This window comes from Moschus berezovskii, chromosome 15 (assembly GCF_049115385.1).
Source record: "Moschus berezovskii isolate FMDL1 chromosome 15, NW_MosBer_1.0, whole genome shotgun sequence".
Lineage (NCBI taxonomy): Eukaryota > Metazoa > Chordata > Mammalia > Artiodactyla > Moschidae > Moschus > Moschus berezovskii.
The window spans coordinates 11372611-11441549 of record NC_142474.1 but is presented as its reverse complement, the minus strand read 5'-3'; the positions used below and the strand labels follow the sequence as shown (position 1 = coordinate 11441549).

Genomic DNA, 68939 nt, shown 5'->3' with positions numbered 1-68939 from the left:
GCACTGCCGCAGGGCTGTGGACAGACCTCAGAGACACCACCTTCCCGGGAAGGCTTGGCCCAGCCCTGCCCTGCGCTAGGCAGGGGGCTGGGTTTACCGAGGTTGCACGGGCGTCCCCTTGCCCAGGAGTAAGGAGGAGTCCGTCTGAGCCTCTGTCCTAGTTGCTCAGATGGCGCTGAAACCCACCAGCTCCATGGCCTCGTCTGCTCCCCCGTGAGACTGCAAAGAGATCCCGCTGATTCTGGCATGAGAAGACAGCAAGTACACACAGCCATGCTGTGGGGCCTCTCCACTTCTAAGGAGCACAGCTGGGACGGCTGTGGGTCTGCCCTCCTCTGGGATGGCGTGGGTCTGCCCTCTGCTGTCCTAACCCTTGACTACAGGAAAGACAAGATGGACCAAGGCCTTGGAGAAAAGGTCCCCTAGGCCCCCGAACTTTGAGCCTCAACACTGTCTTACACCACTGTCTTACACCAACGTCAAACTCTGGAAAGAAACCAAATCATAAAAAAAAAAGGGGGGGGGGTGGATAAGAAATCTGCCTTCTGTCCACCCCACTGGTTCTTCCCCAAATGAAATTATTACACCATGACCTGGGAACACTGAGGGGTGAAGTGAGGGAGTTGGCACTCCTGTCCTGTGCCCTCCAATCTGCTCTCCAGCAGAAAAAACCTCCATAATTTGGCCCTGGCAGCCTCTCCCAGCCCTTGCCCTGGCCTAGGACAGCCAGATGCTTTCTGTTTAATTTCTGAAGCAGAGAGAATGATCCTAAAGTTGGAAAATGAAGCCTGTTTGCACTTTCATTCACACGCACTTTGGTGGAGTTATGTTTTTTTGTACTTGCCTCGTGAGAGTGTGCCTGTGTGTGTATGTGTGTGTGTGTGTTCATGCATGCACGCACACGTGCGTGTTCTTTAAGAGAATCTTCTGGTCAAAGATAAAGTCACTCTTGAGAGAGAAAAATTTACAAACAAAATGTGGTGTATTTTGTCAGTGTATTGAAACAACGTAAATAAACTTGAAGAACAGGATGGTTTGCTGTCAGAGTCTGTTTCTATTTTCATGATCAGAGATCCAGAAAGCACAAAATGAATTACCATTCCATTAATGGAGAGAATAAAGCATTCTTTATTGTAACATAATAAAGCTGTTAGAAGTCCTAAAGAACCTGATTTTTATTCTATTTTAAAGATAAGAAATAAAGGCTAAAGATAGATGGCTGTATTAGTCAACATAATGTAAACAATGGGAACCCCCGAGAGTAGTGTGAAAATGACCTGATCCTTGACAGTTTATAAATGGTCAAGAGTGGGAAATTCAATGACGCCTCCAGGTTTTCTGGGTATGTTTTGGTTTTTGCTCTTCGTTTTGCTGCGCCGGGTCCTCGTGGCTGTGCCCGGGCTTTCTGTAGCTGCAGCGAGCAGGGGCTACTCTCCAGCTGTGGTTCATGGGGCTCTTGCAGTGGTTCCTCCTGTTGCAGACCACGGGCCCTGGAGCGCACAGGCTTCTGTAGTTGGGGCTCGCGAATTTAGTTGCTCCGCAGCATGTGGAATCCTCCCAGACCAGTGACTGGTGTGTGTACCCTGCACCGGCAGGCAGATTCTCATCCAATGTACCACCAGGGAAGTCCCTCCAGTTTTTTTAAATGACCTCAAATTGAGGGATGGGGAAATATCAAGATGAACAGTTAGAATTTGTTAAAGTTCCCAGAGATGGTGTGAGCAAATGCAGAAGTGGCAGAAATAGTCCATCACATCAACGCCAGCAACATCCTTAATTCCTTGGCTCTGCTACTCTTCCAGACTGCTTGGCTAGAAGAATACCAGCCATGGAGCTGCCTAAGAGCCCATCTTTCCCACACTTTAACCAGGAATTTATCTTACTGAGCAGGTTGGAACCATGGTGGACTGATATTCTTTGGCGTCAACCTTTAGGGCTGCCCAGGAAGCAACTGGAATTTGGGGCGGGGATGGATTAACTTTGACTTCCCTTTACCTTGCTCCTCAAACCTCCTACCCCATTACCTTTCACTTTGTCTCAGTAAATGTCCTCACCATCTGTGTCACAGAGAAAATGGAGGTCATCAGAAGGAATACCCCACCTTCCTGCCACCCTATATGCCAGTCCCCTCCTTCCTGCATCCATCCTTCCTTCTTTCCTACCTATCACAGTGGAAGAACTGATCCTTCCCTTTGTCTGAAGTTAACCATCTACCAGCCATGGCTGCTATAAAAGGAAAAGAAATGGTATTGAGAGACAGATAAGGACTTTTGGAAATTTCAAATGTGATTGCAGAGATAATTCAGCACAAGGGTTGAAAGATTAAGTTGACATTGTCCCAAAAGTAGAATTAAAAAAGAGATGAAAATGGAAGAGTAAGAAAATTAGGAGGAGAAGGGGATGACAGAGGATGAGATGGTTGAATGGCATTACCGACTCGATGGACATGAGTTTGAGCAAGCTCTGGGAGTTGGTAAAGGACAGGGAAGCCTGGTGTGCTGCAGTCCATGGGGTCGCAAAGAGTCGGACACGACTGAGAGACTGAACTGAACTGAAGAAAATTAGAGGACTAACTAGAAATCCAATATACAACTAATAGAAATGCCATTAAGAGAGAACAGATAAATTATGATAAAAAGGAACTTAAAATTAAAAAGGAAATTTCACAGAGAGACAAATGGAAAGATCCAATGCATGCCCAGGTCAGTGGATGTAAAAGGAATGACACCAAGCCATATTATTGTGAGATGTCAGAATAATGAGAACAAAGAGATCTAAAAGCTCCCAGAGGAATAAAACAGGTCACATCCAAAGAAACATTAAGGACAATAGCACTGACCTTCTCAATAGCTATGCTGGAAGCAAGAGAAAAGAGAGCAATGACTTCACAATTTCAAAGAAAAATTCTGTGCCCAGTCAAGCTGTCAATCAAATATGAAAGCAGAACATTTTCAAACATTCAAGGTTTCAAACTTTTACCTCCCTTGCACCTTTCCTTTGAAAGCCACTGGAGAATGTGTTCCATCAAAATGAAAAGAGTAAATCAAAAAAGAGAAAAATCCCAGGAATTCGAAGATATGTCCTTTCAGCATAAGAAAAATTACTGGAATGAATGGGAAAACATATGATCATCTCGATTGATATATTAACAGAAAAGGCATTTGACAAAAATCCAACACCTTTTCACAATAAAAACCGTCAGAAAACTAGAAATAGAAGGAAACTTCCTCAACATGACAAATAAATGGCAAGACACTATTCATGGGTAGGAAGACTTAACATTGCTAAAACATCAGTACTTGCCTGCAGTGATCTATAGAGTCAGTGTAAACTCTATCAAAATTCCAGTGGACTTTTTTGCAGGAATATATAAGCTGATTCTCATATTTGTATGAAATTGCAAGTGGCAAAATCTTGAAAAAGAACAAAGTTGGAGGACTCAGACTTTCTGGTTTCAAAACTTACTACAAAGGTAATGTAATCAAAATGGATGATACTGGCATAAGGGCAGACATAAAGAACAACTGAATAGAACTGAGAGTCCAGAAATAAATCTGTACGTTCATGGCCAATCGACTTTTTTAATCTTTCAGCAGTACTGCTCGGCATGTGGGATCCTATTTCCCCTATACCATCAATTGGTGGAACTGGTACCTGCTGTATTGGAAGTATGGCATCTTAACCACTGAACCTCCAGGGACATCCCAGCAGCCAAATGATTTTCTTAAATTTTTGTTTAAAGCCAACTGATTTTTGATGAATGTCAAGCCCATTCAATGGGGAAGGAACAGGACACTGAGATTTCCACTTGTGAAAAAGCGAGGTTGGATGCCTATCTTATACTCTATAAAAAATGAACTCCAAATGGATCGATGACCCAAATAGCAGAGCTAAGACCATAAAACCCTTATAAGAAAACATAGAGATAAATTTTTATGACCTTGGAATTGACAGTGGATTCTAGATGTGACAAGCAATAAAAGTGGATTCTAGATGTGCAAGCAACAAAAGAAAAATCAGACAAGTTGTACTTCATCAAAATTAAAACCTTTTGTACATTGAATGAAAAAGTTGAAACAACAGCCTACAGAAGGGGAAAGAATATGTGCAAATTACATATCTGACAAGAGTTTAATATCTAAAATATATAAATAATTCCTAAAACTAAACAGCAAAAAGACAATCCAAATAAAAAATCACAGAGGACTTGACTGAATGTTTCTCCAAAGATACATAAATGGCTAATACACACAGATATGTTCAACATCATTAGTATTAGAAAAATGCAAATCAAAACCACAATGAGCTACCATGTCACGCCTACCAGGATCACTATAATAAAATAAAGGAAAATAATAATTGTTGGAAAGGATGTGAAGAATCTGCTGGTTGGAATGTAAAATGGTGCAGCCACTGTGAAAAGTTTGGCACAGTTTGGCTCCTCAAAAAGCTAAATATAGAATTACCATACTACCCAGTGGACTTTCCAGGTGGCACTAGTGGTAAAGAACCTGCCTGCCAATGCACAAGACATAAGAGAGACAGGGTGTTTGATCTGTGGGTCAGGAAGATCTCCTGGAGGAGGGCATGGCCACCCACTCCAGTATTCTTGCCTGGAGAATCGCATGGACAGCTACATTTTCTCTGGTTCATGGGGTCGCAAAGAGCCAGACATGACTGAAAGGACTTAGTACACACACAGCACATATTACCCAGCAGTTTTACTCCTAAGTATGTATCTAAAATGGAGAAGGAAATGGCAACCCACTCCAGTACTCTTGCCTGGAAAATGCCATGGGTGGAGGAGCCTCATAGGCTACAGTCCATGGAGTCAGAAAGAGTCGGACATGACTGAGCGACTTCACTTTCACTTTTCATACATCTAAAAGATGTGAAAACAGATTATTTATATGCTAGTGTTCATTGAAGCATTATTCACCATGTTCAAAAGGTGGAAGCAACCCAAAAGTCCATTAATAAATGAATAGGTAGACAAAATATAGATGAATAGATAGACTTGCATGCGTGCTAAGTCACTTTATTCGTGTCTGACTCTTCAACCCTATGGACTCTAGCTCGCCAGGCTCCTCTGTCCATGGGGAGTCTCCAGGCAAGAATACTGGAATGGGTTGCCATGCTCTCTTCCAAGGGATCTTCCCTGCCCAGGGATTGAACCCACGTCTCATGTCTCCTGCATTGACTGGCGCCACCTGGGAATCCTGGAATAGATAGACAAAATGTGATATATTTATCCATACAGTGGAATATTCCGTTCCGTTCCGTCGCTCAGTCGTGTCCGACTCTTTGCAACCCCGTGGACTGTAGCCTACCAGGCTTCTTCGTCCATGGGATTCTCCAGGCAAGAATACTGGAGTGGGTTACCATTTCCTTCTCCAGGGGATCTTCCCGACCCAGGGATCGAACCCGGGTCTCCCGCATTGGAGGCAGATGCTTTAACCTCTGAGCCAAAATATTACTCAACCATAAAATGGACTAAGCAACATGGATGAATCTTGAAAATATTACACTAAGTGAAATAAACCAGGCACAAAAAGACAAATATTGTGTGATTCCACTTACATGAAATATCTAGAATAGGCAAATTTATAGAGGCAGAAAGTAGACTGGAGGTTACCAGTCTACTGGGTGAAGAGGGAATTGGGAGTTATTGCTTAATGGCCACAGAACTATTCTTAGGGGTGATAAAAAAGTTTTGGAAAAAGATGATGCTTGCACAACACTGTGAAAGTACTTAATGACACCGAATTGTCCACTTCTTAATGATTAAAATGGCAAATTTTATTCACATAGATTTAACCACAGTTTTAAAAGTTAAGAAAAAAAGAGGGCACCCATTGGATCCAGGAAATAGGACATCCAACAAGGAGAGGGACAAAGAAAGGGCTTCTCTGATGGTTCAGTGGTTAAGATTCCACATTTCCCCGCAGGGGGCATGGGTTCATCTAAATCATGCTATTTAGGCACGTGGAAGTATTAATAAGATTCTGCACGCCACATGGCACACTAAAAAAAAAAAAATTAAATTTTTTTAAAAAGGAGAAAGACAAAGGGAATTTCCAGAGTGATGCAAAAAGAAGGGCCAGGCTGACAACTAAGCAGTTGTCCAGATGAAAAGAGAAGGATGAAACTCTCCAGGAAGGATGAGAAAAAAAAACAACCAAACAAACTGAAACTAATTCATTGGGTTGGCCAAAAAGTTCGTTCAGGTTTTTCCCTAAGATATTACAGAAAAACTCGATTGAATTTTTTAGGCTAACCCAATATTATTGTATTAGGAGGCTATTTTCAGCTCTATCAAAGAGTTTGAGAATTGTTTGCATGTGTGTTTGTACAGGTGTACAATATATGCAGAGGTATACAATGAGACAATGACCAATTAATTTTAGGAAAAGCAGAGGTGAATGCTTGGATGGGCGAGATGGAAATATTGTAAGTAAACCACTTGAGAATTTCTAAAAAATGACGGAGGGAATTTCAGTATAATCATGCTATTTAGACATGTGGAAGTATTAATAGATACCAAAGGAAGCTCTGTGACAACCTAGAGGGGTGGGATGGGGTGGGAGGGGGGAGGGGGGTTCAAGAGGGAGGGGACATAGGTATGTATACCTATGGCTGATTCATGCTGATGTGTGGCAGAAACCAACACAATATTGTAAAACAATTATCCTTCAATTAAAAATAAATACATTTTCAAAAAATACCAAAGGAAGCAGCTAAAGTGCATTCCTTGTCCACGAGGAAGGAGATGGGGAACAGACCTTTCTCATTATCTACCTCATAGTCCAGCTCCGTTTTTAAAATTCAGTACCTTTATCACTTTCTGAAAATCTTTTTCTCCTAAAAGAAAAGTAAGTGGGGCGGGAGCCAGGGGGCCTCATCTCTGGCCTGTGTGTGAACTCTGTTGACCCAAGGGTCTTGTACTCAGTCCACATGGATAACAGGCTTCTCAGTTCTGACCCCTGATTTCCCTCTGCCTATGGATGAGTCTGCAGGTGTGAGAGGGTATGTGTAAGCGGGGGTATTGGCAGGAGTAGGGATGGGGCGGGACAGATAAAGCAGGGAAAAGTGGGCCGAGGGATGCCAAGGTGGAGGGAGTATTCACAAAGATGGATTCCCAATGGTTCAGACTCTTGTTTCCCCTTCTCATTCCTGAGAACAAATCTTTTACCACCACATCCAAGCTACAGAAGCCAGCCAGCTGAAAGAGAGGATACAGGGAGGCTGGGAGGGAAAAGAAAAAGGAAAATGACGGGTAGGGGGGAGGGGGCAATGCCTTACTGCCATGGCCTCAGGGCAGGAGTGGCCTTGGCCATTTTCTGCAGCATCTTTGAGAGGAAAGGGCAAGTTTAAGCACCACCACTGATAGCAAGTCAGTTGGTACAACTTTTTAGAGTAACTTGGTAGGTAGGTCAAAATGATCCCAGAACTCCCACTTGCAAGAGTTTACCAGAGAGAAGCACTTGCCAAAGTCACACGATATTAACACAGAGATATTCTCTGCAGCCTCCTTAGAATTACTGTGATTTTGGTTAACAGTCTGAATGTCCATCAGCAAAGGAACAGAGGATGGAAAATAGTAGTGGGAAAGTTAATTCCACATTTAGGAGTGTGATACAGCGAGGCATGCGGGATCTTTAGTTCCCCGACAAACCCGTGCTCCCTGCAGGAGAAGTGTGGAGTCCCTGATACAGGTGTTTTTAAAATGCTGTATGTGTTGACACGGGCTTCCCAGGTGATGCTAGTGGTAACGAACCCACCTGCTGATGCAGGTAGACTTAGGAGAGTTCCATCCCTGGGTGGGTGAAGATCTGGAGGAGGGCATGGCAACGCACTCCAGTATTCTTCCCTGGGGAATCCCATGGACAGAGAAGCCTGGCAGGCTGCAGTCCATGGGGTCACGCAGAACTGGACATGACTGAAGTGACTTAGCATGCAGCACACATACGTGTTGACACAGAGAGTGTGTATGAGGGAAAAGCGAGTTGCTGAGCAGTATGTACAGTACGGTACATTTTGGGGGTGGGGGGATGGACGAGATATGCAGATGAAGGTGTAGGCAAAAGTCTGGAAGAAAAGTCACCTTTGAGTTAATAGCAGTTATATCTGGAAATGAGATTGAAGATGGGCTGGAGGAGAAATTTTCACTTTTTATTTCAAGGTCTTCAGTGTGTTGGAATGCTTCCATACTGATTATGCAATACCATCTTGTGGGATTTTTTTCAAACTGTCTGGAAGAGAGGAGGAGGTTGGCAGAGGAGGAGCAGCTCAGCCCAGGAAAGGGGCAGGACCCTGGGCTCTGCCTTGCTTTGCTCGGTGCCCTAGGGCCAGCCGCTGCCCCTCTCTGGGCCGAAGCCAGGCAACTGCTGCTGTGTGTGCTGGCGGAGGAGTGAGGCATGCAGAGCTGTCCAGAGCACATTTCACCAGTTTCTAAGGTGCTGGAATGACTGGGAAGTTGCTGACATTTTTAAAAATTTATTTTTGGCTGCACTGCGTCTTTGTTGCTGTGGGCAGGTTTCTCTTGTGGAGCACAGGCTCTAGGCATTTGGGCTTAGTAGTTGTGGCAAAGGACTTAGTTGCCCCAAGCATGTGGGATCTTCCCAGACCAGGAATCGAACCAATGTCCCCTGCACTGGCAGGCGGATTCTTAACCACTGCGCCACCAGGGAAGGCCTGTTGACATTTTAATTTTTTTAAAAAAAAAGGCAGCAAAGGAGGCAGCATGGCAGTCAAGACTCTGAGTTCCCTGCTAAGAAGGGGGACACAGGGCAAAGCTTTGCTCACCTGTCCAGCAATCCAGGCTCCACCCCTGTCCTGAATTAGAACCGTCGGTCTGGGCAGCTTCAGATCAAACAGGACAAAGCCTGGGGCGAGCTGAGCCCTGGTTCCTGAGTCTCAGTTCTCCAAAGGGCAACGTGGGGCACGGGTCTCCACTCAGACAGGGTGCTCCTCCCAGTGCCGGGGCAGGTGAGCTCTGGGCCCAGGATTTGGCTCAACACAAGAGTGCCAGGGGTATCAGGTGGTCGGGCTGACACAGCAGACAAGTGAGCTGCTCCTCCCCAAATGGATCCACGATTAGGTTAATCAAAGAGGCTGGTGGTCCCCATTAGTGGGACTGATGCAAAACAAGTGCCTTCCTTGGCCAATTTCTCAGGCTTTAAGCAAAAGGGATAGTGACTCTGCTAATGCAATCAGGGAAGGCTATGTAGAAAGAGTCAGCATTTGAGCAGGGCTTGGAGGTGGGGTTGGTGGGGGCAAGATTTCAGAGAATGAAATGTAACAGCGTTAAAGGGACTTCAGATCCCCTCCCTGTTGGGCATCATCACAGATTTACACGAGGTTCCAGAAGCTGGAGTCACTTTCTCAAGGTCACATAACCTAAGTTGTGCTGTACCCTTGAAAAGACGGTCCCCAGGGCAGGGCCCAGTGGAGAAGCCAGTGGGCACCGCCAGCATCGTGATTCAGGTCCAGCAGTTAATTAGTAACTAGAAAGCCCGGTAGCCAGTGCCCAGCCAGCAGGGCTGAAGGTTGAACTTCAGCTGGTTTGGGAGCCCAAGGGAGTGGGTGACAGGTCGCTCCTGCCTGGGAAGGTTGTTCGGCCAGTCAGGATTGGGTTGTGGGTCAGAGGCACCATGCAGAGAGACTGGAAGGCAGAGCTGGGTACGGGGCTGGAGCCCAGGACCTGAGCTGGGACCTAGTTTTTTCAGGTAAGTGACTCTACCGTGAGCAGGACACCTGCTTGCCAACGTGTCTGTCTGCCAAAATGGGAAACTAGTTACCTAGCTAATTTTCCTCCTAACTACTGTATTGACTTCCTTTCCTTTCTGACACCCCCCTCCCTAACTCCTTTCCTTCGTTTTTTCTTCCTATCACTGCCCTCCCTTCCTTCTTCCCTTCCTTCCACTAATTCTCTACCTGTGCTGCTTAATTTTCTTCCTTCCTAACAAATCCGTTTCATCCTTGCTTCCTTCCATCTAACTTCATTCCTTCCTTTTTTAATTAAAAAAATTTTTTTAAAGGTTTGTTTATTTTAATTTCTTGGTGGTGCCTCGCAGTATGCGGGAACTTAGTTCCCAACCAGAGCTGGAACCTGCAGCCCTGCTTTGGAAGCGCAGAGTCTTAACCACTGGACCACCAGGGAAGTCCCCCTTCCTTCCTTTTCTAAATTCCTAACTTCTCCCTGAAACTCCAGGCCACGGGCTTTGGCGTCAGACTGGCTGGGTTCAAATCCCAGTTATATCATTTGCTACCTAGATGTCTGACTCACATCACTTCACCTCTCTGTCTGTTTCCTCCTTTTCATGACAAGGCTGATGATAATTCTTAACCCATGGCACTGTGGAAACAAAATAAGATCGAAGTGGTATGTAATGTCACTGGCATGTCATTGCAAGGCACTGGGAAAGCGGGCTTGTCAATGAATAAATGACAGTAGAGTGAAAACAGTGTAGTAACAGAAGGGGCGCAAGGAAGGGAGCTAGGCTGCATAGGATTGGGGGTGGTCCGGTGAAGCTTATGGGAAAGGCTGGTGAGGACAGATGCAAAGGGTTAGTGGAGCAGACCTGATTGGTTGGTTGAGAGAGTGTTCCAAAAAGAGGGAACTGTGTGCCCACCCCCCTGCCCCATTCCCACTGCATCCAACAGGTCCAGGGAGGCGAGGGCAGGAACATGGAGTGATGGGGCAGAAGGGTGCACGTCTAGGCTGGGGCAAGTTAGAGAAAGAAACAGGCTTGAGGGCTCTCAGAGGAACTTGGGCCACCTCCCGAGAGTTTGCAAGCGTTTCTGTAGGTCTAAAGAGCCGGGAGGAAATGCTGATGCTCATTCTACCTCTGGCCAGAAAATCAGAAGGCAGTGGTGCAGGAGAGAAAGATGCTGAGAACTGCTCAAGTGTGGGCGTAAGGTGATGGGACAGTGTGGTAGTGGCAATGAGCCTGTCAAAGTTCCCACCAGGACTTAGTGCCCAAGTAGTAAATGAACTAGAGAAGGCAATGGCACCCCACTCCAGTACTCTTGCCTGGAAAATCCCATGGGCGGAGGAGCCTGGTAGGCTGCAGTCCATGGGGTCGCTAAGAGTCGGACACGACTGAGTGACTTCACTTTCACTTCTCACTTTCATGCATTGGAGAAGGAAATGGCAACCCACTCCAGTGTTCTTGCCTGGAGAATCCCAGGGATGGGGGAGCCTGGTGGGCTGCCGTCTATGGGGTCGCACAGAGTCGGACATGACTGAAGCGACTTAGCAGCAGCAGTAGCAGTAAATGAACAGCAACACCTTGAGAATTTTTACATAATGATACAAAGATTAAAAGATAACTAAGATAACCTAACCCCACTGTCACCTTGGGTCGTGTCCCTCCAGCCTTTTTTTGGTGTTTATGTATGTGCATTACGTCTTTATTTTCTTAACAAAGTCACCTACCATTGTTCACCTACCATTTGGAAACCTGCTTTCTTGCCTTAACATTGTATCACATATATGCTCCCATTTCCATTTACATAGGCCAGTATGTCATTTTTTAACTGGGTAATTTTCCAAGTTATAGACGGACTCTAATTTATCAATTAATTCCTCAATTCATTAGTCACATATGTACTGAGCTCCAACCCTCTCCTAGGCTCCGATCTGGATAATCAGAGTGAATAAGAGTAGTCTTTGCCCTTGCAGAGCCAATGTTCAAGTTCAAGACAAGAAATAAACAATCAAAGCGTTGTAAGATAAGGTGTCAGAGAGTGATGTGTTATAAAGTGAAATATAAAGCAAAGAAATGTGGATGGGGAACGGGTGGGGCTGGTATTGCAGAGTGTTCAACCATCCTGGTTTGCCCAGGATTGTACTGGTTGAAACACTGAAAGGCTCACATCCCAGGAAACCCCTAGCCAGGACAATCAGTCGTGGAAAGGGCCTCTCTGGGAGGTGATGTTTGAGCAGAGACCTCTGTGATATGAGTGGAAGACGATCATGCAGATGTCTGGAGGAAGAGTATTCTAAGCACAGGGAAATGTAAGGGCAAGGGGCAGGAGGTCAGAGGGTGCTCCGTGTGTTTGAGGGACAGCAAAGAAGCCAGGCTGGAGCGTAGTGAAAGGAAGCGCCTGGAGACCAAGGAGGAGAGGGAGACAGGTGCCAGGTCACGTGGAATCTCGTAGACTGTGGTGAAGACTGGATTTTAATCCTAAGTTTGGTGCCTAGTACACTGGAGTTTTTGAGCAACAAAGTCACATGATCTGATGTCCAGTTTTAAAGAGTCACTCTGGTTTTTGATGAAGAAAGATTGTAGAGGGTCAAGTAAGAAATAGGAACACAGTGGGAAAGTGAGTGCAATAATCCATGCAAGTGATGATGGTGGCTCAGGGCCAGGTGGCTGCAGGAGTGGTGTCTGGATATATTTAGTTTCGTGTATTTATTTATTTAGCGTATAATTGCTTTGCAGTGTTGTGTTAGTTTCTGCTGTATGATCCAATCAGCCATATGTGTACATATATCCCCTCCCTCTTGGACCTCCCTCCTACCTACCCCCATCCCACCGATCTGAGTCATCACAGAGCAGCAAGCTGAGCTTCCTGTGCTTTTTTATAGCACGTTCCCACTAGTTTTCTGTTTTCCACATGGTAATGTATATATGTCAATCCCAATCTTCCAATTCATCTCACCCTCCCTTTCCCCCACTGGGTCCACATGTCCATTTTCTACATCTGTGTCTCTATTCCTGCCCTGCAAACAGGCTCATCTGTGCCATTTTTCTAGATCCCACATACATGTGGGATTTTGAAGGTAAAGTCTAAGGTGATTTTATGGTGTAGTGGTGGATGCAGGGTGAAGGCGCCAAGTTTCTAGGATGAATTTCTAGTTGCTGGTTCGAACTTTTGAGTACCGTTGGGAAAAATAGAGGTCAGTGGAGGAGCAGGCTGGGGAGAGTGGAAAGAATGCAAGTCATTACTTTGGTTTGGGACATGTTAAGAGTGAGGTGCCTCTAGATCTCTAACTGGTAAAGCGTCAGGGAATCCAGAGTCAGGAGTGGATCAGAACTAGAGATGAGTTTGGGAACCGTGGAGTTCAGTCGACACTTAAAACTGTCAAACTGGCTGCTGTCAACTGGGGAACAAGTGTAGAGAAAGGCCGGGCCAGTGTTTCAGGGTAAAAAAAGGGAATCCAGTAAAAAGATAGAGAAAAAGCAGTTGGTGAAGTAGGAGGAAAACCAGCAGATCCTAACTCCATGGGAAAAGGGGGGCATATCCTCAGAGACACTGAATATCATGAGAACAAAGAATTCATCACTGGCTCTGGCACATGGAGGCTACTGGTCTGTTCTTTTGGGGGGCATGTTGGGATAACAGCCTCTTTGGAATGGCTCCAAGAGAGGAAAGGAAGAAGGAGTAGGAACTGAAGCCAGACAACTATTTCAAGGAGTTTAGCTGAAAAGGGAACATAGAAATGGGACAGTCTCTCAGGATGTAAGTCCCAGAGAGGGAACTATTACGGTCAGCGAATATTCTGATGTGCCCTATGCTTGGACCTTGAGGTTACTATTATTTTCATTATTGTTTTCCTGTTCTAAGCAGTGCTCCTAAATGAAGGCTGCATCAGGGTCTTGTCATTGAAAAGAAATGACCTTGTTCTGGGCGTTATGTTTTGTCAACATAATATCCTGCCCATCTGTGTATTGGCTCAACATTTCCATTTTCTGAAAAAATGAAAAGCTCTAATACTGTTCACTTGGGTTTTTCTTGTATGACTCCCCCCACCTACATCAAAGCCCACTGAGGACACCCCCCCAAGGCCATTGGGCTCAGGTCCCTTTCTGATGAGCCCCCTTGGCCCCAGCTTCACAGATCTCCACACTGTGGGGAATTACAGAGGTCTGAGTGTGGCATGTGGTAGCCACACAGTAAGTTCCAGAAGAGCAGGGGCCGTGTCAGGCCCTGTCAACTCCTTCATTCCCCAGAACACCCCATATAACCTCCTGGAGAGAGGAAGGTACTCTGTGAGTACCTGATTGCGCCAGGCCATCATGCACCAGGGTGCTGCTGGGACCCTGCTTCCTGGTGATACCGACCAGGGTCCTTGACCTTCACAATGACTAGAAATTGACCAGAGACCAGGCAAGAAATTCAGACAGGGGCCCCTGTTGCAGCAGGGGGAGTAAGAACAAACAATAGAGCCTCTTGCTTGCTCACTCCCTGAATGGGGGACAAGCTTGTTCCTTATACAGGTGAGAGCAGGGGTGTGTCTGGGGCTTTCGTGATAGCTCAGCTGGTAAAGAATATGCCTGCAATGCAGGAGACCCCAATACAATTCCTGGGTTGGCCAGATCCCCTGAAGAAGGGAATGGCTACCCACTGCCGTATTCTTGGGCTTCCCTGGTGGCTCAGACAATAAAGAATCCGCCTGTAATGCAGGAAACCTGGATTTGATCCCTGGGTTGGGAAGATCCCCTGGAGGAGGGCACGGCAACCCACTCCAGTATTCTTGCCTGGAGAATGCCCATGGACAGAGGAGCCTGGTGGGCTGGAGTCCATGGAGTCGCAGAGAACGGGATGTTACGGGGTGACTAAGCACAGCACAGGGGTGTGTACAAGGGGCGGGCAGAAAGGGTGGCTTTAGGTATCTTGCCCCCACCCTTAAGTGGTATTGAGTGAAGGAGGCACGCACGGTACCCTGCTTTTGCTCCAGGCTCCTCAAAAGTGGCAGTTGGATTTTTTGCTCTCTTTGTATCCTTTGGGTTCAGAAATTTGCCCCGTCTGCCCATGCTCACAGTTATTTTTAGCCCCGTACAGTTTCTTTGTATTTTGTTGCTAGAGGAGAGGTGTGTCCAGCCGAAAGCATTGCAGCACTGCAGCAGAGTGCCAGGCCCCAGTCCTGCTCTGGAGGCAGCAGTCAGAACCTGCAGGGCCATCGGGAAGGACCCCGAAGTCCAAGTGTTCAGCAAAGACCAAGGCCAGGCTGACCGAACTAGACACCCAGGCCCTTAAACACCTGCAGGTGCTTGGTAGCCAAAGTGCTCCCAGGTCTCTGAACTTCATCTTCAGCCCCAAATGGTCTGCAGTGGGCCTGGGTAGGCCCAGGGAACATGTCTCCTCCCAGACAGGCCCCCTGCACACACACAGACACATACACACACATTCAGATTTACTGATAAACACCAACTGAACACAGACCCACAAAGAGCACTGTCACACATATATATTCATAGACACACACACATGCACACAACACATTAACATGTATAGAGCTACACACTGCCGTGTCCACACACTACCCTACACAGAGACTCACTGAAGCCCATCGACACACAGACCAGTCACCCATGTACAGACGCACCAACAAAATCACACAAACGTGGTCACACTGATGCACAAATACCTTGGCAAGCAGGGACACACTGATACACCAGATAGACAGACAGACACACATCTCTGCATGAAACACCCGCACACACACCCCCACCCCACACACTCACATGTATTCCAACAAGCCCCAGCATCGCCCCGGCTCTCCTGCAGCTGTCGCTCACGCCCTTCTACCCACACCCCCCAGGGGGAGGCGATGTCCCCGAGGGAACAGAGGACTTCGGTCCCTTCTTAAGCCCTGCTGGCTCCCGCATGACATCAACAGCTCCCTCGCTGCGGCCGGGAGCTCCAAGCTGGGTGTCGGGGCCGGGCCGGCGCCAGGCACAGACACTTCGGCCCTTGTTGGGAGAACAGAGAGGGCTTCTTGTCCACTGTCCACCCTCTGGCTCCCACCGCGGCTTCTCCCAGCGGCCTCTCCACAGGCTGTGCAGGTATGTGGGGCCGGGGAGGCAAGGGCCTGGCAGAGGGGCTGTCAGGGCCCGGCCAGGAGGGGTGTGGGCTGCAGGAGCGCAGACTCGGGGCACTGGCTGAAGCCAGGCTGCACTCCATATTTGGGCAGCTCTGCGGCTCACCTTCTCAGGGCTCCATGGGGCTGGGCCTCCCGGAGCAGCCTGGACAGGGAAAATTCCCTCGCTTCCCCTGTGGTCACTTTCTCAGCTCCTGAGAAGACCAGGGGGTGGTTGCTCCAGGATCCCCTTGTAAAGAAGGGTGGTCTCTACGGCAGCCTGGGCCCCACCGTAGGCCAAAGCTGTGATCTCAGGAGGCGCAGTACCTGGCAGTCCCCAAGAGCAATCTCAGTTTCTGCTCTTGATCTTCTAGTCTAGGGTGGGGCTGTGGGGTCCTGGGCCTGCCAAGCCAGGGCCTGTACATATAAGCGTCCTCCACCTGCTCCTGGCCGCACAGACCGCAGTTCACACTCTCAAACAGACACAACCAGGGGCTTCCCAGCTGGCATTAGTGGTAAAGAACCCGCCTGCCAATGCAGGAAATGTAAGAGATGCGAGTTCAATCCCCCAGTCAGGAAGATCCCCTGGAGGAGGGCATGGCAACCCACTCCAGGATTCTTGCCTGGAGAGTTCCATGGACAGAGGAGCCTGGAGGGCTACAGTCCATAGAGTCTCAAAGAGCCAGACACGACTGAAGTGTCTTAGCTCGCTTGGTCATGGATCTGTTCATGATTCTGGCCCTAGGTCCCCAGGGCAGCTGCCCCTCCAGGGACATTATGCAGAAGTCGTTATGGCTGAGACATAATAGTCAACACAGCGCCCAGCCCAGGGCTCTCTCTAGGGATCCAGGGTGGCAACATGCCTGTACGGGATCCAGGGGAGCCCAGCCTGCCCCTCACAAGCTGTGGGACCCTAGGTAAATCCCTTTCAAGGCCTCAGGCTCCCCACCTCTGAAATGAGAGAAAGAGTCCAGACTTTATACCCTGCAAGAGTCCTTCCAGCCTTGGCCTTCCCAGACATCAGAGCTGCCCTGGCCATCCCCAGTGCTTGAAAAGACTCGGCCTGGGAAGGCCCACCCCTGACCGTTCTCCCTCCTTCCCTCCTGAGATGTCTGACTGGAGAGGCTGGGCCCAGAGGACATCATTTCTTGTCCCAGGCAGGGATTGCTGGCCTAGGGCAGGTGCAGGGAGTCAGGCAGGGGAGGACACAGCAGCGGTGCCTAACACCCTAGACAGGTGACACTAATTCCCCAGCAGCACCTCCCTCATCCTGCTCCTCTTTGCATCCCCAGAGCGTACCTGATCATTGCTACAGCATGGACTCCAGCCCAGCTGGGACCCCAAGTCCGCAGGTAGGTGGGTCTTGGTTCCCCCAGCCACCGCCAGGGGGCTCCCTTCCTCCCAAGGCCGAGGAAAACCCAGGGAGCCAGGTGGACGGTCCCAGGAGTGGGGCGCCCACCGGGATCACTGTGAGCTCATGGAATCGGGCCATTTGCAGGGTAAAGAGAACATACACTTGGGCAAGGGCTTCCAGAAGTAAGTGAGGTGGAAAAATTATGGGATTGGCCCCGAGGTCACCTGTATTCTCGTGCCGGCGGGGCTGCCTCTAAGTCCTCCGACGGCTCTTCTCTGGGCCTCAGTTTTCCCACCCTCACATTTGGTACAACAGCCAGCGGCCTCCCAAGGCTATCGTGAGAAGCAGGTGAGATGTGGATGGCTGGGTGGGTTGGTAGATGGATGGAAAGAAGGAAGGGAGAAAGGGACGCAGGAAAGAAGGCAGGCAGGCTAGCAGAGATGTTGGGAAAGGGAGCAGGGCTTGGACCAGGGGGAAGGGAGGAAGCCGAGGAGTTGGGACCCCCTGATCTTAATCACCTCTTTCTTTAAATGTCTTTAGCCCCCAAGGGCCAATGGGAATATCAACCTGGGGCCTTCTGCCAACCCAAAGTGAGTTCCCTGTCTCCCTTTCTTCCCTGTCTCCCCTCGCCTTAGGAATACAACCCAAGTTCTCTGATTCATCATCAAGACGCTCTGCCATCTGAGCCCAGGACCAGCCCCCAGCTTTGTCTCCCACTAATTCCCCAGCCTCTTCTCATGCTGAGCCCTGTGGCTGGAATATCCCCCCAAAGCCTGCATTATTAGCAGCCCCCCACCCTCCAGGCGCTTCTCTGTCTTTGGAGGCCAGATTCCTTGCCTTCTATGTGGTTATGTTTGGTTTTTTCCACTCCTTGCCTGTTGTTTACTCCATTGGGAGATCCCCAGAGGCAGGGGCCAGTCTAGAAGACCCTCTTGGCTAAAAATACATGGCCTTCTCCAACTTCAAAGTTAAAGAGAAGCCCTGATTTGAACTAATGTACCCGGTTTCCCAAGCTGGCAAATGCTGACCCGTGTTCCTTCCTCTTGCCCCAGTGCCCGGCCCACGGACTTTGACTTCCTCAAAGTCATTGGCAAAGGAAGCTATGGGAAGGTGAGTGAACTGTGAGCACGGGAGACCTGGGTTTCCCCCCTTTTCAACCCCTTCCACCCCTTGCTGTCACTCGCATGTGCAAAGTGGGAGCTTACAACCTGCAGAATCATGGGCACAGGGCTAGAACTGGAGGTCTGCACCACCATCAAGAAACCCGAAGCCCAGAGGAGTAGTCACCGGTGGGTTCTGCATTTGTCCTCCTACTCAGGTCCTACTGGCCAAGCACAAGTCTGACGGGATGTTCTACGCAGTGAAGGTGCTGCAGAAAAAGTCCATCTTAAAGAATAAAGAGGTACCAGGGCTTGGGAGAAGAAATGGCAACCCACTCCAGTGTTCTTGCCTGGAGAATCCCAGGGACGGGGGAGCCTGGTGGGCTGCCGTCTATGGGATCGCACAGAGTCGGACACAACTGAAGTGACTTAGCAGTGAGCAGGGCTTGGGCCCAGGCATCTCCTCTCCTGGCTCTTGACCCCCAGCCTCAGGTGGCTTCCAATGATGAGTCCAACTCTGAGCATAGAGGTGGTCCAGCACAGGGGGGCTGGGTGGGATGCTGACCCTTCTCCAGGAAGGCAGGCTAAACGCCTCACCTGGAGGGCCTGCAGGTGACCCAGTCCCGGCCCTCTGCCTTCCCCTAAAGATCCAGGGCTCCATGGCAAACCAGTCTTCAGCCCTGTCAGGTGCCAGCCTCCCCACCTGTGCAATGTGGAGGTCTCACTTCAGGCTCGCCAAAGGCCCTTCAGGCCACAGCCTTCCAGGAGTTCTAGATGCTTCCACTGACTTGAGTCTCTCTAATGCCAACTCCATAAGAAGGACAGAGCAGGCCCCAAGGAAGGACTGAATGTCAAGTCAGAGGACTCAGGAGAGGGAACTAAGGTTAAAAAGGAGCTTACGGGGCAGGTCTTGCTGAAGGAAGTGGCCTTGAAGATAGGCTTTTGAGGATCTGAAAAGAGGGCGTCCAGGCAGGGAACAGGAACAGAGGCCTGGATGTGCGTAGCGCCTGCCTTCTTTTCTCTGAGAGCTTGTCCTTGGAACTCATCTATTCAGTCATCTTGCATTTTGTTGAGGCTTCCCTGGTGGCTCAGATGGTAAAGAATCTGCCTGCAATGCTAGGGGACTGGGCTCAATCCCTGGGTCAGGAAGATCCCTTGGAGAAGGGAATGGTAACCCACGCCTATATTCTTGCCTGGAGAATTCCATGGACAGAGGCGCCCAAGGGGGCTACAGTCCATGGGGTTTGTTTGGCAAAAGAATCAGACACGACTGAGCAACTAACACTTTCCCTGGGGTGAGGGGGCAGGGAATTTGGGCCCAGGACTGGAACTGCGCCAGCTGCACTGGCGGGGGGTGAGGCAGGTCATGCAGAGCCCTGAATGCCAGGCGAGGCCCCCGGGCTTGGCTCTGAGGGCAGTGAGGAGCCATGGTGGGGATCTGAGCAGGGTGGGCGCGTGGGTGGTAACGCAGCCCGTGTGTGTGTGCATGTGTGTGTGTGCATGTGTGTGTGTGCATGTGTGTGTGTGTGTGACTCCGCAGCAGAGCCACATCATGGCAGAGCGCAGCGTGCTCCTGAAGAACGTGAGCCACCCCTTCCTCGTGGGCCTGCGCTACTCCTTCCAGACACCCGAGAAGCTCTACTTCGTGCTGGACTACGTCAACGGGGGAGAGGTGGGTGACCCGGAGCTCTCCGTCCCAAGTGCCCACGGTGCACCATGTTCTGGAATGATTTCCCCTCATCCTTACCACAGACCCATTTTGCAGCTGAAAAGACCGAGGCTCAGGGAGGTAACTCACTGGCTCAAGGCTACCCTGCATGCACTTGGCTGAGCCAGGATTTGAAGGCAGGTCTGTCTGACTCCCAGCCATTTTCATTTCTTGACACCCATGCAAAGCTGCCCAGAATCCCTTCAGTGGACCTGGGGAAGGTCAAAGTTAGAGGAGCTCTGTGGTCAGTAGTTCTAATTTTACCCATTTTACACCATAGAACACCGCATGGGAGTGAGCAGTCCCTGTGGTTGTGATCTGGGGCCACCTGGTGACCCAGAAGCACAGCTGGGAAAAGCTGGGCTCCCTCCTCTGTCTCTCTGAGCAAGATGGCCCTTCTGAGTGACCCAAGATTTAACCTGTGTGACCTCATGCTCTTTAGCCTGAAACCAAGAGGGAAGTTTTGTGTCCTCCTTCCCTAAATTCCCTAGTGGAGGTTTGAAGGATTTTTCTTTGCCAGTAAAATAGACCTAAGCAACTGGCCCAGGGGCAGATCTAACCGGGCTCATTTGACCATCATAATCATTTTATCATGTGGGTTAGAGGAAAAGCACATGTCTGACCCACCCAGGTTCAAATCACAGCTCTGCCAATTATAATCCGTGACCTTGGGCAAGTCACCTGGCTGCTCTGACACTTCCAGTTTCCTTTTCTGTGAAACTGGCCTCCTTCTTAAAACCTGAAAGGTAGTCAGGAGGATAAAAGAAAAGTAGAGATGTATTAGGGTGCGGCTGGAGCCTGGCACACAGTAGGGGCTCCATTCTTGTTAATTCACCTTTCCTGCTGACACTTTGCCAGCTCTGTAGGGCGGGGGCCGGCATGCCCTTCCTTGTATGAAGGTGTTGCAGCTTAGAGAGGGAGTGACTTGCCCAGCTGCCTCCAACCCTGCATCTGAGGAGCTGGAGCCCCCCAGGAACCTGCTCACACACCTCCTCCCCCTCCAGCTCTTCTTCCACCTGCAGCGGGAGCGCCGGTTCCTGGAGCCCCGGGCCCGGTTCTACGCCGCCGAGGTGGCCAGCGCCATTGGCTACCTGCACTCCCTCAACATCATTTACAGGTGAGGCCTGCCTGTGGCTCAGAGCTAGGCCTGGCCCTTCTGCCCCAACAGCCAAGGAGGGTGTGGATCCCTAGATCCTGATGAAATCCCGGTGACCTTGGTCCTCTGCCTGAGGAGGAGGGCTGGCATGGCTTCGACATCACAGTTCCCTTTTCTTTCAATCTGCAGGGACCTGAAACCGGAAAACATTCTCTTGGACTGCCAGGTTGGTTTGTGTGTGTGTGTGTGTGTGTGCACGCACATAGTTGCACGTGTGTGTTGTGTGCCCATGAGTATATGTGTACGTGCATGCATTGTGCATGTGTGCATATGGCTAGGGATGCATTCATGTGTATGTGTGCATGTGTGCCTGTGACTGTGTACATGCATGTAAATGTTTGTTGTGTGTACACGGATGTACATGTACTCATGTGTTCATGAATGTGTATACGAGGCCTGTGGTGGGGCGGGGGCTCGAGGATTTTGTAGTCCTTTCATGTCTTAGACTGAGTTCCCTGGAAAAAGACTGAAATGGAGTGTAGGGTGCAGAAGGTTATTGGGGAACACTCCCAAGAGCTCCACATTTAAGGGGTGAGGGGCAGGTTTGGGTGGAGGAAGAAGCACACCTGCTCTGTGGTTGCAGGTGAGACCTCAGCTGATCTTCCAGGGGTGGGGTGCACCCCAGCTGGGATGGTTCTCTAGAACTCTTCCAAACTGAGGCAAGGATGCAGGCGTCTGTGCCACTGTACTGGCCAGTCATCAGATGGGGTTTACCCCTTGAGAGGGGCATGACTTTGGATGAGGACAATGGTCCAGCATGGCAGGTGGGCAGGACAGCTCCTAAAGAGGGGATCTGGGCAAAGCCCGGCAGTATCCACTCACATCACAACCTTCACCAGCCACCCTCTTGCCCAGCCACAAAGTGTGTTTGCTCTCTAGGTCCCCCGTCCTCTGTTAAGGGGGCTGCTGCCAACAGACCCCTCCAGCAAGGACATTCTGGAACTACTGGGTGTGGACGTGAGTCTGTGATGAGCTGGGGGCAGACAGTGTGATGCCATCTCCCCACCCCATGCTGTTCTTGGCGTCCAGGTTAGAAGCACAGAGTGAGTGGAGCCTCCAGCTCAGGCTTGTGCCAGGGACACAGACCCCACGGCCATGCCCCGGATGTGGTACCTGGGCTTTAGGGTTAGACCTGGTCATCCCTTTGGCTCAGATCACCCTCCCACGCCTGCCCTCCCTCCTCTACAGGGACACGTGGTGCTGACAGACTTTGGCCTCTGCAAGGAGGGTGTAGAACCCGAGGAGACCACATCCACATTTTGTGGTACCCCCGAGGTAAGCTAAACCTCCTGGGAGGGGGGAGGCAGGAAGTGGGTGAGGCCATGGCTCCTGACTAGAGCCACCAGGTTACAGCAGAGGGGCTCACTCCTTCCCCCAAGCACTTCCCCTGAGTTGACTGCACACAGAGCCTTTGTTTTCTCATCTGTGTCATGGGCGGACCAGCTCTGGGAGCTTCTGGGACCTGGCTTGTGAGCCTCTGCAGCAGTGCTGTCCAACAGAAACAGAAACAGAAATGCAAATCATATATGCAATTTTAAAATTTCCAGAAATCCACATTCAAAAAGAAAAAGATTAAATCAATTTTAATAATACATTTTATTTAACCCAACATATGCAAAATAGTGGGTTTCCCAGGGGGCTCAGTGGTAAAGAATTCACCTGCCGATGCAGAAGACATGGGTTCGAACCCTGGAACCCTGGAAGATCCCCTGGAAGAGGAAATGGAAACCTACTCCATTATTCTTGCCTGGGAAATCCCATGGACAGAGGAGCCTGGTGGGCTACAGTCCATGGGATAGCAAGAGTCAGACACGATATTTTAAAGCAATTATCCTCCAATAATTGTGTTTTGTTCTATACTTCTCAATATTGTACAATTGTAATCTTTGATAATTAAAAAAAAAAAAAAAACAGCACGCGGGACTTCCCTATTGGTCCAGTGGCTAAGACTCTGGGCTCCCAAAACAATGGGTGTGGGTTCGATCCCTGGTTAGGGAACTAGATCCCTTAGGGAACTAAGACCCAATGCAGCCAAAAAAAAAGGAGCATGTAAAAAAAGAGTCAGACGCAACTTAGCGACTAAACAACAGCAATACAAAATAGTATCATGTCGATATACAGTCAATATAAAGTTGTTGAAATACTTTGTTTTATTTTTTCTAACTAAGTCTTTGATCCGGTGTGTGTTTTACACTTACTGTCCCTCTCAGCTTAGCTCAGCCACATTTCAAATGTTTGGTAGTCACATGTGGCTAGTGGTTACTGTGTTAGATAGCACTGCCCTGCAGGGTGAAGTCCATGTGCAGTAGGAGGCCCTGGCCTGACCTGACAGTTAAGGTCAAGTGTACAGATACCAATCTCCCTCCTTTTTCCAGACACTAAGAGCCTGGAGGGTTAAAATTTGTGAATCTCAGCAATCATTCATACATGTCTCTTTGTCCTGCCAAGGCCTCCCTGCAAATTTGGGGTTAAAAGCCATTCCTTAAACTTCTTTCTACCAGCATTGAATCTTGGACCTTGAATCCAAAGGGGTTTCCAGCTGCTTGGACAGAGATCTGGGTGAGGGGTGGGGGTCTGAGGCTGCAGAGCTGGCAAGTCCTCTCAAGCCAGCATGGCCCAAGACTTTAGCTTTTGTGTTTTTCCATATACTTAAGAATCTGGGTCTCAGATTTCAGCTGAGCCTCTTCTGTTTGATTTTAGGAGAGCCGGTGGACAGATAACCTCTCTAACCAGGAGTAGTTGTCTGCGTTTGGGTCTGGAAGGGTGTTCACTGGACAGAGCTGGCCTCCCAAAGCCCTGCCAGCCCAGCCAGCCCTTCCTTGGCTACTGCCAGGAGCAGATGGATCATGTAGGAGACATGATCTAAAAGGTCATCTAAAGGTCACCTAAAGGTCATCTCTTTCACGCCTCAGGCACTGCCGTGGTGCCACGAGCACAGACAAGAGATACCACAGTTGCTCAGTTCTTCATAGTTGTTCAAGGGCCAACACATATATGAGCAGGTGTCTTTTGTGTGTGTGTGGCTGCGCTGGTTCTTTGTTGCAGCATATGGGCTTTATCTAGTTGCAGTGAGGGGGCTTCTCTTGCTGCAACGTGCAGGCTCAGTTGCCCTGCAGCATGTAGGATCTTAGTTCCCCCACCAGGGATCGAACCTGCAGCCTCTGCACTGGAAAGAGAATTCTTAGCCACTGGACCACCAAGAAAGTTCCTCGTCTGTGTCCTTAACACAGCCCCTAGGGAGGGATTCTGCAGTTCCATTATGTTTGATAAGGACACCAAAATTCTTGGAAGTTCAGTGACTTGCTTGGGACCACACATTCAGTGGGACTCAGTTCAGTTCAGTTCAGTTGCTCAGTTGGGTCTGACTCTTTGCAACCCCATGAACTGCAGTACGCCAGGCTTCCCTGTCCATCACCAACTCCCAGAGTCCACCCAAACTCATGTCCATTGAGTCAGTGATGCCATCCAATCATCTCATCCTCTGTCGTCCCCTTCTTCTCCTGCCCTCAATCTTTCTCAGGATCAGGGTCTTTTCAAATTAGTCAGCTCTTCGCATCAGGTGGCCAAAGTATTGGAGCTTCAGCTTCAACATCAGTCCTTCCAATGAACACCCAGGACTGATCTCCTTTAGAACGGACTGGTTGGATCTCCCTGCAGTCCAAGGGACTCTCAAGAGTCTTCTCCAACACCACAGTTCAAAAGCATCAATTCTTTGGCGCTCAGTTTTCTTTATAGTCCAACTCTTACATCCATACATGACCACTGGAAAAACCATAGCCTTGATTAGATGGACCTTTGTTAACAAAGTAATGTCTCTGCTTTTTAATATGCTGTCTAGGTTGGTCATAACTTTCCTTCCAAGGAGTAAGTGTCTTTTAATTTCATGGGACTAGGTCTGGGTAACTCCCTGCCCCTCTCCATACCTACACAGTGTCTCAATGTGGCTTGGTCTGTTGCTGAGGCCACTTTCCTTGGTGGTAGAGACCCCAGTCTAAGAGGTTCCCAAGCCCTCGGGTCTGCAGGAAGCACAATTCTGCCTCCGGTTCTCTACTTGTGCGAGGTGCAGATACACACCACGCGTTCAGCTGTCAATAGGAGCTCAGAGGCCACCTCCTCTTCCCCGACTCCTTTCCATCCCTCCGTTAACTAAGGTTACCTGTGCAAATATGGGCCACACTGACTTACACTTCATCTGTGAGCCTTCCCACTGCCCTGTGAGTATCCCCAGGGCTTTCCTAGTTCTAAGACATCACTTGGATGCTTTTTGAGCAAATTAAAGGCACTCCCTTTGGGCAGACTAATTAGAAAACATTTCCCGTTTATTTTGTATTTTCTTTTATTTTTGGCTGCTGCTCATTACTGCGCATGGGCTTTCTCTAGCTGCAGCAAGCAGGGGCTTCTCTTCACTGTGGTGCTCGGGCTTCTCACTGGGGTGATTTCTCTCGTTGCAGAGCCCTGGCCCTGGCACATGGGCTCAGATGTTGTGGCACACAGTCTTAGTTGCCCTGTGGCATGCAGGATCTTAGTTCCTGGACCAGGGATTGAACCTGTGTCATCTGCACTGGCAGGTGAATTCCTAATCACTGGACCACAAGGGAAGTCCCAAAGTTTCCCTTTAAACATATGTGAGTTGCTGGATGGGGATTCCTAAGTGTGAAGAAGAAGTGATGTGGCTCTGTCATGTCCGACTCTTTGCAACCCCATGGACTGTAGCCCACCAGGCTCCTCCATCCATGGGATTTTCTAAGCACGAGTACTGGAGTGGGGTGCCATTTCCTTCTCCAGGGGATATTCCCAACCCAGGGATCGAACCTAGGCCTCCTGCATTGTAGGCAGACACTTCACTGTCTGAGTGGTAAAGAAGCTGCCTGCCAATGCAGGAGACATAAGAGATGCAGTTTGATCCCTTGGTCAAGAAGATCCCCTGGAAGAGGGCATGGCAACCCACTTCAGTATTCTTGCCTGGAGAATCCCATGGACAGAGGAGCCTGGCGGGCCACAGCGCATAGGGTCGCAGAGAGTCAGACATGCCTAAAGCAACTTAGCACACACGCACACAAGTTGCCAGGTACAGTCTTGTACTAGGGTTATGGTTTGGCGAGTTGATCACAGCCAGGCTTGCAGCCCCCTTTGCCCCTCTGGCTGGGACTTTTGTGTGGTGCACAACATATGCAACTGAACAGGGCAGTCCAGCCAGATTTGCTCTATGTCCTCAGCACACTGGCAAAGGATCCTGAGCAAAGCAGGTCTGTGATGGACTGATGCTGAATGAACGAACACATGTGCAGCCAAGTAAATATCACAGCAGGATCAGCTTCTGGTGATCTTTTCCTCCAAGTACCTTGTTTACAAATGGGGAGATGGAAGCTGAGTGTCTTTCAAATAAGTACGTTGTCTCTCAACAGTACTTGGCTCCGGAAGTGCTCCGTAAGGAACCTTACGATCGGGCAGTGGATTGGTGGTGCTTGGGAGCAGTGCTCTACGAGATGCTACATGGCCTGGTGAGTAGGGTAGAGCTGATTCTGGAAGAGATGGGGGGTGGGTCTCTCCCTTGTGTGGCCTCCTCAGGCTCCTCAAGGAATTGAAAGAGCCACCTCTTCTCTACAAGCTCAAAAAGGGTGATGCAAACATGGATACTAGGATAAGGTACATTTTTTTCAATAAAGTCAGTTCCACACTTTATAATATACTGTCTCCTGTGTTACTCCTTTGGTGCCTCAAAACAGCCTTTGGATGTGGGCACTGCAGGAAATGGGGTTGTTCTTATCTTACTAAGAGGGAAACTGAGGCTCAAAAAGGTCACAGTCCTGGGAGGTGGTAGAACTAGCCCCTGGATCCAATCCTAGACTGCTTGCACTTCTCGTCTGAAAAATGACAACATGTCTCATGACCATCATATGAGACTGGAATAAAATGATGACGGGAAACTCTTAACTTTTCAAAGTGCAAAGTTGGTCCACAGCTGGATTAGGAGATGTGGGATAGAGGGGGCACCTGGGGAGGTCCACAAGCCTCATGCTGGAGGGGAGAGACTTCTCGGCCTTCCCAGCAGCCCCTCCATGTGCTGGACGCCCAGAGGTCTGTCTCTCTCCACTCCGCCACATGAGCCATCGCACAAGACACAGGTCTGGCTGAATCCTTCCAGCTGCGCACCCTTTGCTCCAAGTGTCTCTGAGAACTGTGCCCACTGTAGCACATATGATCCTCCTGTCTCTCTGCCTTTCTCTCACCAGCCGCCCTTCTACAGCCAAGACGTGTCCCAGATGTACGAGAACATTCTGCACCAGCCGCTACGGATTCCCGGGGGCCGGACGGTGGCAGCCTGCGACCTCCTGCAAGCCCTGCTCCATAAGGACCAGAGGCAGCGGCTGGGCTCCAAAACAGATTTTGTAGGTGCCCTGCCAGTGGGGCGCTGGGCTCTCAGCCTCCTGCAGAGGAAGCCCAGAAGCAGTGTCACTCATCCAGCTGTTCCCTAAAGCCAGGCACAGCTAATTCACCCGTTCAGAGATTCACATCTGCTGCTGTTTATTTCCTTCAATCTAACGCTTCTAGTCAACCAATATTTATGGAGCACCTACTGGGTCTCTGCCCTTAAGTTTATGAGGGAAAGACAGTCAAACAAACATAAACTCTTACAGAGTATGACTATGCTGAGGCCAGACAGGAATTCAGGCGAGGCTTTATTCGGACTTGGTGGTGTTGTGTGCAGGGTTCATGCACGGTACCCTGCTTTTTCTGCCAGCACCTCAGAAGGGGCAGTTGGTTTTTGGCTTTTTTGTATCTTACGGCTCATAATTTGTCCCAACTGCGCATGCGCACCGTTCTTTTACGTCTCTTATAGTTTCTTTGTATTCTGTTGCTGGATGAGACATTTTTCTGGGTGTTTGTCTAAGTGCAAGTGCAAACACTCCGGTAAAGGGTCCCAGGTTCCAGCCTGTTTCAGAAAGACATGAACAATGAGCAGGGACAGACAACAACGGGGGAAATTCGCAACGGGGGAAATTCGCACTGGCGTGGCTAGGGGGTTCCTCTGTGAGGAGGTGACAAGTGAGCTGAGGTTTGAAGGATGGGAAAGAACTGGGAGGAGGCATCCCAGGCACAGGGCACAGTGTGTGCAAAAGTCCTGCAGTAGGAGCAAGGCAGAGAGAGATAATTAGATGATTGATTAATTAGTATATGCTGAGCAGGAGAGTGGAGGCCCCAGGTTAAGTTTTGACAAATTTCTCTGGCTTCTGTACAGAGAGCAAACTAAATTGGTTTTCACAAATATCTGAGCCCTTCTCCTTTGCCAGGACGCAGACTGGACATCTGAATAGAGAGATGAAGAATTCACAGTCTGTTCTCCAAATAAGTTCATGGCTTTAAAAAAAAAAATTAAAGCAAAATTGAAAAAATAATCATACATTCTCTACTCAACAAAAGATCATTTGGATTTATAAGAAGATCACAGTACTTTTCTCCATAGAAGTTTGTTACTCTAGCGTAGTAGTTGCAATTGCATGAACTGTGAGACAGACTGCCTGGATTCAGATCCTTTCTCCACCAGGCACTAGGTGCAGGGTAAATGGCTTAATCTCTCTTTGTTGTTTAGTTGGTAGGTCACGTTCAACTCTTTTGCAGCCCCAGAGAATGCAGCCTGCCAGGCTCCTCTGTCCGTGGAATTTCCCAAGCAAGAATCTTGAAGTGGGTTGCCATTCCCTTCTCCAGGGGATCTCTCCCATCTCCTTCTTGGCAGGCAGATTCTTTCCTGTTTGAGCCCCCTGGGAAGCCCCTGCTGTAACATTTCTTCACATCTATAATAACAGCACCCAGTTTGTAGCTCTTATGAAGGTCAAATAATATAAGCAAGCACTCAGGCAAGTGCCTGCCATGTTCAAGGTGCTTTTCAAGTGTACAAACTATCCTATATGCCAGATATTGTGAAGTTTAACATTTAAGGCTTTTGCCTACCCATCCCTGGGCAGTTTAAAGAAAAGGCTTTCATGAAGACAGGTCTCTCCTTCCCAGAGGAAATTTGAGTCTTAAAAAAGTGTGATTTTTAAAATAAGGTATACTTTCCCATAGATCAAGATTCAAAGGATATTCAGAAAAAGTCCCTTCAGCTACCTAGTTTTTTAAAATTTTGAGGCAACAAGTGTTACCAGTTTTGTGGGTATTCTAGAAATAGTTTGGATGTGGCTTGTTAACAGCTCCCCAGGAGGTTCAGATACAGGGTTAGAGACTCATTCTTTGAGAGACATAGAGAGAGGGAGGGCTCTGCTGGAAAAGGCGGAAGTTTTTGTCAATATTAGTTTGGATTAGGAGAGAAGAGATGAATCATGCCCAAGGCTGAATCCTTAATTCTGGATCTTTGCGAAACTGCAGCTTTTCTTGGGGGTTTACTTCTCAAATCTTCCTTAGTGAGTTGATTTGGTCTATTTCTCTGTCTAGAATTCTGGAAGAGGGATCTCCCTGGTGGCCCAATGGTTGGGATTTCCTCTTCCAATGCAGGGAATGTGGATTCAGCCTCTGGTTGGGGAGCTGAAATCCCACATGCCTTGCAACCAAAAAACCAAAACATAAAACAGAAGTAATATTGTAATAAATTCAATAAAGACTTTTTAAAAAGAGTGTATTTTTAAAAAAGAATTCTGGAAGAGTCAGGATGCACTGAGAGAGTGGAGTAAGATTCCCCAGGACCCTCCAAGAGCAGGTTGTGCTGTCTTGTTCATTGACATACCTCTACAGCTTAGTATGGTACAGGGTAGGTGCTCAATAAATAGTTGTGGAATAAACAGATGCTACAGGGAAAAGATCTGGGTTTGAGATAACGGCTAAGGGGAGAGGTCATATTGCAGACACTCCTTTGTTCCAGGAAACCAGCTATAATGGCAAGTTACCTTCCTAGTAAAGATTTTAGGGCTAGACAACCAGTTGCCAATAGAGTTGGAGCTCTGAGGCATGTGGGGTGGGGTGGGAGTGCCAATGGAGAGGCCTGCTACTGATCACCTTCTTCCCACAGCTTGAGATAAAGAGCCATGTATTCTTCAGCCCCATAAACTGGGATGACTTGTACCACAAGAGGCTGACTCCACCCTTCAACCCAAATGTGGTAAGAGGCCATCACATTCTGGCTTCTGGGTTCCCAGGACTGGTGGAAGCTTGGAGGGTACCTGGGGAGGGTATCCTGGCCTGGCCTCTTCCTACAGATGGGAGAACCGAGGATCCAAGAAACTCAGTGATTTGTTCAAGGCTACCCTGTAAGCTAGAGGCAGAAGTGGGTCTGGAACCCGGAAGTCCTGACTGCCAGTTCAGCTCTGTATGAGGAGCCACGTTGCCTCCCCTTTACTTTCAATACCAATAACCCTCATTGCAAAGCACTTTACAGCTTTTAAAGTGTTCTGTGTCATGGAGCACACCCATAAAGAGCCGAGTCCTGTAATGATTTTTCTTTTCTATGTTTAGCTTTCTTCCTGGTAATAAAAATGACATGTATTTATTGTAGAAAGTGTAAAACAGAGACATTTAAATCATCACGGAGAGGGACATCCTTGGCAGTCCATTGATTAAGACTTTGAGCTTCCGCTGCAGCAGGCACAGGTCTGATCCCTGGTCAGGGAACTTAAGATCCTGCGTGCTGCACAGCATGACCAAGAAATAAAATAAATTTAAAGCATCAAGGAGAAAAAGCATATTATCTCACCACCCAAGAGAAAGCACACACCACTGGCATGTTTCTTTCAGATCATTTTTTCTGTTTTTTATGTAGGTCATGCATAGATACATATATCATCTCCCCCAACACAGATCATAATTCATGTATAAATCTCATCTCCTTCCTCTTTTTGCTAAAACTATGTCATCATTTTCCAAAATCACATAAGACTAGGATTTTAAGTGGCTGTATAATATTTCAACCCTATGTTGGTAACATAATTTATTCCACCATGTTCCTAATGGTGAACTTTAGGTTATTACCATTTTTTATTTATCATAATGGATTAATGAATATCTTTAAGTTCATGTCTTTGTCTAGTTATTTTTTAATTAAATTTTTAATTGGAGTATAGTTGATTTACAATGTCATGCTAGTTTCTGATGTATAGTAAAGTGAAACAGTCATACATATACAGAAATCCACTCTCTTCTAGACTCCATTCCCATATAGGTCATTACAGAGCACTGAATAAAGTTCCCTGGGCTATGCAGTAGGTTATTAGTTATCTTTCATATACTAGTGTGTATATGTCAATCCCAGTCTCCTAATTTATCCCTCCCCTATTCCCTTTGGTAACTAGAAGTTTGTTTTCTATGTCTGTGAGTCTATTTCTGTTTTGTAAATAAGTTAATTTCTATCATTTTTTAGATTCCACATATAAATTATATCATATATTTGTCTTTCTGTCTGACTTCACTCAGTATGACAATCTCTAGGTCCATCCATGTTGCTGCAAACTGTCCAGAGTTCTGATTATTTCAAGATGGATTCCAGATGGGGAATTACCAAGTCAAAGAATGTGAATATATTTTATTTTTTATCGTTGAGGTATAGTTAGTTGGGGTTTCCCTCATAGCTTGGTTGGTAAAGAATCTGCCTGCAATGCAGGAATCCCAGGTTCGATTCCTGGGTTGGGAAGATCCCCTGGAGAAGGAAATGGCAACCCACTTCCGTATTCTTGTCTGGAAAATCCCATGGACAGAGGAGACTGGCGGGCTACAGTGCACGGGGTCGCAAGAGTTGGACATGACTTAGCGACTAACCACCACCGCCGCCACAGTTAGTTGACTTACAGCATTATTTTGGTTTCAGGTGTACAGCATAGTAATTCGATATTTGTACAGATTATACTCCATACAGAGTTGTCATAAACTATTGACTGTGTTCCCTGTGCTGTCCATTACGTCCTTGTAACTTACTTTATACCTAGTGGTTTGTGTGTCTTAACCCCCTTCACCTGTTTTGCCCTTCCTCCCCGCCTCTCCCCTCTGGTAGCCACTCATTTGTTCTCTGAATCTGCTGTGCACATTTTTAAGGTTCTTGATTCACACTTTCTTCATGTCACAATCTACCAGCAGCATGTGGAGGGTTGATGTAGAGCAGGCAGGGGGCCAGGCAGGTAGAGGAATTGGTAATGGACCTTGTGGAATATGATGACTAGTGTAAATGCATGAAAAAGTGACAGTTGAAGAAGGATGCCCCTAGGGCACTCAGAGGGGAGATCTAACAGCTCCTCAGGGCTCTGGGCTCCTTTGGCAGCTCTGACCCAGTGTTCCCTTCTCACAGTTGACTTATATTCACAGGCGGGACCTGCTGATTTGAAACACTTTGACCCAGAGTTCACACAGGAAGCTGTGTCAAAGTCCATCGGCTGCACCCCTGACACCATGGCGAGCAGCTCTGGGGCCTCGAGTGCCTTCCTGGGATTCTCCTATGCACCGGAGGATGATGCCATCTTGGACTGCTAGAAGAGAAGCTCCCGTGAAACCACCAAAGCCAGCTTGAAATCTGTAAGGAATTACCTTCAGCTGTTGGTCACAGAAGCCCAAAGTAACAATGGTTTAAATAAGCTTTCCAACCCCCCTGCTCCCCAGCACATAAAAGAAGGATGGTGTTAGGTGATCCAGGGCTGGTACGACAGGTCATCGGAGGCTTTCTGTATTTCCGCTCTGTCATTCTTGGCAAGTGGCTCCTACTATTGGGATTATTATATTATCCTAAAATGGTACTGGAGCTCTAGCCACTGTTTCTGGGTCCTGGGCAAGGAAAAAAAAGGAGGAAAGAGCAAAAGGGCACCTTTACAGAGCTTCCTGAGAAGCCCCACCCAATGACTTCTGCTTGCATTTCACTAGCCAGTCACCTAACCTGCATTGGAGGATGGGAAATATGTCCAATTAACTGGGCACATGACTCCCCACAATAACGCAGGGGTTCTGACACTAAGGGAGAAGGGAAAATGTTGGGTAGGCAACCAGCACCTCTTAACCAGAGGATCTCTTGGTGTTTGGATTTTGATCTCAATGTGTAAAATGACCAAGGTATAACAAGCCTGTAAGGTATCACCCAACATCCACTTTTTTCCCTAGGTCAATGATGTCTTTCTTTGGGTGAGTGGTATTGCACATTTATTAGGTTTGTCTGTCTGGCATCTGAACCGCGGTCTATAGTCAGGAAATCTATTTTATGAGCCATGATGGGAGGCAATTCACTTCCTCCAGTTAACCGTAGCTAAATGCTAGACACTAACTTTTCCAGCCTCCCCTAGAGCTCGAGCCAGGCATGTGGCCTCAGGATGCACCTGTTATCAGATTTGGGGCTCAAGGAAGGAACTGGAGCTCTCTTTCATGTGGTTGCTATGGTAACAAAACCCACAAAACTGAGTTTCTGGTGTAGAAGTGGCAATGATGTTCTTATTGGCAGCACCAGTTTCCTCATCACATCCGTGCTGCAGTGTCATCCCTGGGAATCCTGGATTCTGCCTCTCTGGTTTTCCCAATGATTTTGAGAGCTTCTGATACTGTTAATCACTCTTTTTTGCTTAACCCATTTTTGACCAGAGATGTGTTAGTATGTCTTTTGTTACCTGCATGTTATTAACAGGAGATGTATCAGTATCAGTTACAAAACAAATCGCCAACCACAGGTGTTAGTTTCTGCAAAAATTCCTGTGGTCAATAGAGTTAACTGGTCAAAGTCAGCTTCAGAACACCTGCCTACTCTGATCCAGTTTCTGTGCTAGACTTTTTCATGTCTGTTACCAGTTTTCATCCAAACAACCCTAAGGTAGGAATCTCTTTTTTACCCATGAAGAAACACAGAGAAGCTGTACCTTTCCTAGAGGTCACAGAGCTAATAAGGGCCAGAGTTGGGACTTGGAGACATATAAACAGACTCTGGGGCTCTCACATGTAACCTCTGCGCTCATCTGCTTCTCACTCTGGCTTTTAGGTCCAAGCAGAGTAACTGTCAAAATCTCTAAGCAGAGTCAAGCCAGGAACTGGCTGGAACAAGCCAGGTAATGGGAAACGGCGTCTTCCAAGAGGAGGCATTCAATTGGATGCTCATGGCCTGAGCCTGGCTGCCAAGTTAATTCTCTGTTCCCTTTTCTGTCTCAGATGGAAAAGAATCCACCTGCAATGCAGGAGACCTGGATTTGATCCCTGGGTTGGGAAGATCCCCTGGAGAAGGGAATGGTTACCCACTCCAGTATTCTTGCCTGGAGAATTCCATGGACAGAGGAGCCTAGTGGGTACAGTCCATGGGGTTGCAAAGAGTCAGGCAGGATGGAATACCTAACACTTTTTACACACCTCTACCTCATATACCTCTGTATGCTTGTCAAGTCTAGGGCCATAGGGAGCCCAGGCATGGCCTGTACAGGCCTAGTGATTAGCCATTTCTAAAAGCAATTCTGACCAGACAGAACGTGAGCATATAACACACATGAGCCCAGGACACCCCGCAGCTGTCTGATGGGTTTTATACTGCCTTATTTCGGTGAAGAAATCTTTTCACCATAGTTCATCACCTGCTTCAGGGTGATCTTATTAGCTGGGGACAAGAGGAGAACTTTCATTCTTTTCAACCTCAGTGTGCGCTAGTGATTTTATTGGCTTTTCCTTTTAACTCAGTCCCACTCTTTACCTTACGTTTTTGTTTGCCCAGCGCCTTGCCCCAGGAATTACGGAGGATGAAGCTGGAAGAGCATGGAAAACACATCGAGGACACCACCGTGACCTACTGGGGATCAAATCTGGGTCAAGGGGAGCTAGTGACCCTTTGACATGTGCTGAGAATTCTGAAAGAAACATTCTGATTTGATTTCCATCTTAACAGTGTCTGCTAAGAGACGAGTGTGGAATGTGATGAGAGGAAGGCCCAAATTTCCCCAACTTCCCAGAGCAAAAAGCGAGAGTGCCGATCGTCAGGAACGGAGACTGTGCTGTCAAAGCACACAACTTGCTATGAGCTGTGAGACATGCAAAGGCGCTATCTGTTCTAAGACTGTAAAATCACACAATGTTCACCAGGAGAGAAAATAAAATGAAAAATTATGAATATTCATTAAAAATGAGTATCTGTTTAATATCAGATTTGTTCACACCTGTTTATTGAGCACATTCAGAGCTTCATATGCATTATCTACCATACGCATTATGCCAGCATTTATAAACTATGAATCTCACTTTACAGATAAACAGTCAGGAACTGAACTTGGCAGCAGCTGATTCTCAGGCCCTTGCTCTCTCAACAGTCTCCAGCAGTGGGTGCAGTTCTTTGGGCAGGTACTTTTTTGGTTTCCTAGCAAACACTGGGAGAAGGCAATGGCAACCCACTCCAGTACTCTTGCCTGGAAAATCCCATGGGCGGAGGAGCCTGGTGGGCTGCCGTCTACGGGGTCACACAGAGTTGGACACAACTGAAGTGACGCAGCAGCAGCGAACACTGACTGCAAACAGAATTTACACAATTTTGTACCAAAAGACAGCATCCTCAGGAAGAGAAATCACAAGCACTTTCTTCTCTACTCTTTAACTTTGCAGGGACAGTAGCTGTGAAAAAGCAACAAGAGTGTGTGTGTGTACATGTGTGTTTTAAGAACCTAAAACTCTGTACCTGCTGAAGACTAACAAAAATCTTTAAGTCTCTGCATTCATCAGTTTAAGCCAGCTAGACAGGTGCATTGCACACATATCCATGCTCCCTCAGGGCAGCCACTAAGTGCTCCCCTGGGGAGAAGCGTGGCCTGTTTGTGGTTATTGCCCTCTAGTTTCTCATTTTCGCGACGGCTCTTTCCAAATCCAATTCCTTCTGCTCAAAAGCCCTTCTGCAGCCCTGGCCTTAATGATCTATTCTTTTTTCTCTTCTCTGCTCAACGAGGATGCCTGTCTACCTAGCTCCAGCCCCTCACAGCTCCCTCAAAACGGTCTACATTTTTTATTTTAAATTTTTTTTTGGCTGCAGAGGGACTTAGTTTCCTCCAGTGGGGATCTTTGATTGCGGCTTGCAGGCTCAGTTGCTGCCTGGCATGTGCGAACTTAGCTCCCCTACCAGCGATCAAACCAGCCTTCCCTCTCTTGCAAGGACGATTCTTAACCAATGGATCATTAGAGAAGTCCTATATTTTTTATTTTTTGGTTGGATTGACAAGGTCCAATGTCCCTACTGCCCCATCCTGAGCCTGGCACTGTGGCTCTCATAGATGCAGGGCTTATCAAACAGAAAGAACTAAGTCGTATTCCCGTTCTCACCATTAAACCTGCCCGCCCTGCACCTGGATGTCCTCCCTGGCCTCCCAGGAGGCCGAAACTCTCCTATAAAGCAGCGCCGACCCTCCAGTCCAGCGTTCCCAGTACCGCGACGCTTACTGAAGATCGCCGGAGCAAATCTCTGGCCTCCGGTGGGCCGCCGCTCTGCGCCTGCGCCCTTGGGATCCGGGCTAGGCTTTCGGCACTCCCCTCCAGAAGACTCCACTAGACTCGTCCCTCCGGGTGGAGCGAAGTTTCCTCTCATTTTTCAGTTCAGTTCAGTCGCTCAGTTGTGTCCGACTCTGCAACCCCGTGGACTGCAGCACGCAGGCCTCCCTGTCCATCACCAACTCCCGGAGTTCACTCAAACTCGTGTCCATTGAGTCGGTGATGCCATCCAGCCATCTCATCCTCTGTCGTCCCCTTGTCCTCCCAACCTTCAATCTTTCCCAGCTTCAGGGTCTTTTCAAATGAGTCAGTTCTTTGCATCAGGTGGCCAACGTATTGGAGTTTCAGCTTCAGCATCAGTCCGTCCAATGAACATTCAGGACTGATTTCCTTTGGGATGGACTGGTTGGATCTCCTTGCAGTCCAAGGGACTCTCAAAGAGTCTTCTCCAACACCACAGTTCAAAAGCATCAATTCTTCGGCGCTCAGCTTCCTTTAGATGTGAGGTCTAACTCTCACATCCATACGTGACTACTGGAAAAACCAGAGCTTTGACTAGACGGACCTATGTTGGCAAAGTGATGTCTCTGCCTTTTAATAGCATATTAAACTAGACTAAATTAAACTAAACTAAACTCAGTTCAGTTCAGTCTAGGTTGGTCATAATTTTTCTTCCAAGGAGCAAGCGTCTTTTAATTTCATGGCTGCAGTCACCATCTGCAGTGATTTTGGAGCCCCCCAAAATAAAGTCTGTCACTGTTTCTACTGTTTCCCCATCTATTTGCCATTAAGTGATGGAACCAGATGCCATGATCTTAGTCGTTTTTATCAGCCCTTAATGAAACTAGATATTAAAGGAGAAAGTCCAATGAGTTTGTCTTTGGCCTAAAGTTAATCCACGTTCTGTCTGGATTTACCCCCTATCCAAAATAATGGTACATTCCCGCATCAGCCCCGCCCCTGTCCTCCCGGACTCCGCCTCCTAGAGGAGTTAGTCGTAGCGGCGTCTTCCGCCAGGTCGTTGGCGCGTCGCTCCGGAGGTGGGGCGGCGCCCGGTGCCCGACTTCCCGGCGGGCAGTTTCCCAACCGGCGTTGCTAAGCGGCCGTTAGCTGGCCGCGCGGTGCTGGGCTGCGGCGGTTGCAGACGGTGGTCACCGGGCCTCAGGTAAGGCGGATTCCTGCTGCGGTGGGCCGGCCAGGGCGCTGAGGCGGCCTGGGAGTTGGTGAGGGCCTCGGCCAGGTGTCCTCGAGGAGGCTGGGCATATCCTAGGGAAAAGTGAGGAGAAGGCAGTGGCACCCCACTCCAGTGCTCTTACCTGGAAAATCCCATTGGCGGAGGAGCCTGGTGGGCTGCAGTCCGTGGGGTCGCTAAGAGTCGGACACGACTGAGCGACTTCACTTTCACTTTTCACTTTTATGCATTGGAGAGGGAAATGGCAACCCACTCCAGTGTTCTTGCCTGGAGAATCCCAGGGAGGGGGAGTCTGGTGGGCTGCCGCCTATGGGGTCGCACAGAGTCGGACACGACTGAAGCTTAGCAGCGGCAGCAGCAGGGTAAAGTAAACAAGGAACGCAGACTGAGGCCTGGATCCCAGACCTCAGACGGGGCTCGAATCTGACTCGCCTCCTGCTGGAAGGTTTTGGGTCATCCTGCTAAGTGGGAAGGAGCATTGACATGAAACCGTACCGTAACATCCTAGTCCCATCCCCTTTTCCCAGGAATCCTGCTCTTAGGAATTTGTTCTAGGACAAAAATAGTGACAGAAGCAGAAATATGTAAATTGAAGTAGGCCAGAAATAGAAAAGATTGAGTTATTGAGTTTATTTTGGCAGACATGCAACCACTAAGGTAATCAGAAGGCAGGATATAATGTTGTTTGTACACACTGAAAATAAGCATGGGCGTGGATAAATAGAACATGAAAAGATCATGAAAGTTCAGCTTGGAGAATGAAGATAAAAATTCTGAGTAATAGAGGGACTAGCTTTTATCAGCAACACCAAATGTTATAACATACCTCTTATAAAAGTATAGTAATTAAAGTAGATGAGACTGAGCAGGCACTTACAGGCAGATAGATTACATAGAATATAAAATTCAGTTTTTAGGGATTTATTATATAGGCAAGGTGGTATTTTAATCAACATTGAAGATACAGATTAGTGTCAGGCAGCTTTCTAGTAATTAAAACAATAACAAGTAATTTTAAACACCAAAATAAATTCCTAGTGGACTAAAGTTTAAATCTTAAAAATTATAACATCATAAAAGTCCTGGAAGAAAGCATTGTGAGATGTATTTATAACCTTCTAAATACACTGTGCAATTCAGAAGCCAAAAAGGAAAATGTTAATACTTTTGATCCTATTAAATTTAAATCTGTCCCTATAGCCTGCAAAATTCATCCAAGCTAAACCAAAAAAATTACCAGTAACTAAGTCTAAAAACAAACTTCTGAAAATATTTGTTTCATGATCAACTAAAAAGTATTAAACCTAATAGAAAAATGATCTGAGTATGTGAACAAGAAAATCGGAAGAAATACAAGTGGCTAATATACACAGTGAAAGATGGTCTTCTTACTAATTTCAGAGTGCAGATTAAAACAATAAGTTTTTTTTTTTGCCTATCTTATTTGCAAAGATGAAAAAGTTAAAAAGAGTGGTGTGGAAACAAATGTATTAGTGAAAGTAAATATTAGTAGTTTTTTGGAGGGCAATTTACAAATAATTTACTTAGCCATTCAACAGGAATTTATTCAGAAGATATGCAAAGTGCACCAAAATGTCACGTTCAGTGATGTTCTTGGTACTGTTTTACTAGCAAAAAAAATTGGGGGAAAGAAACAGTTGTCCATCAGTATATGACTGATGCCATACATTTTGGTACATCCATAAAATGGAATACTGTGCAGCACTTAAAAAAAATGGTATATAGTGACATGGAAAGATGTGAAAGATACAGGTTAGATGAAAAAAGTGCGTTGCAGAATAGTGCATATGGTCCTGTTTTGTAAATAAAGCTAAGTAACTATGTGTAAAAAGAATTTAGAAAACTATACCCCACATTTAACAGTAGTTACGAATGAGGAATCAGGCTGGTTCCCCGTGTGGCAGGGTGATGGCATGGCAGGGCCATGAGAGTGAGCTGGTAGGAAACCCAGGGTTTGCCTTGGGTTTCTGCAGCCATGATTATTTATTTCACTTTCAGCCTTTGGGAATTGTAGGTAAGTTGCAGCTGTACTCCTTTTCTTAATGAATTATAGGAAATAGACATTTATTCCTTTTAGGATCTTCTTTTGGAATATTGTTTATTGTTTCCCTTTTTCTGTCCCTTCTTTTTCCCATAAGGAGGTGACCATGGAAAAAGAGCTTCGGAGCACCATTCTTTTCAATGCATACAAAAAGGAAATCTTTACCACCAGCAATGGCTATAAATCCATGCAGAAAAGACTTCGGAGTCATTGGAAACTTCAGAGGTGACCGAGTATATTGTTTTCCCTTCTAAGCAGTAAAAACAGCCTGCTGGTAATACTGGGAAGTATCCATCTTATATCAGAATGGCTTTTGAGGTGGGAGGGGTGCCATTAAACATTGTTCAGAAGTAAATTATTAAACCATCTCTTCTGAAAATTGACAGTTAGCATATTATAAGTTGTCTCCCCAAATTACAAGTCAAAAAATGATTCTACTTATACATATATGAGTTTTTCAGAAGTTAAAGGCTTTCTCCATATTTTAACTCAGGTCAGTACTTCAGTTTAGGGAAAGGAAAAACCGAAAATATCTCTGAGTGTGTATGTATGGTTTTTCTTAACGGGTAAGGATATGTAGTCATGTGAGCTAATGGTAGAGCTGATTGAATTGGTAGTTGGGGGACTTCCTTATGCTCTATTGTGGTCTAATCTAATCTAATATACCTATAATCTTGGCTTATAGGTATATTTGAACAGAGGCTGATGACTCTGGGGCAGGCCTATTAGAGAGGAGTCTCACTTTTGAGAGAGAAGCTAGATTAGGTACCTCTAAATCCTTCATCTCTGGGCCTCTGTAGCCTCTGATTCTATATAGTCTAGACGCTAAAATAGCTCATAAATTTGTTTAAATCATGGATCTAACACTTGCTTTTAAAATCATATTTCTAGCTTAAAAGATGAAATCACACCTGAGAAGCTCATTGGGGTGAAACTATGGATTACAGCTGGGCCGAGAGAAAAATTTACCGCAGCTGAGGTAAGAAATATTCATAAAGAAGACAGGTAGTGAGATAACTAGGAGAATGGGCTCTGAAATCTTGAACGTAAATTCCTCTTCACCACTCACCGATGAGGCCTCAAGGTGGTCACTTCATCTCTGTCTTCATCGTGGAGTTGTTGTGATGGTTCATGCAGCCCAGCAGCTATGCTGTGGTATGGCTGTGGTGTGGCTGAGTTTCTGCATGAAAAGTGCCAGACACATAGTGCAGGCGAGTTCTGCATCAGCCATACCTCTTTGCTGTATATTTGCCTTAAAAATAGGAAATTCCATTTAAAATTAAGCTATTTCTTAAAGCTATTTTTAAACTATTTCATGGCTAGACAAAGAATGAGAAATGTGAAACCCAAACATAAATGACAAGTGAAGATGTGAAGAAATTAGACCCCTTATGTACCATGATGGAGAGGTAAAGTGGTGCAGCCTCTATGGAAAACAGGATGGTGGTTCCTAAAAAAACGACAAGCAGAATTTGGTGATTCAGCAATCCCACTTCTGGGATATATGCAGAGAATTGAAAGCAGGATCTCAAAGAGGTGTTTGTACACCCATGTTCATTGAGAGCACCATTCCCAGCAGCCAAATGGCAGAAGCAACCCTGGTGTCCACCAGCAATTGAATGGATAAACAATATGGGATCTATACAGCAGTGACTTGTGAACTCCTTTAACTTTCCACTTCTGCTGTCCAGATAGTCAGTTGCAAAAATGTCATTTCAGTTTGAGTATTTTGGAACTTTATGCTAATGACAAATATGGAAAGCCTGTTGATACATAGATAGTAAGTTTTATGTTTTCTTAATATGAACTTATATTTAAGTGCCTTTACAGATTGGAAGTGTTTCTTTTTCAGCTAGTTAAGATCTTATTCACAGTATTTTTGACAAAGGTTTTTGGCATAAATTTATGGATTTTTTTTTTCTTTGTGTAGTTTGAAGTCCTAAAGAAATACCTTGATGGTGGTGGAGACATCCTTGTGATGCTAGGAGAGGGTGGGGAATCCAGATTTGATACCAACATTAACTTTCTCCTAGAAGAATATGGAATCATGGTTAATAATGGTAATTATTATTACTATTTTATTAGAGGCAGTAACTTCCTATTTATTATTTATTTATTTCCTATTTATTATTTATATCGAAAGCCCTGGGCTGTGAGGGTGCACGGTCCTGCATTCTGACCTCCCCAGCAGTCTCATCTGGTGCTTAGCTTCTTCCATGTATGAAATGAGAGTGATTGGAATACAGTTCCAGGACTCCTTTCAGGTCAAAGTTTGTACGTGTCTGTAATATCAAACTTACTTCTAATCTAAGATGCACTACCTTCTCTTTTCTCCCTAAAGATGCTGTGGTTAGAAATGTGTATTATAAGTATTTCCATCCTAAAGAAGCTCTAGTTTCCAATGGAGTCTTGAATAGGTAAGCATGTCAGAAGTGGAAATGACTTTGCCAGTGGCTCTCCTCTTCCCTCCGTGACTCTTCCCTTCCCTCTTCTCATTGTTCTTCTACGCATTGTTTTCTCCAGTCCTTTTCCTTTCTTGCCTTTTTGTTTTATTTTATTAAATGATAGTTTATTGTATTATATTACTTCTCATCCATCAAATAATACTACTCCCATCTTTTGAAACCTGACTCCACGTCACCTTTTGGCGGAATATATTCAATTTCAAGTAACAGAAAACTCTGTTCAAATGGGATTAAGCAACAGGGAGATTTTATTGATTCATGTAATTGAAAAACTGAGAAGTTGGGCGGGCTTTGGATGCGGACTGACAGATTCATGATGTCATCAGGACTCCAGTCCCATTTCTCTGCAGTTCTCTTGGCTCTGCTCTCCTGTGTGTGGACTGAATCATTCTAACAGTTCCCAAATTGGTATCTTCATGCTGCATGAGTTAGGGCAAGAGTGCAGGCCTTGGTTCCAACCTGCTTAACAAAAGTAGACCTGAGGTGTGGTCTCTTTGAGCTGACCTAGGCCACAGGCTCATCACGAACTGGTTGCTGTGGCCGAGGGCATCGAAGGCCCTGGATCATATTCACCCCTGGAACCGAAGATGAAGCTTGTTTTTTCTCATCCATTGGACCCTAAACCGTAGAGCTCAGAAAGCACGAACTGAGTGCACGAGGGGCAGCGGCACGGACCCTCTGGCCCCCGAACCCAGAGCAGTCCACTCCGCAGGCACGCAGGGGCTGCAGGTCCAGAGTCTGGAACACCAGGCGCGAGTGTGGCTGTGACACGTATGTGAGCCCTTTCCTCAGGACTCGAGAAAGAGCAACTGACTCTTATATTTTCATGTTAACTTTTGCAAACTTCCCAGAAGAGATCGAAGTGAGTAGGAGTACCTTTATTTTTTTTAAGAATTGTATTTTAACTGCACAGTCCTTGTATCTGATTGAAAGTTATATTAATGAATGGAGTGTGAAATCCCTAAATTTTGTTGTTGTTGTTTGCTAGATTTTAATTCATTTTTCTTCAAGGGAGATTAGCCGAGCTGCAGGGAAGGCCGGGCCTGGGATCCTTGATGAGGAGAGCAGTGGAAACAACGCCCAGTGAGTGTGTTCCCCGAGGCCACCTGAAGAGGGCAGAGTTGTCATTTGAAGTTTCCTTTTTCAAAGTGAAAAACTTTTGATACTTGATTACAAAAGTAGTTCTCATCAAAAAACCAGTTTGGTCCGTTCAAAAGAAAGAAAATAGAAGTCCTCCACTCTAAACCCATGCCCTTCTCCCCAAAGATAATCCTTCTAAACAACATTTAGATTAAAAAAATTTTTTTTCGTATATAAAAATAGGGGTAGGTACTTTATCCTTTTAATAATGACTGAATTAAGTTGGATGTCTCCTAATCAGTCTCCTCTTACTGATCATTTAGGTAATTTTATAATATTTTGCATTAATAATACCAACTAATATTTAATGAACACTTACTGTGTTGTAGGCATGGCATGTATTATTACTTCAGTTAATCTTCACAGCAGCCTCTAAGGTTATTGAGGAGTTAACAGAGGGTGTAGTTGCCCAGGCTCACCTGACTATTGAGTTTCGGTGCTAGGCAGTCTGCTCCGAGGCCTGTACTCTTCCTTATTTTTATTATACACAGTTTGATGTTGTTGTTCAGCCGCCAAGTCGTATCCGACTCTTTGCGACCCGATGGACTGCAACATGCCAGGCTTCCCTGTCCTCCACCGTTTTATATTAATTGTCATAAATAACAAAGCACAAAGTGAACATCTTTGTAGGTACAGCTTTTGAGCACTTACGCTAGTATCTTAGTAGGCTAGATTCTTGGCGTTTAAATTTCGGGGTCACAGACATTCCAGTTGATGCACTGCCGAATGTGGTGCATTGCCAAGTCACCCTCCAGGCATGTGTAACGTTTACAGTCCCTATGAACATGCCCCTTTCCTCTCTTGCCAGCACAGAATATTTCTATTGAGAAATGATACCGCTTTATTTTCAGTTGTAGTTCTTTGATTATTATGAATAGGATGGCTTTTAAAGTTTATTGACTGATTGTGTTTATCCTGTGAATTTCCTGTTCACTGCTTTTGGTCTGTTTTTCTGTTGATGGTGTATCTTATTCATTTACAAGACCTCCATGTGTTGCAAGTATTTTTCCGAGTTTATCATTTTACTTTGGGATATTTTGCCCCATAAAAGTTGAATGTCCTTATATCATTAATGCATATTACAAACCTCTAGTAGTTAAAATACTGTGATACTAATTCCAAACTCGTGAAAAATAAAAAATTAGACCCAAAATATATGGAAGATAAGGGTTATTTTATAGTAAAAGTGACATTTCAGATTATTGGGGAATGAATGGTATAATTTTGGCTAAAATGTTTTTCACTTGGAAAACATTTCTATTTTCATGCCACATCTCAAAATGTATTTCAGATGGGTTAAATTTTTAAATATTAAAAATCAGACAACAGTACTGAAAGAAACTATAAGTGAATGTTTTATAATTTTAGAGTAAAAAAAAAACCTTTCTTAGTATGAAGCCGCAGTAAAGTCATAAAGGGTAAAATTAAGTAGCAACATACAAGTTAACTTTTTTGGACATTTAAGAATCACAATCTGATTCTTGGTAAAGAAGTGAAAGAACTGTGGACTTGGATTTAGAAGTTTCCAATTTCATGCCTTACTTGCAGGGTGGCCCAGGGCAAAGTAACTCTTAGCTTTAGTTGCTGTATCTGTGTAATGGGGACGATGTGAATCTTAGAGAGCTGTTGGGAAGCTCCAGCGAGGCAGTACTTGTGGGAGTGTTTGTAAGATACGAGGCACCGCACCTTACCTGCTGTCAGTATCACTTCTGACTTCCTCAGTCCTTGTAGTGAAGGGCAGGTGGCAGGCTGTTCCTTTCCTGGCCTATCTCGGAAGCAGAACCGTGTCTTGAGAGGCTCTGAGGTGTGGATAAGCAGCCCTGCTTGGTGCTTTGAAATCTCTTAGCTGTTGGAGTCTCAGGCTGTCCTTTAGCCCTGTGTATTTTATCACGTCTCTTTTTCCTTCTCTTACTCTGCTGTGGCCACACTGACTTTGTTTGAATTCCTTAAGTATGCGAAGCTCTCTCACCTTAGGACCTTTACATATCTGCTTCCTTTTTCAGGAATACACTTTCCCAGCTAATCTTACTCATTCACACATGTTAGGAGAAGTCCTGTATTAGTTTTGGGTGTGGGTGTTTAGCTTTAACACTTAAAGTCTCATCAAAATGTCAGTCTGATTGATTTCTTAGTAATAATAAAAGAAATAGAGGCATATAAATAGCTTGACAGTTTTCATCTTATAACCGACCATTCTCTTTGCTTTCTTAAGAATTATCTCCCTTGAGTGCACTTGGGAAACTGTGGGAAAGGCTGGGCCCTGACATACACATAACTGTTTCTCCCTTTTCTTCCTCCTTGGCAACCGCTCACTTCCTTCTGCTCCTGCTCTGGAAATCCTGGGCTGCAGCCACCTTACTGGGATACTGTTAGGGTGGGGTTAGAAGGAAGAGGATGGGCAACGTGGGGCAGGTACCTCTTCTCAACCACAATGAGACATAGAAATCATAGCTGTAGATGAGACTTTACTGAAGGGACAGGGAAAACGGACACGGGAAGGAAATAATTGAAAACTTAAGCTAAAAGAAAAAAATGAAGCTAAAAAGATTGGTCTAAAAGAAGGAAAAGTTAAAATCTTCATAGGCAGCTCTTCCTGAATATTCCCTCTGCCTGTTCCTCCCACCTCCTGCCCCAGTTTCTAATTATGTGCTTTGCTTTTAAAATTCCTGTTTCTCTCCATTCTGAGAACACTTCTTTCAAACAAATACTTTGAAGAGCTCCTTTTTCTTTTGTGGCTGTGAATCTCCTTTTGTTTTTTTGGCCACATAGCATGCAAGATCCTAGTTCCCCAAGCAGGGATGGAACCCGCACCCCCTGAATTGGAAATGCAGAATTTTAACCACTGGACCACCAGGGAAATCCCTCCATTTTTCTTTCACTGAAACCCTAGCTCCTCCTGCAGTGCCTGGCCCCACCCTTAGCCCCTCAGTCCCACACCTTTTCCAGGAGTACATCACCCATCTACTGATTCACTCTGGGTACTCATAGTCTTTGCTAGAATAGTGTAGAGTAGAGGGGGTCCTCCAAGACTGGCCTGTCAGTGCCCAGTGTGGGATAAATACACACCTGTATTCGGATAAGCCCTCAACCGCTCCACACCCTTCCAGTGGCAGGCATTCGCACTTAGCGATAACGCCAGTCAGGTTTGTGTGGGGGAGAAGACTTTGTCTAAGACATGGTTCCCCAGAGCAGGCTCATGTGTAGTTAGATGAAGCCTCCTCTTCTTCCACTTCTTCCATGGGGACTACTTTATTTCTTTCTGTTACAATCATTTACACATAGGATTTTACATTTTTCATTTATATTCACATTTCTTAAAATGCTTCACTAAACCTAGAGCTAGAGTTAACACTGATTTTGAGTTAACAAACCAAAGCTTACAGAAGATTTTAATCATAACTTTCTCAAGAAACACTGAGATTATTTGCAGAGCTTTTTTATTAAGAACCTTGAGCGTTCCTTTCTTCTTTCAGGGCTCTCACCTTTGTCTATCCTTTTGGTGCCACATTGAGTGTCACGAAACCTGCGGTGGCTGTTCTGTCCACGGGCTCTGTCTGTTTCCCGCTTAACAGACCCATCCTGGCTTTCTATCACTCGAAGGTACAGCCTTTCTTAGATATGGGTGGATATGTAATTTTTATTACTGAAATTGTGAGAACTACTTTACTGTTTTTATAGGGGTTTCATATATTGTCTGTCCCTTTTTTTGGGGGGCGGGGGGCTGCACCACTATGCGGGATCTGAGTTCCCCAACCAGGGATTGAACCCATGTCCCCTGCAGTAGAAGCGTGGAGTCCTAACCGCTGGTCCACCAGGAAATGCCTGTATTTTCTCATTGGTCTTCACAATAGTCCTGTGAAGTAGAATTTCAATGAATTACGTTTTACTTATAGGGAAACAGTGGTCATTGATGGAGTCAAGACCTCAACCTAGCTCTTACTATAAATCCAAAGCTTTTCCAGTGCAGCATGAGGCTACCTGCAGTACAGCTGCCTCTGACTGCCAGCTCTCACCCTCAGTGTAAGAGAATCCATTTAGAGGAAGGTTGATTTAGCAGCCTACACCACAGAATTGTGCTGCTTGTGTTGTAGTGCATCCCAGGAAAACATTCCAGGAGGCTAGTTGCTCCTTTCTCATCCTGGAGTCCCTGCGAGATGCGGGTTGAGGCGGCTCAAGAGGGTGGCGGCGTGCTCACCACCCCATGTGTCCACTGCCTTTTAATTCATGTCTGTTGAGCCCACTTTCGTCTGTCTACCAAGACGTGGAATTCACCAGTGACCTCCCAGTTTTTGTCCAGAGACCCACGTGTCTAATTCAACAGGCTCCTATTTTTCTTTTGGGGACCTAGGTATTACTTTCCTTCTTATACTTAAAATTTATGACATCATTTTATTAGGAAGTAAGTAAATGCTTATGCTGTGCTTTAAAGATGATTTTAGACAAAGTTGGTATAGCGGTTATGGCAGTTAGCCTCTCCTGAGCAGAGAGAAATACTGTTTTAGAATTAAAGTGTTATTAAATGATTCAAGATGTGAAAATGACCGGTTTATATGAAATGTCTGTTCTGAGGCACAGAAGTCATGAGACCGTCTTAAAGGGGCCCCTGGTATTGTATGTGATACCAGGGCTTTGATTTTTTTTTAACCAGGCAGAGAGATGTTGCCTGGCTTAATCAGTGAACTTTATGGAGTATCTGGTGGGTGTACCGTTCTATGCTAAGTGTGGCGTTTCCTCTGGAACTCATGAGATTATCATCTGTTCATTGCCTATTTAAAGCCCATTTTCTCCTCCTAATAGGCTTTCAGTCTTGCCTTGTAAACACAGTCTTTAAGAGAGGTTGCTGCCTGTCACTCTTGTTGGTGAGATGAGGCAGTGATCACAGGGAGGAGCTCCACCTGGACCCATGAGCAGGGTCAGGCCAGCACTGGAGGGTTCTGCCTCCTTGCCCAGGGCTGTTGCCTTCACTGGGCTCATCATGAGCCTTTCTAGGTCTTCAGTTTACTCGGTCAGACTCATTAACACTGAGGGAGCAAATGGTCCTTCAGTAAACATATGCCTATTTAATTGGAACAAGTTATAGACAGATGCTGGAAAAGGCCACTGAAGACAATGGTATAATCTGTCAGGACAGAATAAAAGGATGAAAGAACAATCTACAGTCTATTTGAAATAAATGAAGTAGGAAAGAGAAAATACAGCCGACCCTTGAACAGTGTAGGGGTTAGAGGTGCCGATCGTCCACGTGGTGGAAAATCGCGCGTCACAGAGCCGGGCCTCCGTCTGTGCAGTCTGCTTCTGTGAATTCAGTTGGCCGTGGACTGTGTTGTACAGTAGTATTTACTGTTGAAAAAGTTCACTTGGAAGTGAAACCATGCAGTCGAAACCCATGTTCATTCAAAGGTCAACTGTATATTAAGGAAAAGATAAATCTGTGAATAGAGGTTTATATATTTACTTAGCCTGTGGGGATTCAGATCACAACCCAGTTCATCCAATCATTTCCCCATTCTTTCTGTAGAATTCCACCCAATTAATTTCCTATTTTTAGTAACCGATCTGTTTGCAGTGGTTACGGTGTAGAAATCATTTTATTTTTCTTATGAAGCATTTACTTTTCGTGTAGGACCTTTTAGAGTTTGTTTTGCAAATTTTGTTTTATTTGCAGAATTTGTATATTTGTATCCCAACATCTGTGGCTTAGGTGTCATTCTTTTTCAGTACCATTACAACTGTGTCTTCCCCGTATGTGACATTGATAGAAAGTCTGATTTCATTTTGTATTTTAAATTCTGTACTCTTTTTTTCTTATGACAAAATAATATATACTCAGTATTTTAAAATACAGCTATGGAAGGATTTCCCTGGTGGTTCAGTGGTTAAGAATCTGCCTTCCAGTGCAAGAGATGTGGCTTTGATCCCTGGTGAGGGAACTAAGATCCCACATGCTATGGGGCAATGAAGCCCACCTGATCCAGAGCTCATGCGCCACACGGAAGACCGAGTGCAGCCACAAAATACACACCGAGATGGAGGGAAACATGCTGCCTCACGCACTGCTGTGAGGCGGGCAGGCGGACACTGTGGTCATTTTCTCCTTCTTCTGCTGGTGCTGCATTTTTATTTGCTTCACAGGCTTTAAACTCTACAATTGATGGTATACTTCTTTTTTAACCTAATGTTATGGCAGAAGCATTTTCCCAAGGTAGTGAAAATGCTTTCTAATATATAATTTAACACCTGGGGGAGGTTCCATTGTTCTTAACTGTATTTCTGGGTGAATGTTGGGATTTATTTCTAGTCTTTTGTAATTACTACTGTAAAGGTGTGCAGAGTGTTTGGTGTTTCATACTGCTTTGTTGCTTTTGTTGGCAGTTTCAGCACCATGTCAGAGACTGTCACTGAAACCTGACCAAGAGTTTATAGTCACTTTTTCTTACTTACTAATCTGATAGGGAAAAATACTTTTGTTTTTTTTAAAATTACTAATCTTAAAGTTTTTTATTATTAGCCAGTCATTTCTTTTGTGAATTTTTCATGCTTGTGGCTTAGTTTTCTGTCTCTTAAACACTTTTTTTGGTACTCATAAAACTTCTAAATCTTTACAGATTGTTTTTCAGTTTCTTTTTTTTCCCTTTAAGATTATAATTTTCATTTATAATTTCACTAACAGTGGGAAAATACTGTCAAACAAATTTACATTACTTTCTGTTAAAGTCAGATAGAAGGGTACAGAAGTGTCTGAATTGAGAGGCAGGTTGGAATATAGTTGTTGTAATAATTGACATTTCTAGACCATTAAAATACCCATGTAAATTGACACATGTTAGTGTAGAAGACATTTGCTCTCATGTGTGATGATAAGTGTTTGGTGACTAGGATGCATGTGGTCCATCTGGGGATCTGAATCACTGACCCTGCTTTGTCATCAACAGAACCAGGGTGGGAAACTGGCAGTGCTTGGCTCATGTCACATGTTCAGTGACCAATATTTGGATAAAGAAGAAAACAGCAAAATCATGGTAAGCTCTTTTCTTTGGTCATACTAATGAATATTGTATATGATTTTCATGTCATTTAAAAAATATACTGCTGAGTTCATCTATTCATTTAAAACCAGCTCTTCAGAGCCCATTATATTCCAGGCACTAAGGACACAAAGGTGAGTCAGGCATATTCTCTGCTCTGAAGAAGTGTACAGGACATTGAGAGGGACTGTGAGAGATGAGAGAGGTCAGCGCAGAGGGATGTGGTGCGTGTCTCTAAACTGGCCACCTGGGCTGGGAGCCTCCCAGGAGGAGCAAGCCCAGCCAGGGCCTCGTGCGTAGAGCCTTGGAACTCAAACTCTTTGAAAAGCCACGGGGAGCCCTTGTAGAATGTCCAGCAGCTTTGGGCATAGTCAGGTCTTTGGGTGTGGAAAAGGGAAGGGAGAGGGAAACATATAGACAAGGAGGGACAAGGCCCTGAATGAACAGTGAAGGGGTGAGTGGGGGAGGGACTGGCCAGCACAAGGAGACTGTGATGGGCCTGGTTGCTGATGGAGGTGGGGAATGAGGGAGAGGCATGGCAAGTGTGAAGGGAGCATGTCCTGGGAAGGATGGCAGGGTGCTGGCCAGAGCTGGACTTTGGCACGACGCTGGTGACTCACTCACCAGAGAGAGAAGGTCCCTCTGACCTTTCTCATTAATGGAAGATGTTCCTTCAGCCTTAAGGATTGTTGTTGTGTTGAGAGATTGACTGAAGATCTTGTTTCTGTAGAATCCACATGAAGTTCCATTGTCTTTAGTCACATTCTAGGGGTATCTTGCTGTATTCTACTTTTTAAGTCCAGACTGTCATCAGCACATTATACAGGGATTGTTTCAGACTTGTGAACACATTTTAATAAATTTGGGCTTGTGGTTAAAGGCTTGAGCGCCCTAAGATAAATGGTAAATTTCTAAGAATAAAAATGGCACTAGAGTGAGGAAGACTTTTAAGTTTTTATGACTTCACCAAGACAGGGGTGACTGCCCTTGCCCTTTTTCAAATCATTGCTGTATAGTCTCTTTCCTGTCATCATTTTTCTTGATTGATTAAATTCTCTAGTCCTGCTTACAGCTTTCTCAAATACACAGTGTGTAATTCTGTGTTTATTTTTTAAAATTTAGGATGTTGTTTTCCGGTGGCTCACAACAGAAGACATCCACCTAAACCAGATTGACGCCGAGGACCCAGAGGTAGGAGGCTGTAAAGTACTTAAAAACTTCGAAATGAAAAATGGGTCCAGCTTCTCAGCACCACTTCTAACAGTTCCAAAAACATATCTCTTACCTTATCTGTAAGACAGATAGCAAGAAATGATGCTTTTTGGCAAGACGAAGTCTATGCTGTAAAAAAAAAAAAAATTAGTAAATTATTAGTCATAGAATTAAGTGGGGTGGGAGCCTCTGTCTGTGTATGTAATAACTGGAACTTCACATATGCTCTCTGGCTGAAACTTTTAGAATTAGTATCTGTAGAGAAATACGACTTCAAAACTATGAAGGATATAAAAGTACTTTTTCATAAACAAAGATCATCAGAATTTAAGTTTGAAACTCCAAGTTGGTTGCCTTTAGGAAGAACAGTCCTAAAGGCGTTATGATAACACTTCATCAGACGCGGGGGAGGGGAAAGGCCAGCACTGGAGGGCCTTCCCTAGTAGTCTGGCGGCCAAGACTCTGTGCTCCCATTGCAAGGGGCCTGGCTTCAGTCCACGGTCGGGGAGCTAGATCCCGCATGCCACAGATGAAGTTTCCTTGTGCGGCAACTGAGACCCAGTGGAGCCAAATAAATAAATATTTAAAAAAAAATACAAGACCAGCACTGGGCTGGGAACCACGTTCTCGGTCCCGCTCCACCATGAGCCTTGAAACCTTAAGCAGGTTATTTCTGACCTTTTTTCATCTTCTTTTTCTCATTCGTTTTGGGGCTACTAGTACCTTTCTCACAGGCTAATTATGAGAATCATAATAAGTGAGTCAACAGAAATTTACTAGTTAAACTAAAGTGTATAAAAGGGCTATACATCTATCAAGACTTTTTTTTAAAAACCTCTTGTATTTGTTATATATTAACACCAGGCCCTATATATCACGTACTTCCACATAAATCATTCTGTTTAAACCACACTATAGCCCTGGGAAGTAGATGGTCTTATTCTCTTTTTATCAATGAAACTGAAATTCTGCAAGACTGCAATATGCCCAAACAGCCAGCAGTTAGAGCCGGGAACCAAACCCAGGACTCCTGACTCAAAAGTCTACTCCTTCTTCATTTTCCTCTGTGTTTCCTAACTGCTGACATGTCAGGAAAATGATTTTTTGGCTATGGGTAGCACAAGGTAGCCAAGAGAACCATCACCGACAACCTGTGCCCTTGGCTGAGGACTGACTTAGCTGGAAAACCTCGGGCTGACTCAGGTTCGGAAACATGAGAGCCTCACGTTTAAAATATCCCTTCACATGGAAACATGAAGTATGGGGCTATTGTGCTTAAATTTCTCCTGAAAAGTGATGTAAGCCCCAAAACCACAGAATCGGGGTACAATCAGGAATTGGCTTTTCAGGTTTCAGAGGACCCAACTCTGAGTGGATGATGTGTTTGGCAGCCGCCAGCCCTAGTTACAGTGTTGTGTGCTGAGAGGTGTGTCTGCTCCAGTTCTGCGTGGCCACCTTGCTCTTGCTCACTTTCTGTCATTCCTGTTTTCTAACCAAGGAAATGGAAGTAAGTAAATTCTTCAGGGTTCCCACTTAGATTAATCCCTGGCCGAGCCATTGTTCCTGGGTTGGGAAGATCCCCTGGAGAAGGGAATGGCTACCCACTCCAGAATTGCCTGGAGAATCCCATGGACAGAGGAGCCTGGTGGGAGTCAGAGAGTCAGACACGACTGAGCGACTAACACTTACTTAAGCCATCGTTGGTGCCCACTTCAGGCTGATTCCAGAGCCTGTGCCTTTTCTGCTGCTCTGTTCTCTCTCTACCTGTGAGACACTGGGCTGGTTCCAAAGCAAAGCCTCAGTACAAAGCCAGAGCAGGGGAGTGTTGTTAAGGCCTTCCTAGCTCTAAAACAGTGCAGTTTCACATACCTTCCAGGTGGGAGGCCTGGTGGAAAATGTCCTTTGTCTTGTAAGGCTTTGATGCAGTAACGTAAGACACTTTGATGCAGTAACGTAAGACACTGGATGCAGTAACGTGACACAGTGAGAAATACTGAAAATCTTCCAGGTGGGGCTAGTGGTAAAGAACTCGCCTGCTGTAAGAAACATGGGTTCATTCCCTGGGAAGATCCCCTGGAGGAGGGCACAGCAACCCACTCCAGTATTCTTGCCTGGAAAATCCCATGGACAGAGGAGCCTGGCAGGCTACGGGCCACAGGGTTGCAGAGAGTGGGACGCAACTGAAGCGACCTTTGGGATGGCTTGGCCTGCACTCATCCCCGAGCCATGTGCTCGTACGTGTCCTGCTCTCATCTTCATCTCTTCCCTGTTAGAGGGTTGAAGCCTCTGCATCAGCCAGATCATGCTAGGAAGGGCGTTTATTCATTGATGTTTCTCCCTGTTTCTGGTCTAAAAAGTTGTTTAAGGATTGGGGAAGTTTATGATGCTTGGGGTGTAGAAAAAAGTGTGCCTGTTTGCCTCAGAGTCTAACTGTCATCAAGCTCAGACAAATTTCCCCAAGCGCTGGCAGTGGAGAACATGTAGCTGTTTGTTGTGAGTTCAGAGACCAGTTTTTCAAACTGTTACCAAGTTAGCTTTGTTAGAAGTCCAGGTTAAATGCAGTTCAAAGGGAAATTCAGTTCAGTTCAGTCGCTCAGTCGTGTCCGACTCTGCGACCCCCTGAATCACAGCACGCCAGGCCTCCCTGTCCATCACCAACTCCCGGAGTTCACTCAAACTCATGTCCACAGAGTCGGTGATGCCATCCAGCCATCTCATTCTCCGTCGTCCTCTTCTCCTCCCGCCCCCAACCTTTCCCAGCATCAGAGTCTTTTCCAGTGAGTCAACTCGTCACATGAGGTGGCCAAAGTATTGCAGTTTCAGCTTTAGCATCAGTCCTTCCAATGAACACCCAGGATTGATCTCCTTTAGAATGGACTGGTTGGATCTCCTTGCAGTCCAAGGGACTCTCAAGAATCTTCTCCAGCACCACAGTTCAAAAGCATCAATTCTTCGGCGATCAGCTTTCTTCACAGTCCAACTCTCACATCCATACATGACCACGGGAAAAACCATAGCCTTGACTAGACGGACCTTGGTTGGCAAAGTAATATCTCTGCTTTTTCATATGCTATCTAGGTTGGTCATAACTTTCCTTCCAAGGAGTAAGTGTCTTTTAATTTCATGGCTGCAATCAGCATCCGCAGTGATTTTGGAGCCCAAAAAAATAAAGTCTGACACTGTTTCCACTGTTTCCCCGTCTGTTTCCCATGAAGTGATGGGACCAGATGTCATGATCTTAGTTTTCTGAATCTTGAGCTTTAAGCCAACTTTTTCACTCTCCTCTTTCACTTTCATCAAGAGGCTTTTGAGTTCCTCTTCACTTTCTGCCATAAGGGTGGTGTCATCTGCATATCTGAGGTTATTGATATTTCTCCCAGAAGTCTTGATTCCAGCCTGTGCTTCTTCCAGCCCAGTGTTCCTCATGATGTACTCTGCATATAAGTTAAATAAGCAGGGTGACAGTATACAACCTTGACGTACTCCTTTTCCTATTTGGAACCAGTCCGTTGTTCCATGTCCAGTTCTAACTGTTGCTTCCTGACCTACATACAGGTTTGTCAAGAGGCAGGTCAGACCCGGGGCGAATTCATGTCAATGTATGACAAAACCAACCAATATAATATTGTAAAATAATTTGCCTCCAATAAAAAATAAATTACCAAAAAAAAAAAAAAAGGCAGGTCAGGTGGTCTGGTATTCCCATCTCTTTCAGAATTTTCCACAGTTTATTGTGATCCACAGAGTCAAAGGCTTTGGCATAGTCAGTGAAGCAGAAATAGATGTTTTTCTGGAACTCTCTTGCTTTCTTCATGATCCAGCGGATGTTGGCAATTTGATCTCTGGTTCCTCTCTGCCTTTTCTAAAACCAGCTTGAACATCTGGAAGTTCACGGTTCATGTATTGCTGAAGCCTGGCTTGGAGAATTTTGAGCATGACTTTACTAGCGTGTGAGATGCGTGCAATTGTGCAGTAGTTTGAGCATTCTTTGGCATTGCCTTTCTTTGGGATTGGAATGAAGACTGACCTTTTCCAGTCCTGTGGCCACTGCTGAGTTTTCCAAATTTGCTGGCATATTGAGTGCAGCAGTTTCACAGCATCATCTTTCAGGATTTGAAATAGCTCAGCCTAGCACCTCACTTTTTAAATATTATGTCTGGGAGATTTTTCCATATTGTTCATAAAAAGCTTTCTTTTGATTGTTTTTTGGAAGCTGTATTGTCCATTGTTTGTACTGCGATGTACTGACTGTGGTATACCTATTGACGGACATAGGTTTTCCTGGTCTTCTACTGTAACCAAGGTGTCATCATTCAGGGTTCTCAGAGGGGCTGCAGGCATGTCCTTGGCTAGGCGAGAAGAATTAGGGTCTAGTGTCCAGGGAGGGGTTGTCTGTGCCGGGGTCACATACGGTTCATATATAGGAGAGGAGAGAAAGCAGAGTATACAGCCCAGATGCTGGTGGCTGGAGAGAGGATAGACTTTGAAATGGGAGCTTGTGGATTTTCTTTTATGGTTGCTTCTGTTTTCTCACTGAACTAGAAAATAAGGTCACCAACTAAAATTAAGAAAGGGAAAATTGTTTTAGTTGGTTGAAGTGGCAGACAACTGCCTAGGAGAATGGGAACAGAAAATGAACTTGAGAATTGGGTTGATGACTGAGCCCTCAAAATCACAAAAAGGAGAAGGAGAGCCATCAGCAGGGTTATGCATTTCTCCAGCCGTGTCCAGCTGTGCGTGTGCCAGCCTGCATCATGGATTTTGCCAGCGCTGGTATTTACTCAGGTGATCTTGGTCCTTCTGTCCACCGAAATTGGCATATTTAAGATTTGGTTGTCAGTGAGCGTAATCAGCGAGATGTCTTAGCAAGAGAAGAGAAATATTGCAGATTCAGACCTGAGGCGTTGGAGAACAGACAGTAAATCCTAGCCTCTGCTCTGCTGAAAGGAACCATCTTGTCACTTTCAGATTTCCGACTACATGATGCTGCCCGACACGGCTGCCCTGTCCGAGCGGCTGCGAGTGTGTCTCCAGGAGGGCGATGAGAACCCACGGGACTTCACCAGCCTCTTCGACCTGTCCCTTTACCAGCTGGATACCACCTCCCTCCCGAAGGTCATCAAGTCAGTACCGCGGCTCGCTGCTGCTCTGCACTCTATTCTGAGTGTTTGGTCTGCAAACACGAGCCTGGGGGACAGGAGATAGGGTCACAATAAGTGTGGTGTACAAAATGTGTTCTCAGACCTGTGATGAGGTTGGCCAGGACAGCTGGGGGATTGGGGTGGGGCCTGATGCAGAGGATATTGCCCGCAGTTATCAGCCTCTGCTGTGTTCCAGCAGAGTATGCCTGTATCAGGCATTTAGAGGAACCAGCTTGGCCTGGTTTGCCCAAGTCTTTCCTGGTCTTAGCAGAGAACCCCACGTCCCAGGGACCCACTCAGTAAATCAGGATGGTTAGTCACCCTGTAAGCACACCGCATTGTGCCTTCTTTTAATGCTTTCAGTGGTCCTCTGAGTTACCTGCCTCATTTTTGGTCGGGGAATCTGAGGTTTCTTGGGGAAGGATTCTCCCACGTTGGGAGCAGGGATTTCAAGCCAGGCCCGAGTGACCTTCAGGCCAGTGTTGGACCCCGTATCATTGCCTGCTGTTGTTTTTTGCCTTCTCTGTTGGATCCCTAAGGACAGAGGCAGGGACTAACATTTTTGAGCATCTTGGGCCTGGTGCAGGATCTATCAATACATCTCTAATAATAAACCAAAGGCTGAAGGCACAGCTACAGATGGCTGTCTAATGTCCTGTCCCCTGTACTTATGTACAAGGTCACCAAGTACTCCTAGAGCTCTGGCTGTGCTGAGCATTGTACCTAAAGTTTAGGGTTTTATGGAGGAGACGGACAGAAGCTGTGATGCAAGGTTATCAATCTAAGGCAAAGTATAAAATGTAAAACTAGAGGCCGTGTAATGAGGAAAGAGAATTCCATTCTGACTGGGGTTGCCAGGAAGGCCCTAAGAAAGAGGGGCCCTTTGAGCCAGCCATTGATGAGTTCCAAAAACATTTCTTGGTGACCTGGGTCTGCTTGGCCCTCTGTTGGATGCTGCACTTTACGGGGTGAGAGGATTTCAGGAGAGGGTTGGGGGTGCTGGAAGAGAGCCTTCTGCAGGGAGGTCACTGTGAGCAAAGGCAGGGTGTGTCCAGGCAAGGAAGTTTATCCTTAGTTGCTGTTTGAACTGCATTTAGCCTTGACTTCTAACAAGTATCATGTTTTCTGTATACATTGCTTTATCATGTAAAATCAGAGTGTGGTTCATTCTCCTTGTTGTGCATGTGAGGACACGGAGGCACAGAGAAGTTAAGAGGTTTGCCTAAGGTCACATGGCTAGTTTTCAGTGGGGCCTGAATTTGAATCCAGCCAGTCTTAAACTGAACTTGGGAAGAATTATCTGGGGATTTGTTAGTATAGGAGATTAGATTGTTTCTCAAAAAGCAAAACAGTAGTCCAGTGGTTAACACTGCACTTCCACTGCAGAGGGCATAGGTTCAATCCCCGGTCAGGGAACTGAGATCTCACATGCCATGCGGTGTGACCAAAACTAAAACAAACAGCCACAAAACCCAGCAGCAGCCTTCCCAGAGCTGCCTGGGCATCTCTGGCACCCCTCGCCACCTGCAGCTGACAGCCAGGTCATACATTCTGGCTGCACTTCTGGCTCTTTGCTTGCTTGGTTTGGAGCTCCAGTGTTTGCTTTCTCACTCAGGGCTTCTCTTAGAAGAAAAGCTTGTCACCCTGCTTCACTAGCTGCTTCCTGTCCAGCCAGCTTCTGCAGTTTTGACCTGCTTTTCTCCTAAAGCGGGGAGGACTGGGCCATCATAACGACTCTTCAGTGTTGAATGAGGGGTTCACTGGAACCATCTGCAATTTTAGTGTCTGCAGGATCAGGTGGTGGATGTTTCAGAGGCCTGGACGGCTCTTTTCATTGTCTTTCATACCACAGCAGAGGGCAGGTGTTCCTGGTTTACGGTTTCTCTGTGGAGCTCATACGTATTTTCATTTGCACATAACAACTTTTGAATGCAGCTTCTCTTTTTGAGTAACAGTTCTATTAGTTGTTAAATATTTATGTCAACTGTAGGTATTGCTCTGAGGTGACTTCATTTCCTTCTGGTCTTTGTTTTTTTAGATTATTCCTTTTTTAAAAACAATTTAATTGAAGAATGATTGCTTTACAGAATTTTGTGGTTTTCTGTCATACATCAACAAGAATCAGCCATAGGTACACCCGTGTCCCCTCCCTCACCTCCCTCCCCAGCCCACCGTTCAGCCTGGCACAGAGCCCCTGTTTGAGTTCCCTGAGTCATACAGCAGACTCCCATTGGCTATCTATTTTACATATGGTAATATAAATGTCTATGTTACTCTGTCCATACATCTCCCCTCTCCCTCCTCTCCCACCATGTCCACAGGTCTGTGCTCTTGTCTGTTTCTCTCTCCATTGCTGCCTGAAAATAAATTCATCAGTGCTCTCTCTTTAGATTCCATATATATGCATCAGTATACGGTATTTATATTTCTCTTTCTGACTTACTTCAGTGTATGTAATAAGCTCTAGTTTCACCCACTTCATTAGAACGGATTCACATGTGTTCCTTTTTGTGGCTGAGTAGTATTCCATTGTATATATGTACCGCAGCTTCTTTATCCATTCATCTGGTCTTTATTGACGCCTGTGGGGTGTGAGGTCAGAGATCAGGGCCTAAGTGAGGTAAGGGCCTGCCTGCCCTCACTGTTCATGGTGGGGTGGGGAGTGAGACGAGGGTGGTGGAGATGCAATGCCAAAGGTCAGGCCAGAGTATTCTGGGATACGGAGCAGCCCCATTTCACAGATTTGTGTACAGTGATGGCGTTTATTCTCCCCTTTCCCGTACTGATCGTCCTTCTCTTTTTTTAAAATGTATTTGGAGGTACCAGGTCTTAGTTCTGGCACACCAGATCTTTCGTTGCAGGCTCATGGGGTCTAGTTCAGTCACCAGGATGGAACCTGGGCCCCTGCATGAGGAGCTTGGAGTCCCAGACACTGGACCGCCAGGGAAGTCCCTGATCATCTTTCTGAATTAGGTTTTGCTTGGTTTTAAGATGAGCTTCTCCACCAATCACACACCCCTGACTGGTGCATGTTGGCTCCTTGTAGGAGGAAGATTTGGGCAGGTGGTGAGCTTAGTGGAGAAAGGGAAGACTTAGTGGAACTTGTTTTATTAGTAATACAGGGCTTCAGTAGTCAGCTCTGTCTGGGGACTTTCTGTCCCCAGAATATCATGGGGATGAACAAGAATATTTCTACAGGATATCATGGCTAGGATGAACAAGGCGAGGACTGGTAGCAGGGTTCTTTGTGTGTGGATAGTAGGACTTTTATCTTAGCACTGCCTTTCACTTTGCCTTCTGGGTAGACTGAGTCATGGGGCTTCTGATTAGCAGGGATTGGCAAGATCTGAGTTCTAATCTTGCCTCCGAGGCTTCTTAATCTTGTGACCTTGGGAAGCTACTTCTTCTCTGTACTGCTGCTAACTCTTGCTGTGAGATCACACCCACTGCCCAGGATTGTTCTGAGGAGTCAGTGAAGTCAGTGCCTCACCCAGGGTCAGGCACAGTGCATGGTAGATGCTCGAGACTCCTTATTTCTTATTTCTCTTCTCTCCGCGGGGCTCTTCTGATCACTGCTAGGAAAGAGGCTCCCCAAACACCCGGGACTAGTAGAGGAGGTGACAGCAGTAAGCGCAGGCACCCGTGCAGAGAAACAGGCATGAACTTTGTCTACAGTTGTTGGCGTTTGCTTGTTTAGATGAATTTTGAAAGGCCATACACGAGCATACAGTTCCAGTTGGTTGAGTATATTTTAATTTGCCTCATTTCCAGAGGAGGTCAGCCATTTGGCAGCCTGTGCACGATGCAAAAGGTCAATTGAATGTTCAAAAGAAGGGAGGGAAAGGGGAAGTGCAGTAAAAAAAAATGATCTTGGTAGGGGGGGAAGGTCAGCACGTGACTCCACAAACCCCTTCCTCCTGCTCTCCTTGCACTGCAGCCTCGCTGGCTGCCCTGCTGCTCTCTGAAAATGTCTCGCCCCCTTTCCCCCTTCTCCTTACTGATCTCTGCCCGGGATACTCCTGAGGGTGGCTGCACGCCCTGGCCCTGCCTTCACTCCAGGCAGCACCAGCTGCACTCCCACCCCTTCCGTCTCTGTCCCTCTCTCCTGATCTGCTTTTCTTCCTAATGCTTATTAATCCCCGGCACTTTTGTTTATTGGGTATCTCTCTTCTGCTAGAATGTCAGTCCCATGAGGGCCTGCCTTGGTCTCTCTTTTTTTTTTTTTCCCCTGCTGCTGGACTCCTGGCAGATAAAACTGTCTGGCACAAAGAAGTAGGTGTTCAGTAAATGTTCATGGAGTGAATGAATGCATAGAAGTGCATATCCTGCGGCTCTGTTGAGGCTTCAGGTTTGACTCCTGTCTCTTAACGGTGAAAACAAATAAGGAAACACATTGAGTTGCAGAATTCAGTGTCCGGTGCGTAAAAATGAGAAGCCTATTCAGGAGAAGCCTCACAGGAAACTTGACAGAACTTTCCCTTTCAATTCTCAGTAAAGTCTCACTGTCTTCTACAATGGAGGAGACGTCTGAAAGGCTTGTTCCATTGCATGCAACAGCGTATTTTGTGGGATTTTAATTTTTTGCCCAGATACTACGCTGCCTGATTGTGTGAAGAGCACCATGTGATCAGTTAGACGCGCGCTGCCTCGGTGTCACACCCTGATTGCCACATTCTTACCTTCTTCTCTGCACAGGGCTTATGAACAGCTCAACGTGAGACATGAACCTCTCCAGCTCATCCAGCCTCAGTTTGAGACGCCGCTGCCGGCCCTTCAGCCAGCGGTGAGTAGGTGTGCGTGGAGCATCTGGCCTCGATGTCTGCCCTGCCCTTGCCAGCTGGCCTCGTGTGGAGCAGGCCTCCTCGTGGGGTCACGTGTCTCTGGCTCTAAATATGCAGAGACCAAGCCTGTCAGTATTCTACAGGGACTTCCATTTGAAGTCTGAGGGATCAAGGGTGTGGACCTCTGGCTGTCACACATTTCCCATCCTGATGGGTTGGAGGGCATATATGAGAATTCCTGGGTGAAAAGGATAGCTTTGTGCCAGAAAGCTTTGCGCTTTTCAGGCAGCAGGCACTGAGATTCACAGCAGTTCTCATAGCCCAGGGGCCAACCATGTATCTATAGGTTATTTTTCAACATTGCAGTTCAGCATGAGCTCCACATGCCTTTGGAACTGTCTTATGCTGGACTTTTCCCTGGTGGTCTAGTGGTTAAGACTCCACGCTCCCAATGCAGGGGGCCCAGATTTGATCCCTGGTCAGGGAACTAGATCCCACATGCTGCAAACAAAGATCCCACAACTAACACCCAGTGCAGCTAAATAAATAAATGAATATTTTAAAAATTTGTCTTATCCTTCTACATTCTGGAATGTTACAAGGCAGTTAACTGGCTACAGCTTGGTAGCTTGAAAACAGGCCATGGTAGAGGTGTGTATAGAACAGAAAATGACAAATGCTACAGATCTGGCCTCTTATTTTTAAGTGATAGCTCAGCATTTAGCAGCACCCTACTGGTTCATTCCTGTGAACTCTGGTTCTGAGTTCAGCAATTTCTATATTAATCTACATCCGTTCCCCCAATTTCTGTCACGATTAGATGAGAAACAATCAAAAGGTCAACACAAATAAAAGCCTGAGAAGCGCTAAGCTTTGTGTCCTTGAACAAGTTAATGGGCGCTGGGACCCCAGCTTGGTCAGTTTGGTGGTGTGGTTGGAGCTAGTTCTGCTGGGTTGCTTCCAGTGGGCTGCCATCTTGCTTGCTGTGGCCTCATGGGTTAGGGCGGAAGGGCGACAGGCGCTGGGCGTTTCATCCTTACACTCTTCCATAAAAGACCTCATTGCCTTTTAGGTTTTCCCTCCTAGTTTCAGGGAATTACCACCTCCTCCGCTGGAGCTATTTGACTTAGATGAGACGTTCTCCTCTGAGAAGGCCCGGCTTGCTCAGATTACCAATAAGTGTGAGTTTGGTCAAATTTTTGTTTTCTTTTGTGAGTTTTACTAAATTGTGAATTTCTGAGATTTACCATGAGAGAAAGTTTACAGTTTGTTTAGGGAGAGGAAAATAGGAATGGGAGTATATAAAATGACAGTTTTATTTCATGTAAATGATGTTGACTATAAGAGCCAGTTAGCTCAGTGAGTTAGAGGGCGGTGCCAAGTGGAGGCCAGAATCTCAGCTTTAATTCCTGTGTGTCTTTATCTCTGACCTGTTGAGTGACCCTAGCATGAATCCTGACCTTGGCTGCCACATAGCAAATCTAGGCCAGTAGTCATAGGAGCACTTGAATAAGAAGATTCAGTTAGGGCCAAGAGAATTACAGAGACTTCAGATAGGAAGGGATCCTAGAGTCCAGTGTGCCCACCCTGACCCATGGGTGATGAAAGGCCCCGGGCTACACTGCTGCTCAGTGAGTGGTGCTCCCGACTCTCAGCCCAGGGCTCCTCCTGACGTGCCCTGCCTCCAGCACAGCACGTGGGCCTGCACACGTGTCCTCAGAGACATAAAAGTAACCGTCCATCTTGAGGCAGTGACCCCACTCCTGGGAATCTAACCTAGGGAGACAAATGAAGGTATACAGATGAGACTACTGCATTATTTATTTAATAAAATACAGTTGGGAATAGCCTTAGCGTTCAGTCATAGGGGAATGGTAGTAAACTGCCATATTCAGTCAGTGGGATAAAACGTAGTCGTTATAAAAGAGCTTTACAAAGCCCGGGGTGGGGGGCGGTGACACTGAGTGAACTGGAGATTCCTAAATGCAGAAAGCAAAAATGTAAACCTGTACTTGTGGTAGGATCTCAACTATGCAAACATCTGTATATGCTCAGAGACCAGAAAGGAGTATGCAAAAATGAACATAGTTCGTCAGACATTGCATTGTGCTCCATTCCAGATATTGTGGGAGGTGCTGGGCAATCAGATATTAGTAAGACCCAGTAATTACCCTGTAGGAATAATGGACCTGTGAAGGATTAGATGCTTTGACCCAGCATTTCTGATTCTAGCAGTCTTGTAGAAATGCAAAACAAAAAAGGTACAGCTATAGAGCTATTAATTGTATCATTCAAAAAATTGATAACAGTCTAACAGCCTATAAGTAGGAAGACTGGTTAAAAAAAAAAATGAAACTGTTGAAAGATGAGCATAGGCTTTGACATGGAATGTCCATGTTACACCGTTAAATGATAAAGACAACTTACAGAACTATTGTAGTCTGATCCTTACACATGTAGGGATTTTTTTAACACATGTAGATATACAGGCATACATAGCAGTATTTACCCTAGATAGTATTGGTGGGGGTTAGAGTGAGATATCATTCCTACCATAACTTTAAAAATGCAAGTCAGAGGGGGAAAAGAAAGAAGTTACAGTCTAGTGTAAGAAAGGCAGTAATGACTGTCCATTCTTGATATAGAGCCGGAAATCGTTTCAGAGAATTATGGGTGATTTTTTTCTTTCATTCCTTTTCTATAACATTGCTATAATAAATGCTCTTTAAAATACCCATATGTCCTTCTCATAATGGTCCCTGCAGCATTCAGAGAATCGTAATTTCATTTCCCGCTGGCTGCTGCTCCTCTTTATAATGTAGGAATGCCGGTCTGGGAATAGTGAGCCAGAACCAGTGCAGCTTTATTCTGTCTAGAGTGTCACACTTCTGGCCTACTAATTTACAGAAATGGCACATCAGAGATCTCTATAGTCTATCACTGTTTGAGTCCTTTGGTCACATTACCCAAGGGAGAGGTGAGTGATCTTGAGAGATGTAGGAGCCCTACAGGGATACCCAGACCACAGTAAGTCTGTACTTGGGGCAGGGCAGAATCACGGATGAATCTAACCACCCCACCCGTGCTCAGGTACTGAAGAAGACCTGGAATTCTACGTCAGGAAGTGTGGCGACATCCTTGGAGTCACCAGTAAACTCCCTAAGGACCGGCAGGACGCCAAACATGTCCTCGAGCACATCTTCTTCCAGGTGGTGGAGTTCAAGAAGTTGAACCAGGTGCAGAGCCCAAAAGGCCCGGTCAAGAGGTCCGGTGGGGAGACCGTGCCTAAACTGGACTTCTCATGTTCTCTGCCATTCACTCAGTCTGTCGGTGTGTCACTGTCTACGAGGTGGACAAAACAGATGGCGGTTCCTGCACTTGTGGAATGCGTACTCTAGCCGGAGGAGACAGAGAGCAAACAGTCAACACAGTATCTTAAGCGTTAGATCGCACAGGGTGCCAGGAGGTGAACGTGGTATAAAACAGAGCAGGGCCAGAGGGGCCAGTGTACTGACTGTGGCAAGATTCAGCGGTGGTCAGGGTGGGCCACACACTCCAGAGCTGGCATGGGAGCCAGGACTCGAAGGTGTTCAGGGGCTGGCCATGGAGATACTGGGAGAGGAGTGTCCCGGGCAGAGAGACCTGTGCAGAGTCCCTAAGGCTGGACTCTGCTTGGCTCGTTTGAGGAACAGCAGTGAAGCCTGTGTGGCAGAAGAGAACTTAGCCGAGGACAGAGCAGCAGGATGTGAGGACAGAACTCAGCTTGCCCTGGCCTGAGGACTTAAAGCTTATTATGCCAGGTCTTCATCTTGCCTGTCCCTGGACAGGATTTCTAAAATGCCCAACCACTGCTGGTAAATGGATATTCATTTATATACTACTGATTGGAGAATAAGCTGGTTTCATTTTTATGGAGATATTTTTTAGGATATTCAGAAGCCCTGAAATACATGGATACCTCTGACCCAGCAGTTTTAATCCTCAGAATTTGTCTTAATAATACAATCCTGGGACTTCCCTGGCAGTTCAGTGGTTAAGACTCCACACTTCCACTGCAGGGGGCACAGGTTCAATCCCTGGTCGGGGAACTAACATCCTAAGTACCACACCAAACAGCCAAAAAATAAAAATAATATAATCCTGAATACATGTAGATTTACCAGTCAGAATGCTCAGCGAAGCACTGTTTTCACAGAAGAAAGCCCTCAGTAGGGAACTAGTTAAGCATCTAGGGTGCACACGTAGGGTTAAGAATGTTAAAGGATGTTCAAGCACTTGGGAAGACATCCCACGGCAGCGCGATGGGGGAACGGGCTGTAAGACAGCACGAAGAGTCCATTTTTCACACACGCAGATTCTAGATGCCAAATAGAGACTAATTGGGATCTGCGCCACTGCTGGCGGGCACCGGCACAGGGTATTCACACTGTGGGCCTCGTGTGTGCTGGCATGGCGCTAGATGTCAGGGTTATGGCAGTGAACGCAGCCCTTGCTGTCTGAGTGCCACGCAGTGGGCAAGGCAGGAATATATGGGCATTTACGGTGCTCTCAGGTAAGTGCCAGGGAGGCACCTCAGAAGCAAGGTGTTGATAACCTGCTCAGCACTGACATGGGGGTGGGGGCAAGGAAATTCCCAGCAGCACTTACGCTGGTGGCAAGGCAGGGTCATGCCCCCGGGGCCAAGGTAAGGAGTCTGCTGTGGTGTTTGCATCAGTACCTTCAACTGTATTTGCTCCCACTCATCATGGTGGGTGGTGGGTTGTGGTCAGAGCCTTAGCTGGTCATGAAAACTTGATCCTTGGGCTGGATGTAGCCTTAAAGCCAGAGATTACTATGTGTCCCAATCAGAATCGTTCATCAAAGTCCAAAATAACAAAGAGTTCACATTTTAGGTTTTGAACTGAAATACTAACATTCTGTCTTATTCCCTCCTCCAGGAGGGACATTGACACACGGCATTCCAGAACAACTTCTGAAGACCAAGCCTCTTGAAGCATTTTCTGCCTCCCGATTCTTTGTAAACTTTTTCAATTATCCCTCAGTTTTTTATGAAAACTGTCTATACAGTCTTTCCTCTTTGACCTGTGGGAAGGTCTGTGCATCTTCTGTAGTGCCCAGAGAGGGACAACATTTCTTATGTAAGATATGTTCCGTTTTTTAAATTAAATGTTTGAATCTGTACTTACTTTGATAACTGATGTGTCAGTCTTTCATTGAAATCTTTCCTTTCCAGTTCTAGATGTGATTTTATCAAAAGCATAAATAATTCTCAAACTTATAAGTACTGTTCAGCTTTTGGACTAGTTCAAAAGGATAGAAAATAAACTTAACCCGCAGTCTGTTTGCCCCACTATACTTACAAATAGGCCTCCCAGGTGGCACTAGTGGGAGGTGAAATACTTGGTAGGTATCCCCTTACGTAGATCATTCACTCATTCACCTGCCAGCTGCCCACAGGCTCAACCATTTGGAGGCTGTTGTTTCAGCCCACAGTTTTCCCTCTCCTTTGAGCTCCTGAACCACTCAGTTTTATCATTTTAGGTTAGAATGTAGGACAAAAGGTGATCATCTGTCCCAAGGACAATGGGAGAGATTGTACTTGATCGAGCATGACAGTCAATATGGAAATGCACAATGTACTGGATACACTAGGGACCAGCTTGAGGGAAAGCCTGAAAGACGAAGATTGCAGATCCACCACCATGTGTGTAAGGGATGTGGTTCAATGGGAGTAGCTCAGCTGGTGGGTTCTGTAGATAGGACGTGTGGAAGGAAGGCCCTAAGGGGGCGTCATATAACTCCAAGAGGAAATAACAAGGGCAGGGATTTAAGATGCTGTTGTAGGGACTTCCCTGGCGGTCCAGTGATTAAGACTCCAGTGCACTTCCAATGCAGGAGACACAGGTTTGATCCCTGGTCAGTAAGCTAAGATCCCACAGGCCTTTGTGGTACAGCCAAAAAAAAAACTCCTAAGATGCTGTTGTAAGAAAGCTGGCATTCTGAAATAGATTTGGTCTGGGTGTTGAAAGTCAGGTTGGCAACATCTTGAGCCTGATTGCCTAGAACAGTGGTGAAGCTAATGGAAGATGGGGATTCTAAAGGGTGAGCTTGTCTGGAGCGTAACCAACTGAGACAGTGGCAATTCATGGAAGTGGTAAATAACCAGTCAATAGCTGCTGCTGCTGCTAAGTCACTTCAGTCGTGTCCGACTCTGTGCGACCCCATAGAAGGAAGCCCACCAGGCTCCCCCATCCCTGGGATTCTCCAGGCAAGAACACTGGAGTGGGTTGCCATTTCCTTCTCCAATGTGTGAAAGTGAAAAGTGAAAGTGAAGTTGCTCAGTCGTGTCCGACCCTTAGCGACCCCACGGACTGCAGCCTACCAGGCTCCTCCATCCATGGGATTTTCTAGGCAAGAGTACTGGAGTGGCTTGCCGTCAATAGCTAGAAATCCCTAAATGAGGCTCAGAAAAGATGTCCAGTCTCAATACCTTAGTTTTTCACATGGAGTTGATCATTGAAGTCAGAATACGCTGTCAAGGAATGAACTTTTTTTTATTTTTAATTTAAAACCTTGGGATGAAAGACTCAAGTCACATCCTGAATTTCAAAAGACTTATTTATTCATGTTAAAGCTGTTTGTAGGCTTCCATTCTCTCACTCACTGAAACCCTTGTGCAGGGCTTCCTTTTGTGGCCCAGCCAGAGCACTGTGTTGGAGGCGGGGGAGACCACTTTGATGAAAGGGCAGAATCTGGGGGCCTGCTGGGGACAAGCAGCTATGGAACAGCATAGAGTGCTGTGGAAATATATTTGGAATTCCAAAAATGTGCTCAAAAATTACCTTCCAACCCATGTGCGCTTACACTCTGGGTCTGGTGCTCCTGCCATGAGAGGTGAGGTCTGTGCTCCATGCCTCTGAATCTGGCTCTATGGAAGTGACACTGTGACTTCTGAGGCTAGGTCATAAAGGGCTATACAGCTTCTGCCTGGTTCTCTTGGGACACTCATCTTTAGAGCCACAAGCCTCCATGCAAGAAGAATGAGGTTACCTGGATGGCTATGTGGACAGGCCACGAATAGATGTTCTGGCCAACAGCCGGCCCGTACGAGCATCGCCTGCTAAACTCGTGAGTGAAGAGGCCGCCAAATGCTTCCCGCCACCGACACGAAGTCACCCCGAGCCTTCTAGTTGTCCTAGCTGAAGTCCCAGACACTATGGAGCAAACTGTCCCTGCTCTGACTTTTCTGAATTCCTGACCCACACAATCTATAAACATAATAAAATAGCAGTTTAAGCCACTGATTTGGAGTGATTTGTTATGCAGCAATAGATAACTACAATTTTATTTTTTGAGGTAACCTTGGTTTGTAAGTTTCATGTGTACATTTCTACTTCTG

General features: G+C 46.3%; 2 protein-coding genes across 3 annotated transcripts; both read left to right on the top strand.

Annotated features, from left to right (window-relative positions):
* The first annotated feature begins 17112 nt into the window (after positions 1-17112).
* SGK2 (serum/glucocorticoid regulated kinase 2) lies at positions 17113-32581 on the top strand. Its single transcript, XM_055425683.2, has 12 exons — positions 17113-17163; positions 17706-17755; positions 18218-18275; positions 18484-18567; positions 19806-19937; positions 20978-21090; positions 21259-21295; positions 22318-22404; positions 26535-26630; positions 27363-27518; positions 30131-30220; positions 32410-32581. Exons 1-12 carry the CDS (start codon positions 17128-17130, stop codon positions 32572-32574), a joined length of 1104 nt encoding a protein of 367 aa, XP_055281658.1. The 5' UTR covers positions 17113-17127; the 3' UTR covers positions 32575-32581.
* A 4928-nt stretch (positions 32582-37509) lies between these two features.
* IFT52 (intraflagellar transport 52) lies at positions 37510-66734 on the top strand. Of its 2 annotated transcripts, XM_088843755.1 has the most exons (14): positions 37676-37687; positions 39874-40001; positions 40668-40755; positions 41707-41836; positions 42118-42193; positions 43253-43324; positions 46855-46981; positions 50314-50400; positions 51529-51597; positions 56587-56741; positions 61455-61542; positions 62613-62721; positions 64631-64778; positions 66478-66734. In XM_088843755.1, the coding sequence occupies exons 2-14, from the start codon at positions 39883-39885 to the stop codon at positions 66530-66532; spliced, it is 1323 nt and encodes a 440-aa protein (XP_088699881.1). In that variant the 5' UTR covers positions 37676-37687; positions 39874-39882; the 3' UTR covers positions 66533-66734. The 2 variants fall into 2 exon arrangements, with proteins under 2 accessions (XP_055293555.2, XP_088699881.1); XM_055437580.2 differs by lacking the exon at positions 43253-43324 and having other exon boundaries at positions 37510-37687; positions 64631-64776.
* The last annotated feature ends 2205 nt before the right edge of the window (positions 66735-68939 follow it).

Bases quoted from the DNA above. Each gene is read 5' to 3' on its own strand.
- SGK2 (XM_055425683.2), top strand. From the start codon at position 17,128: ATGGACTCCAGCCCAGCTGGGACCCCAAGTCCGCAG. The intron at 21,296-22,317 runs GTTGGTTTGTGT...CCTCCTCTACAG, and splicing joins ACATTCTCTTGGACTGCCAG to GGACACGTGGTGCTGACAGA. The intron at 30,221-32,409 runs GTAAGAGGCCAT...TTATATTCACAG, and splicing joins CACCCTTCAACCCAAATGTG to GCGGGACCTGCTGATTTGAA.
- IFT52 (XM_088843755.1), top strand. From the start codon at position 39,883: ATGGAAAAAGAGCTTCGGAGCACCATTCTTTTCAATGCATACAAAAAG. The intron at 43,325-46,854 runs GTGAGTGTGTTC...TTCTTCTTTCAG, and splicing joins AGCAGTGGAAACAACGCCCA to GGCTCTCACCTTTGTCTATC. The intron at 62,722-64,630 runs GTGAGTTTGGTC...ACCCGTGCTCAG, and splicing joins TGCTCAGATTACCAATAAGT to GTACTGAAGAAGACCTGGAA.